This window comes from Ornithodoros turicata, chromosome 5, assembly GCF_037126465.1.
Source record: "Ornithodoros turicata isolate Travis chromosome 5, ASM3712646v1, whole genome shotgun sequence".
NCBI lineage: Eukaryota > Metazoa > Arthropoda > Arachnida > Ixodida > Argasidae > Ornithodoros > Ornithodoros turicata.
In genome coordinates this window covers 55,697,112-55,769,200 of record NC_088205.1, presented here as the reverse complement: position 1 = coordinate 55,769,200, position 72,089 = coordinate 55,697,112, and the positions used below count along the sequence as shown (strand labels likewise).

The window sequence follows — 72,089 nt, the reverse complement described above, 5'->3', positions numbered from 1 at the left end:
CACTGCTCTTATGGTTTACTTTGCTTTCATTCATTCTCACATTACATATGCTCTGGAAGTTTACGGCCTCACTTATCCTAGTAACCTTCACCTGTCCTCCTCGCTCAGAAGAGGGCCCTGAGAACTATTCTAAATCTGGAACCCCGTCAGTCAGTTTCACATGAATTCCGGCTCTTGGGGACACATTCAGTATATAACCTTTCAAATTACAAGGTCGCTTTAAGGATGCACAACTTGTTTTATGTCCCTACCAGTAGATATCAGCTGGTCAGCAGGTCTCTGAAACACCTTACTCTCTTCGACACGATGTAACCAGGCTTCGATACCCCACCTCACGAACTAACTATGGGTACTTCTCGTCGACAACTTTTGGATGTCAGATCTGGAATAGGTTACCAGAAAGCTTCCGTCATATCAACAATTACAGCGAGTTTAAACGGAAGATGAGAAGTCATTTTCTTTAAGTTTGTTGCTTTATTTGTGTTTGCAGTGTCGCAGGTTAAACTGCTTGGTGCTCCTCACTCTATACCTATAACACTTCTTGTATTTGTAGTTTGGACTGTCATACAGGGCTCGCCCTCACAGTCCTGTTCTATGTATATAGGAGAAAACAATGAAGACCAATGAAAAAAAACGCTCCGGTTTGACTTGAACACCCCTCGTACTAATAAACGTTTTCAACGGATCACAAAGCAGGCATCGGAATTTGAAGTTGAAGGAGTTGCCATCCTCTGCGCATATCTCATAGAACCGCTTCAAATGTACGGCGCTTTATCTATCTACACTGTGCACTCCATTATTAGAAATGTCCTACTCGCCGCTATGATGACACTGTGCCACCCGCGTCGACCAAATCTGAATCCGTGCACTCTAAGAAAAAAAGGTATAATTTCCTACCCTAGCTGGTATACCTAGAACGACAGTACTTCTACCATTTCGGGCTAATCCACGCGCAGCTTCTCCTCCGTGGGTATATAAGCGACTGCGTCCCTTTCCCTTGCTCCTCTCTCTCACGTTTGCTCTAAGAAAAAAAAAAAGAAGAAAGGTAGAATATCCTACCCAAGCTGGTAGAAGGACAGTTTCTACTCTGTACCTTGTTTCTACTCTGCAATTATGCCCAAAGGGTAAAATTGGTTTGACTAGAAATGTGGTTGCAAAGCAATAGAGCTCTACCGAGATGGGTAGAAAATTCTACGTTTTTTTTTTTTTTAAGTGTAGCGTTTACCGCGCAACAACAATTGAGCAGTGCCAAACGCTATCCCTACAGAATCGCTCCAGCTTGCCCTTTGGACATGTATGCTGCCTAAAATCTGTGTAAATGTGCCCAGTGTGCACCGAAGGTCAGATCTTCCATCTGCTGCGCTGGGACACTACTGTCTATCCGTGATGGAAGATAACCATGCACAATAGGACAGCTATTTTCCCCTATGGATCCACGACAGCAGTTGGTTCTCCGTCTGGTTTTGTTGTCCCCGAATACAATTGGGAAGGAATGACACAGCTGTCCCACAGAACATCCTCAACAACGACACGACACAGCCAGTCTCCATACTGCTTGCTCTTCAATATGTGGTTGTACACCCGTCTGCAGCGCAATGGGTCTTGTACATATAGTGATTCAAAGGCTGGACTTCAAGCCATAATGTCATTCCAACGTAACGGATGTATCGTACCCGTAGTCCACGACATTCTGACTATGTACAAGCAATCCAGGGATGTCGGCCATGACATCATACTACAATGGATTCATGGACTCGCAGGCATACGAGGGAATGAAGTTGCTCATGAAGTATAGCTGACCTTGCTCATCTGTCCTCATCAAAACATCCAGTGCGTATGCCAAAGCACATTTGAAAGACTTATTGAAGTCTCTTACGCAGGCTATGTATAGACGGCAATGGCTATAAAGAGACGGACACTCCTCGCTGTTACATCTAGTAGACCCGGAACTTAAATTCAGTGACCCGTCCACGTTACCTCGATCTGTTCAGATGCTTCAGATGCACATCCCAACAATACCGAATCTCCACTGGATGTACGATTAATGTCATGACATTCGTAATCAGACTCGTCTGTCTGATGGATATCCCTCTGATGTCCACCATGGATCAAGAAAATATAGCGCGGAAATGGTATCCTCAGGACATCCAGCATCGGACATACGCTGTCATCTATGCCCCAACAACACATGGCAGTCCTAAGGATATCCGATGTACATCTGAAGCTGGATATTAGAATATCCTGGGGATAACGAGTTTCGTCCGATGTACGCCCACATAGTAAACCATAGATGTCCAGGTGATCTCCGGGTGGATCTGGATGTTAGGATATCCCAGGGATTATCGCAGAGAGCCTTTGGATGTCACATGTACGTACAGGAGACTTAATTTGTCCCATGGTTTTCCACACTTGAGGAATGTCCCACAGATGTCTCCACAGGATATTTGGATATCCGAGGAATTGTTTCAGAGAGCCTGTAGATGTCACATGCACGTCCAGGAGACATGATTTGTCGCATGTTTTTTCACATTGCTGGAATGTCGCACATATGTTACCACAGGATATTTGGTTATTAGCAGGATGTTGTTAAATCCCTGCGTTTTATTAATGTTACACGTCTTTTCATCATCATAATAGCAGCTTCTGCAGCGGCATTGCACTAACTACTAACCGGCGACATCACACGTATTCTATGTAGTAATGCATCTTTATTTATGACTACGATTTGTTGAGAGGTCTATCGCAGCAAACAGCTTTGTAAAAGTTATAGCATGACTAACGACACAGTATTGTATAACTAAATTTACCGTAGACCATTTTCCACAGTATAGTATGACAACATGCGGCAGTGCAAAATTGATATCAGTGCAGTGTAACCTACTGCACCATAGTAAGTCAAAATTTATCGTAGGATGTTATGGTACGGATGTTACGGTTACGGATGTTAAGTGTATCACAGTATAGTTACCAGTCTACGGTATTGCAAAGTTTACCACACTGCAGCATAGAAAAGCATATAACAACACTGCACACAAGTGTTTTTATCACAGTTTCACATATACCAAATTTATGCCAGTGTAATGTTTATCACAGTGCAATGTAACACTTTACCGCATGAGTGCATGTCAAAATTTCTCTCAGTATTTTATGACAAAGTGTATCACAGCAAACTATTGCAAAATGTACTACTGTACAGTATTGCGAACTGTACACAGTACAGCATAGAAAAGCGTATCACGGTACGCTAGAACAAAGTTTATAACAGAATGCAGTTTAAGTAACTACGCAAGCAAGTTTCAACACTACAACAAATTTAATCTGTCCATAAGAGTGCCACACATATGACAGCCATTAGGAACATGATCCTTTCTGCATAAGTGGCAAGCAAAATTAATCTTACACATGCTTTTAGAGGGCAAGTTGCATTTACGAAACTGAAGCACGACATCCATGTGCTTTAGTCCTGTCATTGCTGTCCTTGCCAGAGGCTTTATTTGCCTCCACAACCTATCCCAGTAAACCACTAATATCCCTAGGATATCCCAACAAGGTCGTGAACGTCCTGAATATCTGGACATCCGTGCGATATCTGTGGGATATCCCAAAAAAGCATTCGAGTTTATTTTACTTAGTAAATAACTGATGTCCCAGGGACGTCTGTAGGATATTGCACTTTGGATGTTTGAAAAGCCTGCATCCCCGAGGTATATCTATGCAAGATCTAGTACATACCAGATTTTGTGCACTGATTCAACCATTGAACATCAGTGGGATGTCGCCAGGACGTCGCCTGGAGATATACGGATAAATGTTTCACATTATTTGGACAGCAACTTTTTTCTTCCGCTGAGAGCAAGCAAAAACTTCTGTGAACCTTGACTAGATATGGGGGAACAAGTAAAACCGTTATATATCTCTATCGTTCGCGTGCTGCTGGCCATGCAGCGTATTTATCTGTGCGTGACACTAGCCCAGCAACAGAATTCGATCACTTTTACAGCTCCACTCAGCAGTTCCTCACATTATAGAGAATAGCCTGAGTTAAAAACACAATATTAGACAGGAACGAAAGTCAGAAACTTTATTGGTTATACCTTGAATCTGCACATACACGAATTAACTGCAAAGACGCACCCCCTCACCGTTAGAAATGTGTTACGCCGCAATACTCTTATAATGAACGTGCCCCTACAACTTGTATTTCAGTATATGCTCCAGCCACTTCGGCAACAGACGCTATTGTGGATGCTGTGGTCTCCCTCCGCGTACGCGGTGGGGTGGAGGGGGGCGCACATTGGGGGACTGCTCTTATTTTTAGGATGAGAGCACCTTTAAAGACGTTTACGTTCATTAATTAACATACTATATGTAGGTTACTTTCCTTAATAAAACCGGGGCGTCGTCACTTCTGATGCATCAAGTAAAATAAGCGCACATTATATTGAATTTGAACAGCCAACAATAACGGTCCATAAACGTCCCACATTTGTCCCATTATCCCGAGGTGACATCGCAGGGATATATCTGCGACGTCCAAACAGTGCCCATATCCTGGTCTCCTGTATGTCGCGTGGATATCTATGGGATACTCAGACTGCTCTCAGGGATATCCCATTGTCCAAGATGGGATATCTTACAGACGTCGTCAGGACGTCTGTTGTTTGTTGGGATCCCAAAATCAAGACTAGTGTGAACAAAGAAACCTCCACATGTGTGCCCTTGCGTCACGCGATTGCGTTCATTGTGTTGTACTGGCAGTTGCGATTCTCATTCCGCCACTCTCCAGCGTGCCTAAATTACCTTCACATGAAAGATTTCTTGAGAATACTTCAAGATTTCTGGAACAGATGATAGTTCTTTCTATTTTATGTTTTCTTTTAATTCACAGATGTTCGACACATCACATTTCCTGAAACTGCTTCAATAGAGACAGAAACAGTTGCATCGTGGATTGTTCTACGACTCGTCCAGCGCATCTTACCCAAAAAAACACCAATGTTCCACAAATATCCAGAAGATGTATCGCCACGGATACTTGGATATCCACTGGAGTTCCTTGTGGATCAAAGTTGCATCCAGTGGATATCCACAGGAGTAGCACTTTCACCCTGATGTTTGGTCTCCTGGGGGTCTATATTTCACGAATTTCACGTATCTGGATATGCGGTGGACATTAGCACCCTAGTATTTTTGTCTATACTCACTTATTCTGATGAGATGCCCCAAGATGCATTATTTGTCACTCTATATTATTGCTAGCTTTGTGGCAGTACAAGATCCATTGCAAGATCTATCGCAGTACAGCAACACTGTGTAACCAGCATATAAGTGTTTTACCCCACCGGGACGCCTCACTTGGGCACTCGGACGAGGCGGAAACCCTTGGAGTCCCACAGTAGCCTGTATTGTCAGCAAAGCAGCCTCTCTTTGGGTACTGTATAGAGCATATACTGAAAAAAAAAATTGGCATGTTCGTTAAGTACAGTGGGGCGTGAAACGTTCGTAACGGTCACGAAGGTGGATGCGTCTTCGTAATTCCTGTGCATATGCATCGAGTCAAAGTATAACGAACACCATTCCTGACATCCTTTCCTGTCCCAAGCAGCACACCATATTGGACCCATATTGGCTGGCCATTGGCGATACGGGTCCAATATGGGACCCATTTTGCCAGGATTTCCCCCATATTGTACACCCCGTGTACACCTCATATTGACTGAAAATGCAGAAAATGGTACGTACCCGTGTTGTACCTAATGCCCAAGCAGCACTGCAAGATTGGACGTTGAAGCGTCTGAAATGCCCAGTTGAATACGTCGTTACATCCAACAACTTCTCGCAGATGATACACATTGTTCGAAACAGTCAACATACGTGGCAATCCCACTGTAACATGCACATCAAATCAACAACTCAACTTTCCACATGCTGCAGACAGCCGCCATCTTGCTTCGCGATGCCAATGCCAATCGGTCGAACCGACTCAGAGCGTGGTGGTTTGAGCGAAATCACGCGTCCGACAAGTAATGTGCATGCGCAACACTCGGATCGGACGCTTCATTCGGGGTAAAATCTCGCTGGTTGCTCTAATGACAACGAAATTGCGGCAGGTCAAGTAGAAAACACCATGGTTGATAGGAAGGGATGTCTCTTAACTGTAACGCTAGGTGCTTTCAAGTTACTGCAGGCAGTGTGATTTGCTGAGCCGTATGTCCGTCACCGTCACGAAAGTGTTTCTCTGCTTTGTACTATAGGAGCGGAGCAATTTTTGATTCATACACTATTGCGATCCCAATAAAGGCTTCTGAGGGATGTTTGCCATTGACAGTTCCGCGGGACTGCCTGGGTCCTTTAGCAAGACGGGCTTAACACCTGCTCTTCGTTTTTAGGGCGATGCAGTGTTGGTTTTGTAACGCTATGCAATGTGGATCAATAAAAAGATCTGCAGAAATGGAAAAGCAAAGAGAAGAGAGAAGTAATATCAGTGGTGGATATACCGGATAATGCTTTATTATTACACGAACTCCCCGTTGGCATTATCACGAAAATATTGGCGCAAAATGGGTTGCCGATATGAGCAGCCCATATTGGTCCCATATTGGTAATCCTGGCAGCCCATATGGGTCCAATATTGCCGTGCTACTCTGGGTCAAATACTGTGCTTTTAATTCAGGTTATCGTCTCCAATGTGATTACCTGCTCAGTGGAGCTGTAAAACAAATATTTTTCCTGTGTGGCTTGTAGAACGCTACGTAAATACTTTGTACAGACAGCAGTGCGCGAACGTTCTTATTTTTTCACCCTACATCTCACCTTCAGAGAAGATATCTCTGCTTGTTCCCAGCACTATAAAAATTAACTACTAAATTGATAGAACAAACAACAGAACAGAAAGAGTAGGGCCGGTTTGTACAACTCCATTTTTAGCGACAAGAATGAGGACACAGTTAGACACTGAATAGGAACGAACAGGTCGCAAACAGGCGTGACCTGTTCTTTCCTATTCAGTGTCCAACCGTGTGTCCTCATTCTTGTCGCTAAAAATGGAGTGGTGGTGGTGATAGAACAAAATTTCATAAACGTCCCACACATCGGTAATATCTCTAGACTACATCCTCATGACATCTCTGAGACGTTCAATGAGTGCTCAAATCCTGATCTCTTGGATGTTCCGCCGCCGGGAACTGCAAACTGCTTTATACATTTCAATCCAAATATCCAGAGCGCGATATACTGTAGACGTGCCTGGGATATCTGTTGTTTAGTGAGTAAAATCACAACGCAAATGTTCAGAGATATCCTATGTATATCATATGGATGTCCGGATAGCCAGGATGTTCGCAACCATGCAGCGACGTCCCAGGGATATTAATCGTATGCCGGGCGGGTCCAAGTGGAGAAAGGAGTCTTCTGTGACGTCCGACTGACATCCATTGTTCTGCACTGCTCGCACACGACATTGGGCGGGCTCGACTTTTTTTTTTTTTTGTCTGTGAGATTCAAGCGCTTGATGTGACATATTTAGTGAAACTAGCATTTTTTGCACCGTTAATGTGCATTGACAGTTAGGAATTAAGTAGGAATTCCGTATTCCGTATTGGCGACTTCTGTCGCCAATACGGGAACCAAGTTCCCTGGCATACAGGATCAGTGTCTTACGCATACATAGCATCCCATGTCCTCAAATTATCCCGGCCCGCCTCGGAGAATTCCAGTCATATTTATAGAACGTCAAAATTTACTTACCTAGCCAAAAACGAACCAACACCAGAAACGCTGAGTGTAGTCCGCTAGACGTGCGCACTTGACAGACGTACGGAGCGCTTTCTTGAGTGTGATCCCATGGCGCAAGATGAAGCCACTGGTCGTATTTAAAAGGAGCAAAACATTGACTGTTGCAACGTAGCCCGGTTGTCGTGGTAGCGCAGGCTAATCTTTCGCTCCATTTTTTATAATAGACGTACCCCCTCCCCCCTCACACACACACCCTGTAGCAACAAGCCCCGTCTTTCCCTACTTGACTTCATACTCACTTCCATCCCAAGGTACACTGACGCGTCAGTGAGGCAAGGTTCGTCGACGGGGGCGTTCTATGTCCCTAGCGACGACTTCGAGCATGCGTCTCTGCTTCCCTATGAAACGTCATCTGTAGAAGCTGAGCTGTTTGCTATTCTTGCTGCCTTGACGCATATGTCTGCTTCTCCGCCTAGTGCCTGGACGGTACTCACTGACCGCAAAGCGGCCCTTGCTATCCTGATTATAGTCTGCGACGTGCATTCCCTGATCCTCGTAATACACAATGAGCTCCTGTACTCGGGCCACACTGTGTGGTTTCAATGGGTTCCGAGCCATGTCGGCATCCTCGGCAATACTCGCGCGCTGACGCCGCGGCGAAACGTGCCCATGCATTAGAGCCGGTTCGTGGACAACACATCTCGACATCCGCCTGCCAGCTACAGCGATGCCGCTTCCTTACTGTCAACACAAAGCTGTTTGCCAAGGACGCTGCCAGGACCAACTCATTCTTGAGGTCCATTGACCCAACGATGGAGTACACTATCTGCAGTCGTGTCTCAAGGAGGGAAGAATCTGTCATACATCGGCTCCGCCTCAACGTCGCACTCCGTCACTGCTGTTCAAAATGGACCAGCAAGCCACACCCTTATGTTCTACCTGCAACGTTGAGGCAGATGTTCGTCACCTTCTCGACTACCGTCGTTCCAAGTCCTTCCGCGACAAGCTCAAGTCTCGCCTGACCAGCCTCAAATACTCCATCTCTCTCGCAACACTACCTGGCACACGGAGCAGTGGTGTAACAGCGGCGCTTCTCCACTACCTGCGTGATACCGGTCTCCTCAGCAGCCTGTGACATCGTGTGTGGGACGGCGGAAGACCTCTGACCTCTGACCCCACATCCCTTACTCTTAACTACCACAGGAACACGCACTAAGGAATGATTTATTAAGGAATAGCAAGCCGTCCTTTCTGGCTAACTTTTCCTGTCAAATTCAATAGATCCCCTCCCCCAATCCCTGGTCTAACCATGACAAACTGAGGCCGTCACAGAGTAGCAATTCCCGAGTGTTTTGGGAATAACATCGCCACTTTTTCTTTTCCAATCAATCAATCACTCAGTCTTCGCTTTTGCCATTCGGCGGTGAATCGCCCACGTCGTCATCATGGAATTGTCGTGTGCGTGTGTGTGTTTGCGATGCAAGGAACCCATACACACCACGCTGTCCGGCCACACACAAAACGTCATCCACGGCGGCTGCTCTACGGAACCCCAACTCTACGGAACTCAACGCCATTCGGTATCTGCCAAAGTAGCAGTACCCGATGTCTCAGCGATTCAAAGAGCGGCCTTAATAATCTTCGAGTAGTTTAGGACGTAAGCCGCAAGAGTTATAGAAGACATCGCTTTTGGTTTTATACTAGCCATGTGCTCTTCCAAAAGACGTCTGGAGTAGCCGGTCAGGCTGCTCAAGTGATAAATGGGGCCTACAATTGGCAGCCGCAGCAGCAGCAGCAGTATTAACGTTTCGTCGAGTACCGTATATGTTTCATCTTCTGCTGCCTTTCATTCACTCCGAGCTTTGGCGTACTGTCGAGCCACCACTTCAGTATCCGTACAGTGTCTACGGCCTTCAATACGGCTTCAAATGGTCCGGCTATACTTGAATCTCATGAAGTTCGATTAGCTCTAACATGCTGTAGCACAGCACGTAAACATACTGTAGATGCGTCAGGCGTACAACAGAAGGTTCATCATTACCTTGCAACAGCCTGTTCAAAAGACTAGTTATCCAGAAGTGCTACCTGAATGCAGTACGTATTTAAGGTCACAAGGGAGCGCGGCAGGCCGGCCAAGGCGTACAACTCCGGAAGTGGGGAAACTCGGATGCACACAGGTTCCTGGCAGGTGAGGCGGGCAACAAGGTGTGCAAGAAGGCCGGCTTGTAACGCTCGATCAATACCGTGCCGGTGCTGTCTTTGAAGCTGAGGGTGAAGCGCCGGTCTGTGCGATGAAGAACCCGAGACGGTCCGGTGTAGGGGGCTGGAGTGGTTTTCGCAGGGCGTTGTAGCGGATGAAGATGTGCGAACAGGTGGTCAGGTCAGGGTGTCTGTAGGTGCTGGCGGAGCTTGACAGGCGGGAGGGGCATGGTCTTAACGAACCCATGACGTGGCGAAGCCGAGAGACATATAGTCGACCGAAGGTGGGTAAGACAGCTCTCCGGGAAGGCGCCGCGCTATGCTATGGAACATCCCAGGTCGGGCTTGAAGGCGGCGCGTAAGCCCAGGAGGGCGACCGGGATTACCTCGGCCCATGGGTTCTCTTTTGAGGCGCCGGACGCAACTTTGAGTTCGCGGTGTAGTCACTCGACCAATCAGTTGGAAGTAGAGCAGCTCCCGTGGCATAGTGGTTAGGATGATCGCTTTCCGCGTCGAGACTGGGAGGTGACACGGGTTCGAATCCTGTCACCGGCTGCGCTGTCTGAGGTTTTCCCTGGGTTTTCCGAAGACTTTCGAGACGAATGTCGGCGCAGTTCCCACTGAAGTTGTCCCAGGACGCATTCTAACCCCCCCTGTCCCCCACTCCTTCCTGCTGTCCTCGCTCAATCTGTCCACGTCTGTACGCCGCTCATCGCCACAGTTGCTTCGCGGCGCTAACACGGGATTAAAATTTAAAAAAGTTGGAAGCGCGATGGTATGCCGTGGTCCGGATTCGTTTGGTCCCGAGAGAGTTGGTGATGGCGACAAATAACACGGACTAGAAATGGCGACCGTGGTCTGTCGTGACGATGGATGGCCTACCAAAGCGAGATATCCAGGTAGTAACGAGGGCTGCGACTACCGTGGCGGCGGTTGCGTCAGGAACAGGAACGGTTTCCAACCAGCATGTAAAACGGTCAATCGTGGTATGTGAGTGAAATCCTGACTGGGAGGAAGAAGTCCAACTAAGTCGATGTGGATGTGGTCAAAACGCCCGGCTGGGGCAGAAAGGTTGAAGGCGGCAAACGGGTGTAACGCTGGACCTTGTAGCGCTCGCACGGTGCACATGCGCGAACCCAGCGTGTGTCGTCCGAATTCATTCTAGGCTAGACATATCATGCTCCAATGAGCCGTTGGCGGCTCTGATGCCAGGGTGACATAGGTCGTGGAAATGATGAAAGATAGCACGGCGCATCACGGAGGGGACAAAAGGCCTGGGTGGAGGTTGCGACGTGTCGCAGGTGACAGGTGTCGAAGCACCAGGCAAAGCAACGTCTTTTATCCGGAGGTTTTGGAGGCGGGGCTTGCAACGATACGGACGAGGTCTTCGTCAGAAGGTATGGGCTAGCGCAAGGACGTCGAGGAAGAGGATGATTGGGCAGCGCTGCTCTGACGGCGTGGTGACTCCGACGGCGTGGTGGCGTAGTCCTGGTATCCACCAGGAATCTTCTCTTGGAGTAGCGGTCTACGACATAGAAGAGGCAACTGCCTTGTTCACCCGTCGCCACCGGCCACGCTAGCTGGCCGGTGGGTTTCCTATCCACGAGCATGGCTGAAGGCAGTGATGCGCGTCTGCTCCAAAACGACTGTAGTACCAGCAGACCCCATCAGGCTGCAATCTGCCGGAACATGAACGCCGAGCGGAGCGGAAGCTTGAACGTGGGGGTTGACTAATTTCTAGTAGCGACTGCCGCTACAACCTCTGCAAGCTGGGAGACTAGCGGTGTCAGAGCATCGATGTTGGAAGCGGGGGAAGGGTCTTGACGAGGCATGCGGTCGGAAGGAACACCGCCGGTGACATTAACGCATCCAATGCCAAAGACCGCGACCTCCAACATGGCATCGGCAAGACCAGCTAGCTGTTCTGTGGAGAGGTATGAAGTAGTGGCCAAAACCATTTAGACATGTCAAGGAAGGCGTTGCAAAAAGTTTCCGGCGGAAACTGTCGCTGGAAGACGCGGATGTATCTCCAAGAAGCTGCTTCATGCGGCGTAATAGCTGGGTACACTCTTAGAAAAAAGGCCGGAAAAAGTTAGTAAGGGCCGTCATTACTATGTTCCTGATGCCTTTACTAGCTTCTGCTTTGTAATCACTACCGTATTACAACCTGCTACCGCAGATATGTAGCAACAGTCTTGGTTACTACTGCAACCAGAGGACGTAGTAACAGCATATGATGCCATGAGCTTTCTTATCCATTCGGGGGCGAGCCTTATGTTGTTTGTAACGGTATTTTCTCTGACAATTTTTCGCAGATGTTCTAACATGATGTAAAATTCACAGCTTTTAACGCCGCATGCGTTAATAATAGTTGCCGCCAGGCGTCCACCAGCAGCTAACTTCCGTTTCCGCGTCTTTGTCTTTCTTTCGATGTGTTTGCAGGGTGGCGGGCGTTCGTCTTTCGAAAGTATTTATCGGGAGCGTTATTCGTTTGTTGAAGCGCGTAGTTTGCTGTTGCAGCACTATTGGGTGACAACGACCATCCCGCGGCCGGTTCCATGGTATCTTGTGGAATACCGCGACAGACGGAATTTGTCACTTTTGGTGACGGCACTCAAGTGCACAGATCTTAAGGGCGCTTCGCAGAAATGTCGAATAAAGGTAAGCACGGTTTCAACGTATTTCTTCTTCACTTCTAAACAGATTCCATTTGAAAATTTGTAGGTGTGCATTGCTACATTCGACACGTTTGTGGACCAACACGCGGAAAACGTTTTCGAGCGGCGATGCCGTGAAGTTAATCGATGAAGGGGAGACTACAACTGCACCAGCGATAACTGGGTAATGGACTGCACCCAGTGCCCTTTACGAATTTGGCTTTTATGCTGAAATTGCGTGCCTCTGCAGGTCGGAAGAGGCAGATGGAGTGGTAATCTGGATGGGCAATCTCACAGGCGCTACGGGAGAGGCATCTTCCAACGGTATTGAACATCTAACTGGGCCCTTTAGTGGTAAATACTCCAGAACACGTAGCGCTCGAAACTACTCGTTTGCGCGTGTCCTCGTCGTTTTTTAACGCTACATGTTCTGGAGGACTAACGGTACTAAAATATGCATGACTTGTTAACATTGTGTGGGATTGGCTGATTACCATTTTGCTTGCAGGACTCTTGGAAGATGCGACTTCGTTATCGTTTAGCATACTTGAGGAGTCAAATAACTGGTCTCAATGCAGTAGCCGAAGCCAAGAAAAAAATTTGGCCGGAAAAGGCATTCCACGGTCGCGGAAAATGCTCCAAAACACCCACATCGTACGGTAAGTGTGCCTTTATTCATGGCTGTAATCCATAAAATATGCATGATGTTTGTGTCATAGACAGAGATGCCCAAATATTGTGCTGTTGCCTTTTGCCTTACCGTGGTATAGTTATGAAGTTAAGCTGGATTAATGCTTTGGTGATGCCTATAGTATGTTTCCATGGACTGTAGCATTGTTTTGAACTTATGATTTAAACTCAGTGCGTGAGATAGCACACATGCAACAATTTTGTAACAATTTTTTGCCTGTAACAATTTTTTGTAGCTTCAGTTTGGTCCCCTTACAGCTGTCACTGGTTCAGAAAGCAGCACACAGCGCAAATGAAATTGACCAGTTTAAGCAACAGCACTGCACGACCTGCACGAAGAGTGCAAGACATCCACAAATTAAGTGGCATGATGGGCAAAACGTTTCGACACAGGCATCAGTGGATTGTGGAGACACACCCGAGAACGGCTGAAGTTTTGCAACAGTATCCTGCACTGGCAGTACCGGACATGGTATGCATACCGCTGTTCAGCACACCTTGAACAGTGCACACGATCCTAACCTCATAGTGATATCTTACGTACATCACTTCCTGTATTGACAGGTGCGTCAGGAGTCTACTGCCCTCACTGGTATGAAAGCTCCTAGAAATCATCAATTCCATTGGTGAAAAATGCATTCACCTAGCTAGACGTCGGAAATCCACAAGAGAAACCTTAGGGGTGGATGGTGACATGGCAGAGCTTACTGGATGACATAAAAAATGTAAGAATTCAGTACAGTTGAACAAAGCAAATTTACTGTGTGATTGATTGTGTAGCATGTTAGTTGCACAAAGGAAGTCATTCATGCAGATCATTTGTGGTGTGATTTGAGCGTGCATAGTGTGAAAGCCCCGTCTTAACTTTTCGCCTTTCTTCCATAGACTGTTTCGCCATTAATTGTCTTTGACTTCTGTCACCCCTCTTAAGGAACAGCAATAATTTTTGAGGAGCTGTGTGAGTACACCCCTGTGTTCCTGGCACATTAGGCTTTTGCTTTACACAGCTGCGTTCTCTGTTTCTTTGTCGTTAATATTACGACTTGTATGAGTTCCGATACTGCTCTATGAAGCCGTGAAAACTGAGCATTTTTCTGATATCTATATGTCACACTTCACTGTTTGCTTCCAGTTCCCCTGCTGTGATATAGCAATATTGCTGTTTTCCACATTGGTTGTCTAAATTTTCATTGTGTCATTTCAAACATTTCTTTGCACTTGGCATAACATGACGTTCATTTCCCTTCCAATCTATATAGGATGTCTACCCTTCCATCACGTACAAGGGCGTGAAACTGCACGAGGCACTAGAGGCTCATGTCAAGTTGGAAGCCTTGGATAACGAAATGGACGACATCAGTAACGGTGTTTCAACACTCATGGGGCTGTATTAGACTTTCAATGTAAAATCTAACAAAATATCAAAACATGTGAACTCTCTTGGAACACATCTTCGGTGTACAGTAGACTAACTTATCGCCTCTTGTGCAGAGACTTGTGATGTGCCTCAGAGCACAATAAAGATATTCTCGTCCTCTATATATTCTTCTTGAGTAATGTTCTTTTGAGTATTACATGCATATTCGTTCACGAAGATACACATGGTGGGATGGAAAGCGCTGTCAGCCCTCACGTATACAATGCAGCAACATTCACCACACTGCGAGCCCCTGAGAAGCACGGGGGAAGGCACAAGCTAGCACTTACTACCTTCCTCCCCAAGATGTAGTAAATGCACAGGTAGTTACATTTACTTCCTAGGTCGTTACTACTCTCAGTTACTAACATGTTAGTAAAATCTGCGACAAGCAGTTACTACACTTTGAGTAGTAATTCCTGCAACCCTCACTTCCTTGACACCCTCACTTCCGAGAGAAGGGGGAAGGAGGGGTTGTATCTTTCTTGAAGCGCGGGGTGGGGTGGAGAGGGGGTCACCTAATTCTTTAGTTACTGCTTTGGGGGGGGGGGCATTAGATATCTTTCTTTCAGAAGAGGCTCCCAAAGCTGCGCTGTTCTTGTACATTGAAACAGCAGATGCTTGATATCTCCTGCTATTGCCAGGCATTGGGCAGCTTAGGAACGCAGTTCCCTGCGGGAAGTTTCGGTGAATTCTCTCTATTGCATTCTTACCCGAAACGGACGACAGCGGGCCAACGGATCTTTAGTGGTCTGGAGTCTTCAACTGAGTCAGTGACAGCGACGGGGAGCAAGACAGCCATCCTGGTCAATGCACTGCAGATAACTGGAATCTCCTGGGCTAAATATGCAATGTCTGGACCACAATGGCAGCTTTGATTTCCATCGTTCTCAATGACCTCGCGTGCATCAGTGGGCCGCATAGTGTCACGCTTACCCTAACCTATCCCTACCTTGTGTTACTTCCACAGTCAGAAAAAAAGTGGTGCCGTCATAGCTCCTTCAAGGCTGTAATACCTCTGTCAGACGGGCACATATACGGCCTTAACGGTCACGGCCGTAAATGCATACTGTCATTAACTTCCTGCCAGACGGTCAGCAATAAGGCCTTTGCGACAAAACTGAGGTAGAAGGGCAACGGCGTTCCCGCAAGACCGTTCACGGCGTTCCATCGAAACTGCCCAAGCCTCGTCACCAAGCATACCATAAACAGGATTTAGCACATTTAATTCAATTCGAAATAAAATGCTTTTTACCCGACGTAATGTTGTCATCTTTTTTTTTCGTCTTCTTCTGGCGTTTTTGCAATTTGCTTCACTTTTTATCCCACCTGTACAAGTGCTACGCTTGTAGTTACACCCTCGAACCATTGCACACGGCATCGCACCGTGTCGTCTGCATCCAAAAAGTCAGACGCCACTCAAAAAAATATCCAAAGCACTTAAAAGCAAATATAGTTTGCTGTTGTATTTTGAAAATACCAACAAAACGTTGTTTTCGTGTACTTTCAGTAAGAAAAAGCGTGATTTCGCCACATTACATTCAACGTTCACAGACTTGTTTATCGACTTGGACATCATCGACAAAATGCCTTCACGGATACCGTCTGGCAGCTCCCCAGAGCTAAGGACCTTATGTAACTTACGGCCATTCCTTAATGCCGTAACTTTAAGGGCCGTATATGTGCCCGTCTGACAGAGGTATACGTAGAGCTTTGTCCCTAACGACACTTCTCTTTGGGAGTAAAATTTAATCGGATCAAGAGGGAGTAACACTTTACTCAAGTTTTGCAGGGCTAACCATGACACAAGTCATACGTGTCATGCTGACGCCATGAAACGGGATAGGTCCCAATGCGTCTTGACCTCCTTTCGAATCTTCCGTGACATATGCACCAATGAGCAATTCGACACAGAAGCTCAGCGGCTAGTACATGCTTGGTCACTCGGTGCAACAATGAGATAGGAAAATGTGTGTGTAAAAGGGGATGGGAATCGCTATATGGTGGTAAACAAGAGGGAGGGGTGTGTAATACCTCTATTTCTGCAATTTCGATAGTCCCCACAAACCTACACTCTTAATCTGGTGACGGCTTTTCAGCGTTAGGAAAATAACATTTTTTTAACGACAGCCTTCGCCGTCACAGCTTTACGCCTTCCAACATGACGCCACTGAGCCGCCAAAAAGTGACCGTTTTCTTAACGCCATTCTGGAGTGACGTGTTTTCTTGTGACGGCACTACAACGTTAAAAGCACTCGTGATTTCGACGGCTATACGCCGTCAGGATGTGGCAGGCGTATACCGGAACCGGCATCGCTGATTTATGCGCCAGCGTCGTGACCGGTGGTGAAACCAGTGTCCCCCTCCGGTGTCTCCCAAGTCACCTGCCAAAGGTATTGGTCCCTGGCCTAGAAGAGATCAAGCTGAAGAGGCAAGGTATAGCATGGCGCAAAATGCAACGTAACAATACAAAGTTATTATGTGTATTATATTTATTAGACGCCGTTTTTACATTGTCAGAATACATGATGCGTCAACGAAGATATGAGGGTGGTAACGGTTGCACGAACAGTGGAACGAAGTTACGTGGGTCACTTCGCACATCTGGAGCTACAGGCTCTATACATTTCGGATGCTAGAGGAACACAACGAAGGAATATTACACGTTCACTAACAAAATGATATTTCATCACTTCATTTGTGAAACTCACCAGAAACACTCCGCTGCTCATTTCTAACTGCATGCATCTGGTTCAGCACTCCTGTGGTGAATTTATACCTAACATTTTTTAACGGGCAACAAAAACCATAGGCGCCGACTGCCGGGGGGCGCCGCCTCCCCCGGGAAGTCCCGCTAAGAGACTGACACCAACCTTTGGGGCTCGGCGCGCCCGGGTCAAAAGAGCGAAGAGTCACCAACCCCAAAAAATGCATCTTGCAATTTGTAAAATATGTATCCGCCCACCATACTCATTATCACAGTAGAAGGTGAGGCGAAGAAACACAGAGGATGACAAAACACATAGCCTGAATTTTGCCCTGGAAAGCAATCAGATCAATGAAACGAAGCAGTCGAAAAGGTACCAGCAGCTGCCAGTGAGGTGTAATGGTAGGATCTTCGGAACGCCTACCCGTTGGGAGCGGGTTCAACTCCCGCTGCTCCATTTCATTGACCATATTCATTATATTGCGCGCATTTCGGGTCAAACACCGAGGATTCAATGCATTTTGTTCCTTTTGCACTCAGTTTCTGAAGGCGTAATGCCTTCAGTTGTGCACACGTTCACTGTTTACGTTCGCTCTGTTTCTTCTTTTTTTTCTTTTCTGTTCTTACTTCCTCTTATTTCTATACCAGTTCTGCATACATCATAGGATCAAGCCAGAGTGTGTGATTCTTCAGCTTTAGTTTTGTGTTTTTAATTTTTCTTTTCCTTTTCTTTCCTTCTTTTTATTTTCTTTTGCTTTTTTCTTTTCTTTGCCTGTTTTGTCTTCCCCCTTTCACTTTTTTTTGAAATAACAAGCCATGCAACATCCATCTGGCTTACGTTTCCTTTCTTTTTTTTCTTAACAAACATATCCCCCCCCCCCCCGCCAGAGTACTTACTTCGCGGTGCGCCCTTGCCCCCCCCCCCCGGGAAAATGAAAACTCTCCGCCTCTGAGAAAAACACACACGATCAAATAATCACCCCAAGATAAGGTAATTGTACCTGTAGTCACTTCAATGCCGATGTCAGCCTCATCCCTCAAGTGAGCTGTAAGTACTTCAGTAAAGGACGGCGTGCCCTACAAATGCAACATGTCGCACTTAGAACATTTTTAGAAGTAGAAATGCATAGTAGAAGGTATAACACATGTTGTTATAGCTGCAGTGCTCGAGACAATTTTCTCGAGATGTGCTCTTCGTGAACCGAACCGCTTACCCAAGAGCATGTGCGCTGTCGGGGGACGGCCACTGTAAATACATGAGAGAACTGAAGAGAACTGAATTCATATTTCATCATATTTCACTGTAAATACACCAGCCAGAGGTGATCAGTACCTGCAAGACAGCAATTCCCGCTGGGTGAATTCCGCACAGTCGCAGTTCCCTTCCTTGCACTCTCCTCGACTGAAACCCTTAAAGGAGCATGGAAGTTTAACATGACTCGGGACCCTGCTTCATCTGTGAAGCTGTCCACAAGGAGTCACCATGCAAAACATATCCGATCTGCGGCGTAATGCCACTGCGCAATACACTTTACAAAAGACAGTCGGAGAACGGCAGTCGCGGGAGAGAGACACGAGCCCCGCGTGACATAGAAGCTACTCGGCGCCTTTTTTCTTTGTTTCTTCATCTCGCTTATACATGTTTCAGCTGTGCCGTTGGACGTCACTGGTCACGTGCCGTAGCCCGTGATACGTCACGCAGTCTTCGGCTTCGCTTCGGCGCTCTTCGGATGTGGAGAGCGTTCTTTAAAGCTGCGCGGAACAGAGCATGGTGCGTGCTCTCTGGGTTACCTGCACTCATCGTTCTTTCGCAGCAGCTCATTTTATTTGTTGTAGAAGACGTTTCAGCGAAAAACTAAAAATATTTTTGATGTCACTGCCATGCTCCTTTAAGGTTTCTGTTGGTGTACTTCATATCCTTCGGTGGTAGCCCGTCGCCGCATTGAAGTAGATTATGTACCTACGACACGCAGAAGCCTATTCCATTGACAAGCTTCTCTTGTTCACAATATTCACTAACCTACAGAAAATGAAACTGCACTCACCTTCCAGACACGTTGAGAATGCGAGCGTTTTGAACCGCCAAAAGTTACGCTTCCAGAACAAACCCCGAGCACGCGCTGGGCGCATGCCAACCAGAGGTGGGCAAATGGCCTCACGATCTTTGCCCTCACCTCAATTTTCGTCACAGATGTTTTTCCTCACCTCACCTCAACATCCTTTTAAAATTATTTTCCTCACCTCACCTCACCACAATTTGTTTCTGAAAAATGTTCCTCACCTCACCTCAACATTTTCCAGAATACTTTTTCCTCATCTCACCCCACATTTTTTTCTGAAAAATTTTCCTCGCCTCACCTCAACGTTTCTGAAGTATTTTCCTCACCTCACCTCAACCTTCTTTCTGAAGTATCTTCCTCACCTCACCTCAACCTTCTTTCTCATCTCACCTTAACCAGTTTCTGTAAAACGTTTTCACTTCACAATTGCTCTTTCAATTAGGAGTGGCGTTGCTCATAGCCACAGTTGCTTCGTGGTGCTAACACGGAATCAAAACGGTATTAGGAGTGGGTAGGTGTATACGTTGCAGTTGGCTTTTTACTGCTTCGTTGTTTGATTCCTGACAACAAGTTACAAGTACCCACAGCTAAGATTCATTGCCTTGCTTGGTTCGTCCTTCTTGCAACAAGTATCCACTACATGTACGATCAGTAAAAATTGGACGTAGGGTACATTGGTAGAGAAGTTGCACAAACCGAGCAATTTTGAGTTGTTTTTCATACTGACAAGGCAGGCATGGCTTTTATCGAGTATCTCTCAAGCGAGAGAGATAATGGAGCTGCGGAAGTCGTTTTCGGGATGCTACGCAGCAATACTTCGAATTACTTGTACGTTTTGCATTTTTGTCGGTTATGACTTTATAGTATCGATCAATATTATTTAAATAGCTGACGTATTCATTTGTAGCCGGCATTCGGGGACCTTTTCTTCATGACCCTTGTTTTGAAGCAATCAGGTAGACGTGCTGTACGGATTACTAGTGACTTATGTGTTGACTTACTAATTAAATTACTTTATGTAGACACATACCTCTTGTGCCTTTTCACCTAACTTCATTGCCGTACTAAAAGCTCAATATTTCAACTTGTGGCAATACGGAATATATGCCATTATTAAGGCCATTGGTTGTCATGTACTATCGTTCCAAATAATACGTGAAAGCCATCTGCTTACAGACTGACTAGTTTGGCTTTGTTGAAATCTAAACACTCAAAGCACACGGAACTATACTGAGTTGTTCATGTGTCTCACATCATGTATGTGACTCAACTGACTCGTTTGATTGTGTTGAAATCTGGGCTAAATACATACAAAGCACACATAAGCTATATTCACTTGTACGTGCATCTGCTCTGACACGTCTATCATGTATCTGACTCAACTGAAAGTCTGGAACTAACGCGCTTACAGCGAACACATTTTAGTGTAGACACCCTATGCTCACAGTAAGGTTCCTGCTACATTGGTAATAGAAAAAGCTGGCTCTCGGTGCCCTTTTAAGAGATCGCGCAATTGAAAACAGCCGCTCCACATTTCCTCAACCTCCCTCTCAAAAATTTTTCGTCGCCTCACCTCACCTCAATGTGCGTGAGGTGAGGATGAGGGCACCCTCACCCTCATTTGCCCTCGTGAGGATGCCCACCTCTGATACCAACAAGCCAGAGCACGCCCTCTCCGTCTCTCCTTCAAGCTTCGGCGTTAGTTTCAAAGGCGTCACACACCGATGTCGCTTAGCATATCATTGTCTTTGGTGATGTGACGCTGAACCTCTTCTCGGCGATGCAGATTTCGACGCTGATATTATAAATGACGGAGAAAAATAGCGTCACGCAGCTTCTACGCGTCTCCAGATTAAGAGTGTACTCACCACAGAAAAAACCTTGGGGAGTTCCCTCGCATCCAGTTAAGCGCCGACGTAAGTACTCGACGAAATAAGCGTGTCAGAAAGTCACTTGCCGAGATACACCTGTTCTCTCGTAAGTTTGAGACCCGCACCAACTGGGGGATGGGTGCTAAACCAATAAATATGTGTCCAAGACGCTGCCACAATTGTATGGCTGCACTATAGTTCACAAGTTTAAAACTCAAAAGGGTCACTTATGACTTCTTGATTAAAATTTGGGCTGCAAAGGGGAGTGATTATTTGCAGTGAGGAGGTTACCTAGGAAATGCGGTAAGCAAGACGGAGTAAGTGACTGACAGGGGAGAGAAGATGGAGTGAAAATTGCAAGTTATTTCCTCGTTACTCCTTTTTTGCAGTGGCCTGCACAGTGGCCCGCACGCATCAGTCGGATGTGCGCAGGACTAACATATAGCTCTAACCAATCCCTGCATCAGGTTACTTCCACTGCGTGCATCAGTCGGCCCTATACAGAACGAAGCTAACTTCTGCCAATTCCCACCCGAAGTTGCTTCCACTCCTGCGCATCAGAAGCCGTGTGCAGTAAGCTAATTCTAAACTACCCCTACCTCGGGCTCCATCGACACGCGTGCATCCGTCGGCAGGACTATGCCTATTGAAATCTATCCCCCCCCCCCTTCCACCTGACCGAATTCGTCAGAGACATGTAGTACTAAGGGAAATTTAACCCATCGCTACCACAGATAACTTCCCCCGGAGTTCAGCAGTCAGCCGTCTGCAATAGCAAGCTAACTCTATCAGCTACCCCAGTAAACCACTAATATCCCTAGGATATCCCTACAAGGTCGTGAACGTCCTGAATATCTGGACATCCAAGTGATATCTATGGGATATCCCAGAACAACATTTGCGTTTCAGTTTTACCCAGTAAATAACTGATGTCCCAGGGACGTCTGTATGATATCGCGCTTTGGATGGTTGAAAAGAAGCAGCCTGCATCTCCGAGGTATCCATGCAAGATCTAGTATATACCAGATTTTGGGCACTGAACTAATTTGGACCATTGAACGTCAGTGGGATGTCGCTTGGACGTCGCCTGCAGATATACGGATAAATATGTGATGTTTCACATCTTATTTGGACAACAACTCTTTTCATGCGCTGAGAGCAAGCAACAACTTCTGTAAACCTTAACTAGATATGGGGGAACAAGTAAAACCATTCTATCGTTCGCGTGCAGCTGGCCATGCAACGTATTTATCTGTGCGTGACACTGGGCGAGCAACAGTATTCGACCACTTTTACAGCTACACTCGGCAGATAATCACATTATAGACAAGAGCTTGAATTAAAAACACAATACTCGATAGGAAGGAATGTCAGAAACGTTGTTGGCTATACCTTGAATCTGCACATACACGAATTAACTGCAAAGATGCACCCCCTCACCGTTACATATGTCTTACGCCGCAATACTCTTATAATGAACGTGCCATTTCTTTTATTTCAGTATATGCTCCAGCCATTTCGGCAACACACTCTATTGTGGATGCTCTGGTATCCCTCCGCGTACGCGATGGGGTGAAAGGGGGCGCACAGTGGGGGACTGCACCTTTAAACACACTTACCTTTAAGCACACCTTTAAACGCACCGCACTGAGCACGAGCACGAGCATTGCCACCGTGTGATACCATTACGGAAATGTTACTTGAGCATAGTCAATGGGACAGGCCAAGTCAAAGGTTCTGTTCAGTTAATATGCTTTGGGGCCAGCTGTACTTATTAAATGCTCCATTGCAACCATGCAGAATACCTATTAAATGCTGCATTTGCTAGCGCTGAAGCCACGGTTAAATGTCCTTAAGTGACGCCTATGCGACGTCCATACGATGTGAGAAAGCGGAAGAAATCCTAGTCGCAGGGACGTCCGAAGTACGTCAACGGGATCTCTGGCAATGTCCCTGCGACGTCCAAATATCCACGAACGGATATCGTGTGGACGTCTGCAGAACGTCAATGGTTTACTGGGCTAGAGTTAGCTTTATAGTGCATAAAGTCGCCTATGGGCGCGATTGGAAGTAGCCTCAGGTAAGGATAGGCTAGATTTAGCGTTCTACTCTATAATGCCGGCTAATGCGCGCGGGTCGAACTAGCCTAAGGTGTAGATACTATAGGCTAGACTATAGGCTAGAGTTAGCTTTATAGTGCATAAAGTCGACTAATGGGCGCGGGTGGAAGTAGCCTCAGGTAGAGATAGGCTAGAGTTAGCTTTATTGTGCATAAAGCCGACTAATGGGCGCGTGTGGAAGTAGTCTCAGGTAGGGATAGGCTAGACACCAACAACACAGGGCTGTGCTATGGAGATCAGCTGTACATCAGAAGTTGAATGTTGGGATATCCTGGAAATAACAAGTTTCGTCCAATATAAGTACGCTCGCATGTCCATATGAGAGGAAGAAGGAGTCCTCGGGGACGCCTGAAAGATATCCATAGGGACGTTAAGCGGACGAGGGAGGGACATTTTATGAACATTTTTTCGAACTAATGCTCCAAATAAAGCAGGCATAATATATTCTTTTAATATAACTTTTAAGTACACATGCTATATTACTAATGTGAATAACCTAATTAATCAAACGAAATTGTTGGACTACATTAAATTAATTGTTAACACAGTAAATGCTACGCCCAGAACCTCGCGGACTTCTCCAACGGCAGAGCCCTTCAATTTCTCGGCTCTCATCGTTCGTTGTCGGCTTTGTGTCGGTTCGCTGACGTATTGTGCGCACTTAAGTTCGAATATTCCAAGAAACGCCACTATGCTGGTTCTTAGATGTTTTTGAAACGGGAAAGGCGCATTTATAGGGTTCAATAACTGTAAAGGAGGGAGATTATACTCTCACAGCTAGCGTCACTTTTCCTTGTCAGGCATGTTTCGAAAACGATTAAATTCCAGATTTCGGTTTCAGCCATGGCATGTAGTCCCTGAATTCGGAACTGTCGATCCACACAAACGGTGCAAAACATGTTAGTTTCTCTAAATATGTCACGTCCAGCGCTTCCCAGCATACCACCAATGGCACACAGACGTGCATAAGACGCCGCAACATGGGTATCTGGATATCTAGTGGATTTTCGTGAGGGTCCAACCTACATCCATTGGATATCCATGGGAGCTGGACTTTACCCCCTGTTTTATGATCCCAGGAATCCCTTACAATGCCTTTCATGGACATGTGGATATGAGGTGGATATTGTACGGTGCCAGAACAATAAACCCCGTAGTTGAGTAGGTTTTATACTGTATGTAGTTTTATCAGTGTAGTATATTATATACATACTATAGTATATTATAGTATCATAGCCCAAAGTTATTATTTAGGGTGTTATTGTTAAAAATGCCCTCACCCTAAAAAAAAGAAAAAAAAAACAGGCTCCCTTTTTGCCCATTCCACCGCGAACGCGGATTTGAAGGGAGACCAGAACATTCACAATGGCCTCTCTTGGCGAAATGGCCGGAGGCCAGAGCATATACTGAAGTACCAGTTGTTGGAGCACGTTCATTATAAGTGTATTGGGCGTAAAACGTTTGTTATGGTGAGAGCTCTCAGCAGAAGAAGAACGTTGCTTTCGGAACATGGCAAACGTCATGTATTCATCCGTATATCACCAGGCGACGTACTGGCGATATTCCTCTGACGTTCAATCACTGCCCAAGATATAGTCTACCGGATCTTCCATAGATATTGTAGGGAACTGCAGGCTGCTTCCTTTCAAACATCGAAAGCGCGATATCCTGCAGACGTACCTGAGACATCTGTTATTCACTAGGTAAAACCGGAACGCAAACGTCGTTCTGAAACCTCCCACAGATATCGCATGGATGTCTAGATATTCAGGACGGTCACGACCTTGTAGGAATGTCCTAGGGATATTAGTGGTTTACTGGGAGCCTATCCCTACCTGAGGCTACTTCCACACGCGCCCATTTGTCGGCTTTACGCACTGTAAAGATACGACTATAAAGATCCTCCTCCTACGAGCGAGAACCTTGCGTAGTCTGTCGGCGTGCTCTTCTCTTGTCTTCGCGTGGACAAGGAGATGTCATCCATGTTGCAGACGACTCTAAGACCGAGACGATATGAGCCATCTTCTTCTGAAAAAACTCTGGTGCTGATTATATCCCAAACGGCAACTTGAACCTTGTGAACTTGAAGCGACCAAAGTGAGTAATGAAGGTCATAAGTAATTGCGACTCTTCGATTAGTTGAAACTGCCAGTAGCCAGAATTCGTATCCAGAGCCAGTAGCCAGAATTCGCAGTGCTTGGAGAAGTACTTGGAGACTCCTATCTGAGCGATGACACGGTCTGTGACTGGCATAGGATGGAGCTCCCTTTCTACGAACTTGTTCAACGAGGTGTAGTCAACACAAATTCGGTAAGTTCCATTTGGCTTTTTCACAATTACCATGCCGCAGCACCATTCCGTAGGCTCATCTACCGGTACGACGACACCCTGTGCAGTCATGTGGTCAATTTCCTTCTTTATCCTTTCCATGAGAGGAAGGGGCACTCTGCGCGGGGCTGAAAGCGCAAAGGGTACGGCGTACGGTTTCAAACATACATTATAGGGTATCTAGCAACAGCTTTGGGAATTCTCTTACAGGTTGAAGACTAGATCCCGTCGCCGTAACTTCAAAGAGCCTTTTCACAAGATCAGGTGCTTCGCTAGACAATAATGGTTCTTCTAGACCTCTAATTACAAAAACATCCGTGGACAGCTTCTTCAGTCTGTATTCGAGTTCAGCTTTTATTACACCCATATGACTTGAAGCTTGCTCCGATTCCGTCCTTTCAGTATTCTGCTTGGCTTGTTTAACGGAATTGTCGATAAATATCTACGATATGTCTCCTGAGAGACTACAGTTACATCGGCTCCCGTGTCGACTTTAAAGACCAGCGTAGCTCCGCAAAGGTTTATTGGCGCCAGCCAATGCTTGGGCCCTTCGACGTTTATTGTGCCAAGAAACGCGGGTTCTTCTGAAACCACCCTGGCTGCTGCAGCACTTAAACATACTCGGGAGTAATGCCTCATTTTGTTGCAGTTATTGCATTTTGCATTTCTTGCTGGGCAACTATCTCCGCGATGTGGAGAACGACCACATTTCCGACAGAAATTCACACTTCGCGAGTTAGCAGAATGCCCTGTCCTCCCATTGTTGGTTGCAGATTTATGCGCGTGCCCAGCAGCATTCTTCTGCACCAATAACTTGGGACTTTTGATTCGTTGAACCTTGTTTTCGGGGCCTGGCTGCAACGACGCTTGTTGCTTCTTAACCATTTCCGTCTGTCGAGCCATAGTCGTGGCTTTCTCCAGCGTAAGGTCAGGATTCAGTTGCATCTTTTCTGAGAGAGTCTCTTACTCCAACAACAATTTTGTCGTGAATCAGCTCATCGCGTAGGGATCCAAACTTGCAATGTTCGGCAAGAGCAAGCAGATCCGTTATGAGCTCCCTCTTCTCCCGTTCTCAAAAAGAGGGTTCTCCCTCTTTTTGAGAACGGGAGTTAAACTTTGCTCGTTCATAAGTGATATTGCGCTTGACCACAAAATGCTTGTCAAAAGCGGCTACAACGGTCTCGTAGTTCGTCATGTCAGCTTCGCTTAAGGTCAAAGACAACAATACATCTTCGGCCTTATCTCCCATTAACTCCCATATAATGAGGGCGTTGACCTGTTCTCCATGAGGCTTTAAATCCAGCCCACTGACCTCCGAAGCGTCTGATCCACTTAGGCCATTCTTCAGGGCAACTGAAATTGATTTGCTCTGGAGGCTGACAATGCGTTAGGGCCACGGCAACTCCGGGGGTTGAACTCCGCCCCAAACTGGACTCTGGAGACAACATGGCGTTCCATCGGCAGAACGTAACTTCTACCCACGTCCTAGTCGAGGCTACCCCTGAGTATCCCACTTCCGCCACCACGCGCAAGTCAGAGTCTGTACGTCAGTACCCTTTTATTGTAGAACGACACAATGGCTACCCGAACTGGGCGCGCAAGATATTACCCTTGTCCCGAGGCTCGCAGAGCCTCTTCGTCGTTATAGCACAAAATCTAGCCTATCCGTACCTGAGGCTACTTCCACCCGCGCCCATTAGTCGACTTTATGCACTATGAAGCTAACTCTAGCCTATCTCTACCTGAGGCTACTTATACCTGCGCACATTAGTCGGCTTTATGGAGTAGAACGCTAACTCTAGCCTATCCCTGCCTGAGGCTACTTCCACCCGCGCCCATTAGTCGGCTTTATGCACTATAAAGATAACTCTAGCCTATACCTACCTGAGGCAATTTCCACCCGCGCCCATTAGTCGGCTTTATGTACTATGAAGGTAACTCTAGCCTATCTGTACCTTTGGCTACTTCCACCCGCGCGCCTTAGTCGGCTTTACGCAGTAGAACGCTAACTCTAGCCTATCCCTACGTGAAGCTACTTTCATCCGCGCGCATTAGCCGGCTTTATTGAGTAGAACGCTAACTCTAGCCTATCTCTACCTGAGGTAACTTCCACCCACGCGCGGTAGGCTTTATGGAGTAGAAAGCTAACTCTAGCCTATCCCTACGTGTGGCTACTTCCACCCGGGCGCATTAGTCGGCTTTATGGAGTAGAACGCTAACTCTAGCCTATCCCTACCTGAGGCTACTTCCACGAGCGCCCACTAGTCGGCTTTATGCACTATAAAGCTAACTCTAGCCTATCTATACCTGAGGCTACTTCCACCTGCGCGCATCAGTCGGCTTTATGCAGTAGAAAGCTAACTGTAGCCTATCCCTATGTGAGGCTACTTTCATCCGCGCGCATTAGTCGGCTTTATGAAGTAGAACGGTACCTCTAGTCTATCCCTGCGTGAGGGTACTTCCACCGGCGTCATTAGCCGGCTTTATGCGGTACGATGCCAACTCTAGCCTATCCCTACGTGAGGCTACTTCCACTCGTGTCATTAGTTGGCCTGAGGCAGTACGGCGTTAACTTCAGCCATCCCTGCGTCAGGGTACTCCCACCCACGTCATTAGTCGACTTTATGCACTGTAAAGCTAGCTCTAGCCTATCTCTACCTGAGGCTGCTTCCATCCGCGCACATTAGTCGACTTTACAGAGTAGAACGCTAACTCCAGCATATCCCTACGTGAGGCTACTTCCACCCGCGCGCATGAGTCAGCTTTATGGAGTAGAACGCTAACTCTAGCCTATACCTACCTGAGGCTATTTCCACCCGCGCCCATTATTCAGCTTTATTTCATTTCATTTCATTTTAATACCTTTAAGGGCCCTAAGGCATTACATAAGGAGGAGACAATATATACACACACTATATACCTCAAAATAGATACAACTCAACGCACAACCTTTCGAAAGCACCTGCATTGATTGGCAATAGAAAATCAGGCGGCAAATCAGTCCCAGTCGCGCAAACATAATATCAAGGGGGAATTTCTATAGGACTCAATACGGCAGACAGGAAGCCAACCTGTAACAGTGGTGAATGCGATCAGAGAAAAAAGGGGAGAGGTGACAAAGGAAGACGATGCATTATAAAGCTTATACATTGTTATTAGTCTGTAGACCTTGAGCCTATTTTCGAAAAGAGGAATTTCTTTGTCTCTCTTATACTGTGTCATGCTGCCTTCACTATCATAAAGGTTAAAAATGCGCTATAAAGCTCACTCTGGGCTATCTCTACCTGGAGTAACTTCCACCCACGAGCAGTATGCTTTATGGAGTTGAAAGCTAACTCTAGTCTATCCATACATGAGGCTACTTCCACCAGCGCCCATTAGTCAACTTTATGCACCATAAAGGTAACTGTAGCCTATATATACCTGATGCTACTTCAACCCGCGCATTAGTCGGCTCTATGTAGTAGAACGCTAACTCTAGCCTATTCCCTAGTGAGGCTACTTCCATCCGCGCGCATTAGTCGCCTTTATGAAGTAGAACGCTAATTCTAGTCTATCCCCGCGTGAGGGTGCTTTCATCAGCGTCATTAGTCGACGACCTTATGCAGTACGACGCTAACTCTAGCCTACCCATACGTGAGGCCACTTCCCCACGCGTCATAGTCGGCCTTATGCAGTGCGACGCTTACTCTAGTCTATCCCTGCGCGAGGGTACTTTCAACAGCGTCATTAGTCTGCCTTATGCAGTACGACGCTAACTCTAGCCTATACGTGAGGCTACATCCACCCGCGTCATTAGTCGGCCTTATGCAGTACGACGCTTACTCTAGTCTATCCCTGCGTGAGGGTACTTTCATCCGCGTCATTAGTCGGCCTTATGCAGTACGACGCTTACTCTAGTCTGTCCCAGCGTGAGGGTACTTTCATCAGCGTCATTAGTTGGCCTTACTCGGTACGACGCTAACTCTATCCTACCCCTACCTGAGGCTACTTCCACCCGCGCTCATTAGCCGGTATTAAGCAGTACGACCCTAACTCAAGCCTATCCATACCTGAGGCTATTTCCACCAGCGCTCGTTAGTCGGTCTTATGCAGTACGACGCTAACTCAAGCCTGTCCCTACGTGAGCCTACTTGCACCCGCGTCATTAGTCGGCCTTATTCAGTACGACGTTAACTCTAGTTTATCCTTACGTGAGGGTACTTCCACCCGCGTCATTAGTCGGCCTTATGCAGTAGGACGCTAAGTCTAGCCTATCCTACTTGAGGCTATTTCCACTCGCGTCATTAGTCGGCCGTATGCACTACGACTGTAACTCTAGCCTATCCCTACGTGAGGCTACTTCCACTCGCGTCATTAGTTGGGCTGAGGCAGTACGACGTTAACACTAGCCATCCCTGCGTCAGGGTACTTCCACCCGCGTCATTAGTCGGCCTTATGCGGTACGACGTTTTCTCGGGCCAATCCCCGCGTGAGGTTACTTCCACCCGCGTCATCAGTCGGCCTTATCAGTACGACGTTAACTCTCGCCTATCCCTACCTGAGGTTACTTCCACCCGTGTCATTAGTCGGCCTTATGCAGTACGATGTTGACTCTCACCTATCCTACGTGAGGTTACTTCCACCCGCGTCATTACTCGGCCTTATGCAGTATGACGTTAACTCTAGCCGTCCCTGCGTCAGGGTCCTCCACCCGCGTCATTAGTCGGCCTTATGCAGTACGATGTTAACTCAAGCCAATCCCCGCGTGAGGTCACTTCCACCCGCGTCATCAGTCGGCCTTATGCAGTACGATGTTAACTCTAACCTATCCTACGTGAGGATACTTCCACTCGCGTCATTAGTCGGCCTTATGCAGTACGACTTCCAGCGGCACTCATTAGTCGGTCTGATGTAGTACAACGCTAACTGTAGCATATCCTGATGGGGCTACTTCCACTAGCGCTCATTAGTCGGCCTTGTGCAGTACAACACTAACTCTAGCCTTCCCCTATCTTGTGCTATTTCCCCCTACACGCATCAGTTGGTCGTATACGGTACTAAGATAATCCTGGCCTACTTCTCCTCCGGCTACTTGCGTGCGGGCGCATTTTTCGGCTTGATGCAATACCAGACTAACTCTAACCTGCCTCTATACCTCAGGCTATTTCCGCCACACACTTATATTCTAGCTTCAGATCTCGATATTTTGTACCTCTACACGTCATCATGATCATTAGTAACTCTGGAGACACGTATTTGCGTGGATTTTGGACATAGAAATACATTTTTCTTTGCGTTGCGTATGTGGTGTCACAGGCGTGTTACACTGTAAAAAAACTACCATAAACTTTTAAATACCGTAAACTTTTAACTAACTAAAATTTACGTATGTTTTAATGGCAGCTATGTTGCCGGACTTTTCCCGCTAAAATTTCGGCCACTTCAGGAGAAGTACTGCCGTTAAATTTACGGTAATTTTGATGTAACCGGAAGCTGGTTTTCCCCGTTAAAATTACGGTATCTTACAAAAATGCAGCCGTAAAATTCACAGGGATTTTTTCCCCGTAATTTTCACGGCCACCTGAGAGAGTCTGCTTTTGGTTGAAGTGTGGAGTGCATTGATTCCCACAAATGTGGAAACAGCACTGTAGGGTGTGTAATTGTGTGTCTTCTTTTAATGGAATTGCATGTCATGGAGTAACGTGTGACACCAGCCACAGAGTACAGGATCGAGCATTTATTGTACATACAGAGAAAGCTAGGGTGGAAAAATCTGTGAAGTCTGTTGAATCTGCAGCAATCAAAACAACATCTTAGAGTTGCAAAGTACATTAAGTGTATCTAGTTACCAAGTAAAACGTTCCCTTACACTTCTGCTGTTTTTGAAACAATCCCCAGAACTTCTTTGTAGGTTGTGGCTCTGTTCTTCAGCTTGCTGCCTCTGCAGGGCTGATACAGTCGCCGACCGATTTTTCTGGCTCCAAAAATTCTGACTTTCCCATATTTAGGACAAAATTTGTGGCTTTATCAGATGCCTTATTGAGCCAATGTATTTTGACGTCCGAAAACTCTGACCGTTTTTCGCAGTTACAGTTCAATTTTTCGTACATATTCGACTCGTTTTTTTTCCGTGTTTTTTCCCCCCATCGCCGTTGCTGATGGCGCGCGCGGGGGCGGAGTTTACGTGTGCACACCATTGATGAGGTTATGTACACGCGCCACAACCACCCATAAACAAGCTATTGTTGGAGACAAGAAGTGAAACCACGAAGTGATGTCCACGCCTTCAAGTGATTCTGAGGGTGTCTCGATCGACTTGGGATACTGACAAATGCGATGATGACGCGAGCATGTCGGCGGCACAGACACGTCCGCTGAGACCACGGCTGATTCTTCAACAGTGACGGCAGTACCGTCAACACCGTCTTCGGCGTCGACGATGTCAGATCCTAAGGAAAGCGTTCGAGAGGCATGTACTCGACTGTGACTTTGCAGCAAAAAGTGAAAGCCGTACGGATGGTTGAAAGTGGAAGAAAACAAGCTGACGTCGCGAGAGAACTTATGTGCGAGAAGAGTGTTATCATGTTCATCGATAACTGCACAGTACACAACCTCCCGGCGATACGTTTAGATTTCTTGCCTCCGAATACAACAAGTGTCCTGCAGCCCATGGACCAAGGAATCATAAAGCATCTCAAAGTTCTCTACCGGTCCCGCCTGCTCTCGCGTGTTGTGCTGTGCTACGAAAACAAAACTAACTATAACATTGCGCTTCTCGCCGTGCTTCATATTTTTGCCCACTCGTGGGAAGCAGTGAAAGGGAGCACTATAGCAAACAGTTTTCGTCACGCCGGATTTTGCAAGGACACTACGCAAGTACGGAGTACGAGCACCGTTGGTATCACCATCGGTAACGACGACAGATCGGCGGACGCCCGGGCATTGGTAGCGGACCTCCGAAGCTCAGGTATGACAATACCTGCAAGTGTAAAGTTTGAAATGTACGCCGAAGTGGATGAATGTGCAGAATTTTTTGCCGAAATGACTGATGGGGAAATCGTTTCACAAGTCCTCGAACTGCCAGCGGAAGGCTCCGACGACGACGACGCGAGTGCTATTGCTGCTCCTTCTACAACAGCAATACTTGCGGCTGTCGATACGCTCGGAAATGTCTACTGTGACAACATGACATTAGCTGAAATACATCGCGACGCCATTTCTCAAAGCATTTAAGCAAAGTTGATGCGCATTGATAGCTTTTTTTTGTGTGCCTCTATACTCGAGAAAATACATGCCAAGCAATTCAACAGGTAGTTCCAATTACAAGATATGTGTTAAATGAAAGAATCAGCAACGCCGTCGTTGAAGCAAGCATATTTTTACTTTTGATGACTAGTGCCACGGGTGATGTATGCAGGAATGAGATGGTTAGTTTATAGCAAATCACTACACGAATCTCACCATGTACCAGAGAATTGCACACCTGTGTTTTTTCCATAAGATATGTACCACATAAATTCGCTGCACCCTAACGTCCTTCATACTGCCACATGCACGTCCCGCACCTGTACTACTCGTCACCGAAAAAAAAGGGAGAGAAAGCGCATAATTTCAATGTTCAATCTAATACTGATTTCTTTGTTCCGCGCACAAATCATGAGTGGAACCACCTCGAGGGAGGAGGAGGGGAGGAGGAGGAGTGTCGTTGGGAGGAACCCGAGAGGTCTGCCTGCCTGATTAGGCGGCATGTTTCTCGGGAAGGGAAAGGTGGTGGAGAGGAGGAGAGGAAAGGGTGAAGTGGAAGACCGAGCGGAATCCGCTCGGGGGGAGGATAGCTGCGTCCATGGGCCGACTTCAGGGGAACTGTGCCGGCATACGCCTATTACACATCTGAGGGAAACCCAGGAAAAACCCCAGACGGCACAGCCGGCCCGCGGATTCGAACCGCGGACCTCCCAGTCTCCAAGCGCACGCGTTACCGCTGCGCCACCGGAGCTGGTCCACCGGAGCTGGTTGGAACCACCTCGAGGAGGAGGGAGGAGGAGTGTCGTTGGGAGGAACCCGAGAGGTCTGCCTGCCTGATTAGGCGGCATGTTTCTCGGGAAGGGAAAGGTGGTGGAGAGGAGGAGAGGAAAGGGTGAAGTGGAAGAACGAGCGGAATCCGCTCGCGGGGAGGATAGCTGCGTCCATGGGCCGACTTCAGGGGAACTGTGCCGGCATACGCCTATTACACATCTGAGGGAAACTCAGGAAAAACCCCAGACGGCACAGCCGGCAAGCGGATTCGAACCGCGGACCTCCCAGTCTCCAAGCGCACGCGTTACCGCTGCGCCACCCCATTTGCCTCGCATGCATTTTACCCACTAATCATTCTAAAACAGCATACTGCAATTACGCCGCACCAGTATAACATTTTATGACCAAAGTGGACTTTATTTACTACTCAGATTTTAGACTGTAGTCATAACTAAGCAACAACTTTGTAATGCTTCTTGCATTCTGGATGAATAAATAATATGGAGACCAGAGCACAGCATCACGCTGCACCAGCCTTACAGAGGGTACCTACTTTCTTACTGCTAGGGAGAAACAGAAGCTCTCAATATATTAAGATAGGCAGCTACATGTACTAGCCAGCTACCAGTAGCTTTACTCAACGACTTTGGTTCCGACAAAAAATAAGGAGTGGGACACCGAGCATTATCCGCCATGCTATGCACTTATTGCCGCAAATTCTAAGTGGGTAAAAAGGCCCGATTTCAATCACAAAGGAATGCTTATGTTCAAGGGTGGCCAAGCAGCATGCCAAACCAACAAAATACCCTAATTTCGTGTGAAGTTACAAGGGACACCACCTCCTCAAGTCCTACCTTTCTAGACCCCAGCAAACCATTAATATCCCTAGGACATCCCTACAAGATCGCGAACGTCCTGAATATCTCGACATCCATAGGATATTTATGGGATATCGCATAATTTTATTGCGTTTTGGGCTTACTCCAGTAAACAACAGACGTCCCTGGTATGTTGGAAGGATATCGCGCTCTGGATGTTTGAATGTCCCATGACAGGCAGCCTGCAGATCCTAGGGATACCTATGGGAGATCCAAGAAAGATTTGTTTGTCCTTATAGAGATGGTAACCTGAAGTAAAAACACAGTAGTTAATAGGAAGGGACGTCAGGAATGTTGTCGGGTATACTTTGAGTTGATGCAGATACACAGGAATTGCGAAGATACATCCTCGTCACCGTTACAAATGGTTTACGCCACGCTACCCTTAACGAACGTGTGTGTAACGATTTGTATTTCAGTATACGCTCCATCCAACTCACAAATAGAGGCCACTGCGGGTTATTCCAAGTGGCCCAAGTGAGGTGGGCAGGGTTCGGCACTTATGCTGGCAGGTCCCACGGTGTTGCTGTACTGTGATGAATCTTGTTAGGCTAAGGTAATGTGTTTGTTCCCAAACGGGAACAATGGTATCAAATGCGTTAAAACACACAATAAATATTATTTGCTGGTACACAGTTGCAGATGCACTCTACAAACACTAAATATCTCATGCACAAGATTTTTAAATGCAAAATTTCATAATCTCCCGTATATATCCAAATATCCGCGACAGATGTCGCAGGGACTTTCAGTGGATCTACAAACATGGCAGAAATGCTAGTCGCTGGGATATCGCATTGATGTGTAAACGGATCTGTGGCAAACTCCAATGGATATCCAAACGTCCCGGGCGAGATATCTTAGGGACATTTGCTGGATGTATCTGGTTTGCTGGGACATAGGTGAGACATTTAAGTTATGATCACTAAAGCATGTGTTACAGTCACTAAAGAACGGCGGTACATACGGGTAGAGAAAATAAGCCTGAATAATATCAGTTTTAAGTTGAAATGTGCTGCTGCAGAGTGAAGGAGTGAAACGATAACGTGATACAAGACTGATTGATGATAAAAATTGAAATGCTCACTCAGTGTCACGAGAAACCATGCAAAAGAGATGCCCACTCCTGGGTCTTCTTTCAGCAAGTGATCCAGGGCCAAGCGTATCTTGGATGCCTTTTTACGCGACTTGGCCAGGAAGGATGGTGTGCCCAGAAGTGACCATCTCTGCCGGAACCGATTGGAAACAAACAAATTAGGCAGGGGTCAAGAACACGTAAAACATGTTCAACAATCCCGACATCGTACAAGTAACACCACATCGACAAGTACATACGCATATGAAGCACATGGTATGTCCTATACGCATGGTCTTAGATCTTTTCACCTAGAATACAAAATTTACAGCAAAACAGCTCTTGAAGCACTGAAGTGGGACCAAGAAGTAAATCTAACACATCAACAAGATACGTAATATACCTTCAGGCTACAGCAGTGGGCATATGCGCACGGATCAGTTTCTTCTAGCCGGCAGCTGCTTCAAGTAACGGCACCTGGAAATAATACACCGGATCATTTTCCTTATCGCGTGCAATAATGCGAAAGTACGCGTCTTCTGGGAGTACAGTACGTTTATTTACTCCGCCAGCGGGGTTCGAACTTCTAATCTGCTCCGTGAGGCGCATCCGTTGTGCCCAGTAAGGAAGACGTGATCGTGCAATAATTAACCGTGCGCTGCGGATACACCTTTCGGCAATGCGGAATATGATCACAGCGCAATGTGAGGTGAGTGTTGAGAAACAATAACACTTTATACATACCTGAAACCCACTGCATTTGGACACATGCAACTAGCATAGACTTCCCCGTCGCCATTTGCAAACGCCGTCTGTCAATTTGAAAATTACGTTAGCGATGACGACGTGTGCGCCCTTCGCCATCGTTGGCTCTGCAAATGCCGCCGACGCGGCTACACTGCTGCCAGCAACATTGATCGCTGCAGCCCTGTTCTGTTTCTTTTTGTCACGTATTTTTCTGTCCGTTTATGTAATCTCTGTGTATATTTGAAATCCGTCATCCTGTTCCCAGCGTAACCAGCCTTTGTAGTGAAGGAGCTGGCAGTGTAGGCTGGGCTCCAGTGTCGTTGCGTTTCTGTCGCTAGTAAACGCTGCACAAGTGTACTTTGTCATATTAAATATCCTGAACAGTAAACGCTCCCGTCTGTTCGTGAGTGTTTTTCGTGTGCTTTTTTTCTTCAGAGCACACGGTACGCTAAACAATGATGTCCACTGTTTGTACGACATGCCCAGGTGTGTACACACAGCAGCAGATATGAAAGTTATTGAAGTATGGAGTTGGCCTCTAATGAAGTACAATGCATAGCAACACTGTGTCACCATATGCATGTATACATGTACAGCAATCAACCGTTTATTAAAATTCGCTGTTCCCAGCAAGCGTAGCACAATGTCAGATACTGGAAGGCAATGTGAAAGTACGGCACACTACCGTAAAATCTACAGCCCATTTCATCACGATTACGGACACACTACCGCCTTATTTACGGTGATAACCGTCATAACTACGGCATGTTTCATTGGTGCCGCATTAATTACACTACTTGGACCGTATTTCCAGTTACCGTAGCATACGTGTTCCTTTTACGGCAAAAAATGAATTTTGACCGTAAATTTTACGGCAATTTTTTACAGTGTACCGGCGAGGCCGCGTCACAAAATTGGTGGTCATTAGAAACGCTTATAATTTCTAAGATTTTCAGATATCGCAGTGAGTAAGGTGTGTAAGATTATATAACAGATAACGTTTCGTATGATAATGCACGCGTCGCCAGCAATGGTGCGAGGAGGGGTTATGCTGCGCAATGGTGGCAAATATTCTTTGCAAGATTAGTAGTGATTATAACAGCAGCCTTTTGGCCTCTTTGAGTATGCCGTCCGTATGCCATTCGGCCTCTCAAAACGCCGCATACACTTTCCAACGTTTCATTGACGAAGTGCTGCGCGGTCTTGACTTCGCCTTTGATTACCTGGACGATATCCTAGTCGCAAGCCCATCCCCAGAAGTACATCGCATACATCTTCGCCAACTCTTTGAGCGACTTCAGGACTACGGCGTCTCCACGCCGCGAAGTGTGAGTGCCATGTATCTTCGATTACCTTCTTGGGCCACATCATCACACCGCAGGGAATCAAGTCCCTGCCTTCCAAAGTGCAAGTCATCCAGGACTACCCCACACCTACCTTTCGCCGCGGAGTGCTGTCATTCCTCGGTCTGGTGAACTTTTATCGACGATTTGTTCCCCACTCTGCTGCGCTGCTCCAACCTCTTTACGACATTCTCGGCAATCACACTTCAAGAGAAGCCCTCGCATCCAGTCTCACTTGGACACAGAGAGCACAGGACGCGTTTCACGAGGTCAAAAGGACACAAGCAAATGCTGTCCTATACTTCACCACCCAGGCCCTAACGCTGAAATGGCCTTGCTCGTTGACGCCTCCACCGCCCCGGCAAACCATTAATATCCCTAGGACATCCCTACAAGGTCGCGCACGTCCTGAATATCTCGACATCCATAGGATATCTATGGGATATCGCACAATTTTATTGCGTTTTGGGCTTACTCCAGTAAACAGATGTCCCTGGTATGTTGAAAGGATATCGCCCACTGGATGTTTGAATGTTCCATGACAGGCAGCCTGCAGATCCAATGGGATCTGCATCCAGAGGGATATCTATGGGAGATCCAGGAAATATTTGTTTGTCCTTATAGAGACGGTATCCTGAATTAAAAACACAGTAGTTGATAGGAAGGGATGTCAGAAATGTTGGGTATACTGTGGGTTGATGCAGAAACACAGGAATTGCGAAGATACATCCTCGTCACCGTTACAAATGGTTTACGCCACGCTACCCCTAACGAACGTGTGTGTAACGATTTGTATTTCAGTATATGTTCCATCCACTTCGCAAATAGAGGTTACTGCGGGTTTCCCCAAGTGGTCCAAGTGTGGCGGGCAGGGTTCGGCACATATGCTGGCAGGTCCCACGGTGTTGCTGTACCGTGATGAATCCTGTTAGGCTAAGGTAATGTTTCTGTTCCCAAATGGGAAACAATAGTATCAAATGGGTTAAAACACACAATAAATATTATTTGCTGGTACACAGTTGCAGTGGTCTCTACGCACTCTACAAACACTAAAGATCTGATGCACAAAATTTCTGAAAGCAAAATATGTACGATATTCGTAACCTCCCGTATATATCCAAATATCCGTGACAGACGTCGCAGGGACTTTCAGTGGATCTACAAACATGGCAGAAATGCTAGTCGCTGGGATATCGCATGGATGTAAAACGGATCTGTGGCAAACTCCAATGGATATCCAAACATCACGGGTGAGATATCTTACGGACATTTGCTGGATGTATCTGGTTCGCTGGGGCCGCCGTTGGTGCAGCAGAGACAAGATGGCGAGTGGAAACCCCTCGGTTTTTTTAAGCGTCTATCACCAACTGGGGCCAGGTAGTCCAGGAGTGGGCAGTAATACTATTTTTTCGTATTATAATACTAATACATAATACTCCACAAAAAAGTGTATTACAATACAAATACTTTTTGAAAATGTGTATTATAATACATAATACTAATACTGTATTATAATACATTATGGTAATAATATGGTAAAGGAATACATAAATTTTTGAAAAGCCCAAGGCATACACAACATTTATTTCACAATTTACAGTGCCCGTTGCATGAAACAAGAGAAGTATTACTGATTATTTGGCTGTAACCACATTTTCTCAAAAATTCAATCTTTGAGTCAGCGATGGATCCAGGGGAGCGGTTGGCCTATTGGCGCCCCCAAAAAAACTCTCTTTATGCATTGAATTTCCATACCCCCCCCAGGCGCCCGTGCAAAGAACCTGCCCCCCCCCAAACCGAAGGTCTGGATCCGCCCCTGCTTCAAGTGCAACATCATGTGGCATATTGAATATGCCAGCATCCTTCAGGGGGGCGAAAATTCCCCGCGTACCAGAAGTAGAAGCCGGCCCTGGTGTGTACATTAACCTTGGATACAGAGCTAGGAACACTTCAGATTGTTCCTTTCTTTCCCAGGAATTTTATGTCCTGAGAGAGTACAGTGACTAATCCCGAGAGGTGTTCAAAGAGTGGATGACATAAAAAAAAGTGTAGTGAGCTGACCCGCCTGACCGCCCTATATCACCCTGCTGCAGGGCATACGAGGTGAACGAACACGTCAAAATCCAAGAAGTATTACTGGAGTATTATAACACTTGTAATACACGTTTTTGCGTATTATAATACTTAATGCAGATACTTTTGTGAAACCTGTAATATAATACGTAATACTAGTACAAAATGTATTACAGTAATACTATTATAATACAAAGTATTGTAATACATGCCCAGCCCTGCGCAGGTACAGCCCGTTCGGACGCGAGCTGTGTACCTTCTTGCTGTGTACCTGTCTGCGAAGCACTACCGCCATTTCTTGGAAGGCTGCACGTTTGTTCTCTTCCCACACCATAAGCCGCTCACATTTGCGCTACGAGCAGCGTCATGCAATCACTCCCCCAGGGAAACGCGTCACATGTCGTATATTCTGGAATTTACTGCAGACGTACGTCACATTTCGGGAGAACAGAACGCCGTCGCGGACGCTCTTTCCCGGATAGGCGTCAACGCCTTGCACACGACGCCTAATGTCGATTTGGACGCCATGGGCATAGCACAACAGGAAGATCTTGAACTTGCTGACCTTCTAGGATCAACTTCTACTTCAACATCCGTCCAGCAAGTTTCCCTTCCCGACTCGTCTAAGAAGCTCCGGTGTACACGTCAACAGAAATCCCTCGACTGTTCGTGCCCCAGGACTTCCGACGGCAAATTTTCAACGCCATCACTCCTTGGCCCACACCGGTAATCGTAGCACGCAACGATTCCTGGCAGCATCCTACATATGGCCCCGCATGAACACCGACGTTCGCTCGTGGGTACGAGCTCTCCTTCAGTGCCAACGGTCAAAGGTGCATCGCCATACTATCAGCAAAGTTCCTCGCACCCGATGTCCGCTTCGCCCAAGTCCGCATTGATCTTGTAGGTCCGCTGCCACCAATTAAAGGATACCGTTATCTCCTTTCTGGCATTGACCGCTACAGCCGTTGGCCAGAAGACATACCGATACCGGACATTACCGCTGAAACTGCGGCGAACGCCGTTCTCGCCACAGGGGTATCCCGTAACCATGCACTGACAGGGGACGTCAGTTCGAGTCCGCCCTTTTCCGTACATGTGCAATCTACTGGGCACTCGCCACATTCGGACCACCGCCTACCACACAGCCGCTAATGGGATCGTAGAACGTCTGAATCGACAGCTTAAAGTTGCTCTACGGGCTACAGACAACAGTACGTCTTGGATCGAGCGCCTTCCCCTCGTCCTGCTTGGCTCCTGTGCAGCTATCAAGGACGACCTCTGCAGTGCGGCAGAACTTGTGTACGGCTGCTCAATCCGCCTACCTGGAGACTTTTTCGCGTACCCTCCACCACCTGTGCCGGACCTCGCATCCTACATCGATCGTCTCCGCTTACTGTTTAAGACCTCAAGCCCACACCGTCCCGCACAGCCTCTAGAACAAGCAGTGGCGTCACTAGGGTATGCGTCACCCGTTGCGGGAGCTCCGCCCCCCCCCCCGCGCAATAATGTGTCCCTTTGCATCCGAGGCGATACACGATAAATAACAGTATCATATCATACGCAGAAAAAAATCACATGCTCGGCGAGGGCTTCTTAAGTTGTTTTTAGCGTCACCTCGCTACTGAAAAAGAGAGGAGGAGGCAGTACTGGTGCAGCACGTTACCCTTTTCTGTCGCATCACCCGCTGCGGAACGCACCCCCCGCATCCCCCTAGTGACGCCACTGAGTACAAGTCTTTATCAGCCCCGACCTCCTCCTAGCCTCCCACGACTTCATCCGCCACGACGCCGTACGCTCATCGTTGCAACCACCCTACGACGGGCCATACAAAGTCCTTGACTGCGCGGATAAGTTCTTTCGCTTGGATCTTCCCCGCGGGCCTCATACGGTGTCCATCGACAGACTTAAGCCAGCCTACTTCGACACCACCTCCGATGGGATATCGCGACCAGCTATCCACAACCTCCCGGTCGCCGCCCAAGCCCTGCATCGTCCTCAGCCTGCCGCACCTCAACCTCAACGGAGCGTCCACTGGGCCCCGCCCACATCTATCTCTTCACCCCAGAACATTGGTGACCGTTGTTTCTGCGAGGCGGAAGTCCTTGTGGCGACGTACAGATGCCGGTCATCGTGAGAACGTCAGCATCGCGTCGTCATCGTCAGCATCGATACGCGGCTTATCGCAGTTATCGTGAGCGAAACCATGTGTTGCGCCGTGCGGTGGGCGTGTACCGAGTTGTGGTGGATCGCTGTATTTGAAAGTTGTTGCCAGTAAAGGTTCACGTCTCAAACAGAGATGTTCCAGTCAGCCTCACTCCTACCTACATTCCCCTTGTGGCGATGTACCTTCCATGCCCCTGCCCCCACCCACATCACAGAGTTCATCGGTCAGGTTTATCGACACATTAAATCCATTAGGTGACGTTGCTGTTAGATATGTGCAATGTGCATTAGCTGTTTGGGGCATTAGGTTTTTGTTTTTGTGTTGTTCGGCACTTCTTCTGCGTGCCGTCGCGACTCGCGTGGCGTGCTGTGTTGTTCATTCTTTTCTCTGCGTCATTAAAGGCTTCTGTGGCAACGTTGACACACGTCTCGACTACTTGTCTCACGTATTGCTACGCTTGTGGTTACTGCTTAACAGGTTATGTGCCGAGCAGGCCTCGACGACTAGCACTGGGACGCTTGGTGGATAAGAAGATAAGCAATACGGAAAGAACGAATGGCGCTACGAGACGAGCTCAAGATTGCAAAGATGACGTCGAAAAATTACCTTGCCTGGTCCATCAGAGCTAAAGTTGCACTTGTGCAAAAAGCTTGCTGGGAAGCCTTCTACCCTGGATACCCAGGAGTTGAGATGACGGACGAGGAGAGGAGGGTCAATAATAAGGCACTCACCTTTCTTTTTTGGTGGTAGATCACAGCTACCTAGATGACATTGGAGCCTGTCTCCTGGCGCACGAAGCATGGGATACCCTGCGCGAAATGCACACGAAGTATGCATTGTTGTATATTTTGCAGTTGCTTCGTGATTTCGTGAGCGTCAAGACGAAGAGGGAAGAGCCCATGAAACAGTATTTGAGCGGGCTCATGCACCTGAACAGGAAACTTTCCAATGGATGATACGGGCTCACGGACAAGGAAGTGGCACTAGTAATGCTAATGGGTTTACCTGACAGTTACGAAGCCCTCATCCTAAAACTCGAACAAGATGAAGCCGCTCTTACCACAAAGGAGGTGAAAGCGCGGCTCCTTGTCGAAGAGAAAAAAAAACGACGTAACGAGGACCAGACCCTGTTGGACGGAGAGGAACAAGCTCTTCTGACCAAAGCCAGGCCTGAGGTGAAACGTGGTGAGGCGAAGTACGACACGAGGAGGGATCGCTCCGCTGGCAAGAGGAATTGCACCCGTGGATCATACGCCGTACCGAGACGACGTGTGCTGTGTTTCACATGTGGGAAGTACGGACGCATTGCCAAGGACTGCGAAGGTGATTCTGAAGACCAACGCAGCGACTCTTTGGAGAAGAGGTACATGTCACACGCTAGGAAAGTGACACATAAAGCTCTGTGTGCGAAGGACGGTAGCGCAACAGCTAGACACGTGTGGTATTTGGATAGCGGTGGAACAGACCGCATGACGTCGGATAGAAGTCAGATGCGGAACTTTTATTCAGCCCCATCAGCTGTAGAGATGGCTAACAAAGAAGTCGCGAAGATACACGGGAAAGGTCACGTTGAATTCCAGCTCGCGTAGAAGAACGGCGGGATGACACTTGTTTTGAAGGACGTATTGTACGTACCAGAATTAGATAGACAGGAATTCTCCTGTCTGTCGAAAGATTTGAAGAGCTATAGGGCTCCGAGTCGTTTTTGGTGGTGGGAGAGCAGAAGTGCGAGGCAAGAGCGGAGCCTTAAGTTTGTCAGCTACTCGAGCTGGGCGGCTGTAAACGGTGGAAGAGTTGCGTTCATCGTTGAAACTATCGAAGGCCTTGGACGCATCCTTTGTCCACCGCCGTCTATAGGACAGCCTTCACATTGGGGTCTGTAGGGTAAGATGAGGCAAGATGAGACACGGGGCAAGACGTGGCATTTTTTGCTCGACGCCATCTGCCTCAGAGACGCATTGCTCCATGTGCTTGAAACTTTACTCATAGGTGGCTCTGCATGTCTGCTTTGTTGCACGTGAGAATTGTGCGGATTGGTGTATGGGTTGCAGAGAAAAAAAAATCGGTTACTTCTGCCTGGAATGTAAAGACCTGCCAAAAAGGCGCGATTTTCTGTATTCCTTCTTTTTTTTTTTTTTTGTCATCTGTGCAGGACCGTTTCGCAGGCTTATTCTGTCAATGTAAATCCACACCCTATTCCTTTATTCATTTATCTGCATATATGCAAAAATATGGGCACTCTTGGTCATCCCATGTTGAACAGAAAACTTTATGCATCCGATTATATGCACGAGGGAATACACGACAATTTAATGTAATCTAAATGAATGCCTTTATAATTTTTTATGTAATTTGGAAAAGGATAAGACAACTATTAAGTGGCTTTATGCTTGTCCCTCAGAGATTTGTTTTTTGCATATCGCCTAGGATTTTTCAGCAAGTGTTCCTGTTTCCTAAGATATTTCCTGCTTAGTAGAAACGCACGCAAAAGCAAGCGACCAGCGACACATATCAGACTGTTTGCAAAGGACGGTGGAACAAAATAGCACCGGGTTCTGTGTGGTTTTATTGCACATCGTATGGGCGGTGGGCCCAAGGGGGTTGTGTAGGGGCCCACGGACTTTACTTTGTCGGCTTGGATTGCAAAAACTAATTTGTATAGTTCATCACCACGGCGTGTCTCTCACGGCGAGACAATCTGAATTTTTGAATGTCTTGTTCTATGTTTATTTTAGACCGATTACATCCGTTCTGCATTTACAGGTCAGAAGCTCTAGAAACCTGAGAATGTGCCAGTAGCTAATTTTCTTTTTTTTCTTTTTTGCACGAAAAATAAAATTTGATGTTCAATTGCAAATGTCTGTCTCATCTTACCCCACCTTACCTTGCATCGTTTCCTTGAGGAAACGAGTCCAAAGAAGAAGGAAACTGTACCGTCTGCCTTCTAGGCAAGTTGAAACGAAAATGTTTCCCACATACCCAGAGTTCGCCGCGGGCCACTTCACCATTGGAACTGGTGCACTCAGACGTCGGAAGCATCACCCTACCGTCCAAGGGTGGATCAGTACAAGTAAATGGCAGAGAACTTCCATGGGTTGACTATAAAGACTCTTCATAGCGACAACGGAGGAGAACACACCGGAAGCGACTTCGCCCAGTACTTGAAGAAGCATGGAATACAGAGTCAGCTCACGGTTCCAGGCACGCCCAGCAAAAGGGCGTAGCAGATAGGGTGAATCAGGCTCTGCTGAATATGACAAGAGGTCTCCTGTTTGAGTCTGGTATCCCCATAACGCTCTGGGCCGACGCCTTTGTAACAGCCGGTTACCTATGATATAAGTGTTCCTCCAGCTCGGTGGGCGGGCAGGTGCCAGAGACGCTGTGGTTTGGGAAAGAAGCCCGTATCGGCCACATGTAGGTAGTGACTTTTTTCCGGCTAAACCCGATTTCGCCCGTTTCTTCCCCCCGAACGGGCCTCTGACCAATTCTGGTTAAACCCGATTTCTCCCCGAATTCCACTCACTACGATATCCCCACGTGACCTTCCCACTGAAAACCAGAACAATGGTGGCCACGTGTAACATACTACTAAACGGGTCACTGACGTTCCCAGAAATGCGTCCAAGTGCGTCAGTAGCCTAGTGTCCATTCCTTAGGGGATTAGTGTCAGTAGGTCGCCCACAAAAAGAATTGGAAAGGAAACGAGTAAATAAGCGATCCCCAGGCTCCCACTTTTGACTTCAGCAAATAATTATTTTTCAAAGATATTGGCTAGGTTTCAGTCCTCATCTGCCATTAGTAACGGTCTACGATGGGACAAAAAAGGAAGATCCCAGAGGACTGGTGCAAGGACCATGACGACCTGGAGGTTGCAACTGGGCAAGACAGCTCGACAAGCGGAGGCCAACATTCACTGGTATGCAAATATTGCCACGTAGTGTTGCCACATGATCCTGCGAAGAAGCCCTACGACAGGATACGGGAACATTTGGCATCGACCGGACATAAGAAGTTGAAGACCTGCGCGCTCGAAGAAAAAGCGAAGAATGAAGAGCAGCCGACGGTGTTTCATATCATGTTCAGACAGCGGCAAAAGGGCCAACTTGCAAAGAGTGAGGTGCACAATTTTGTTCGCGCTCTAGCAAATGCCGGTGTGAGCGTGGAACACCCCGGTGGATCCCTCGGTGACTTTGTGAAGAAATACTGCCCAGCAACTACGACAATGCCAGTAAGTGAGCAGTTGCGGCGGCGTCATCTTCAGGAGGCATTCGAGAAGGACTTTGAAGCTTTGTGTGAAGACATAGGACAATCCAATGTAAGTGTAATTGTGAATGAGACTCCTGATATAACCGGCGTTCCAACTGTAGACGTTTTGTTATGCTCCTACGGCAAAGAAAAGAAGGGGAATAGAACGGCATTAATTGACGTGGAAAGGGTGAACGCATGCAACAGCTTTACCATTGGTAATGTTGTGACTATCTCTTTAAGTGTGGTCATATGGTGGTGAACATATGGTCGAGCTTTTAAAAGTCACTAGATTGCACTGTAGAAATGTGGGGTGCTTTGACTGATTTGGTGCAAACCAACACTAGCAACAGCGAAGCGGCAAAGATAAAGAGCATACTTGCTGGACACAGCCAGAACAAATTTGCAAAGGCCGTATTGATGCGAGACGCACTTCGACAGTTGATAGATATCCAAACTGAGCTCGAGAGTGGGAATGTTTTAGTGCCCCACTATGAGCATCTTGTTTGCGTAAAGTTACCACAGGGATTTTCCGACCTGCCACGCGAAAGAAGCAACACGGCAAGTACTGCGTTGGCAACGCTTCCAAGGGCAGAAAGAGAAGATATGAAAAATAGCCTTGATGAGTTCTGCTATAGCCTGTGCGAAAAGTGGTCCAATACCGTTGCGCGAAATGTAACAGCAGGTACCAAGTTCAACCAGATGCGTTTCCTGAAACTAAGCTCTGTCCTGGACCCTTTTAGAAAAGCATCAGTGCCGCAGCAGGTAGATCACTACAGTGATTTGTTCCGCCTTGTTGTGGACAACCTCTCTCATGTTCATGCTGAACCAAAGCAGTATTTCATGGAGGATGCACCTCAGATTTCAGAGGATGCACCTCAGAAGATGCATCCCGATTTGCTACTGACTATACCCACTGTGCACATGCGAAGCAACCCTACCCGCACTTGTCACAGGCAGCTATAGCTATTCTGTGCATACCAAATGGCAGCTGCGACGCTGAAAGAGCATTCTCAAAGTTGCGATATGTGCAGCGTCCAGAGCGCTCACAAATGTCATCGGAACTCCTTAAGATGCAAATGATGCTATTTGTGAACAAAAATGCCCCGTAAACGCATGTGGCCGATGTTGTAAATAGTACTCGATTTTGTAAGCATTCCAAATATCACTCGTAAGCATTGTGATTTCGATAGATGTGAGTGCTGCAAATATAATTTACAAGTGATTATTGTAAATATTACTTGCTTGTGCAGTTGTAGGGTAATGAATGGTACGGAGCATATCTTTGTGTGTTATGAAGCGATTTTAGTACAAGAGGGAAACAGAACACCCGATAGCACCCGAAGGCACAATTATCGCCCGATTTCTTCCCGAATTTTAGAATTAGAAATATAACCCGATCCCCCCCCCCCTTCCGAGTCTGGGTGAGGAATTTAACCTGAAAAAGTCACTCCCTAGGTATATGGACGCTGAGCGTGAGCCTGGGCTTTGTTAGTCATCGTTTTGTCATCTTTTACTTTAATCTATCTCATCTTTTTGTCACCGTTTGTTAGTTTGTCCTTTGTTTCCTAATTATTTTATTTCCTTTTTTATTTATTTTATTCTTTCATTTATTGTTCTTTTTTCTTTGCGAAATAGCAAGCCGACGTCCCGTTTGGCTGACCTTTCCCCCCTATTTTTCCTTTGGTCTAATAAATATATCCCCCGCTGGGCCATAAAGAAACAGCGTCGACAGTCCAAACTGGACCCCAAGGCAGTAGAATGTATGTTGGTCGGGCACCCTGAAGGCGTAATTTTTTTTATTGCGTGTTAGCGCCGCGAAGCAACTGTGGCTATGAGCAGGCGTACAGATGTGGACAGACGGAGAGAGGACAGCAGGAAGGAGTGGGGGACAGGGGGATTAGTATGCGTCCTGGGCCGACTTCAGGGGGAACTGTGCCGACATTCGTCTGGAAAGTCTTCGGAAAACCCAGGGAAAACTTCAGACAGCACAGCCGGCAGTAGGATTCGAACCCACCACCTCCCAGTCTACAGCACGACCTTGGTTACCAACAACGAGCGGACGCCTTAGCCCACTCGGCCATGCCGCTCGTCCTGAAGGCGTAAAAGGGTACAAGTTCTGGGACAGAGAAACCGACAGTTTCTTCGTCAGCCGTGACGTTTGCTGAGACGAAGATAGCTTTCTGTGCAAGAGCATAGACGACACGCTGACCCACCTTGTAAACCCGGATTCAGCGATGGTGCCGTGAGTTTCGACTTGGAGTGTGATAGCCTTGATGGCGAAAACCCAACGAATGCGCCGGTGGATCCGTCGGAGGTTGCGCCAGCAACTGCAGACGTGTGCCCTCAAACTGCTGACGTCGTCACTGGCCCAAGTTCTGAAACATGGTTCGCAATCAGCGATCGGGATACCGCTGCCCAGGCGTTCCGAGCGGTTAGCCACCAAGCCAAGCCGCCTTCGCTCTTTACCCAACGTTGGAAGACTGTCCACATCTGTGGTGCGAAGACGGAAATCGGCCTTCAGAGAACAATGTTGCCATTCGCATTGCATATTGCAATCCCTATCACGTCAAAATTGTCAAAACTATAAATTAATTTTACGATGCATCCGCTTCACACGGAGAAAGTAAATTTTAGGAGAATTCACTAATGGAAGTTTCTATGCAACGTATTGACAAACAGCCGTTCAACCTCGCGAAGATCCTTGGACCGTGGTCGAACGCTGCCTACTAGATACAAGGCCTTCGTCTTCTTGCGGAGGTCTTGTGCTCCACCGGTCTGGTGACGGATCTCTGATAGTGCTCGCCCATCATCATCCTTTCATCAGTTCCCAATGTGCAATAGGGCAGTGTACCGCCACAGTGGCGGTAAATCGCCCACATCATCATCTAACATCTAATGTGTGGGGGGAGGGGGGGGGAGAATAAAGTATGAGGCACGTGGATCGCGAAGGGATAAATTCGGTAAGATTCTGAACACGCGACATTAATACGCCTGTCACACGGGCTAATTTAGAGTCATTTTCGTGAAGTGCGCGTCAACCAAGCGAATGTCACTTTCACTATACTGCGGCAAGGCCGGACACATTGCCGGTGATGTCGCAATATACAAGCAGATATCAAGCCGAACCATTTGTTGCACGATCACCATCGAGATCGACAACCACGTGCAGTGCACTCGCGATTGTGGTGATGTATGTCTGGCAGAAATAACGATCGACCCTACCCTTCGGTTCCTCCACGGCTCCGTCTACATACATCCTGGCTCGTCGTCGCGTGACATCGATATGCTATTGTTTCAATCATTAGAGCCTTACATCGCCAACAAGAGCACATCCTATGTGGCTACTTTAACGTGAACACAACGCAGAACATACACTTCATCGGTTTCACGAAGGACACGGTCAACGTCCATTGCACGACACGGATGACGACGGGCGCGACTCTGGACAATGGTTCTCCAAATACACTTTTACACTCAGCATGAGCGTCGAACGCTTCAATTGCATCTACTTCTCGTACCATCGTCCGGAGTTGGACACAGTGGTGAGACGACTCTCCGCCCTCCCAGTAAACCATAGACGTCTAGGGGATGTCCAGCTGATATCCCAAACTGGATGTTCGGATATCCCATGGATCATTGCAGAGAGCCCGTATTCGTCGCATGTACGTCTTGGCGGCTATGGTTTGTCCCACTTTTTCCACATCTCACGAACGTCCCAGGGATGTAACTTCGGGATATTTGGATATTCACAGGACGTTCTCAAATCCTGGATTTTAGTTAATATAATTGTGTTCTTTCAGAGATGTTGCACTGCTATCCAGTGCGATGCCACACCTTCTGCTGAGATATATCAAAATCCTTATGTCACTCTACATTACGGCTAAGTTTGTGGCAGTACAAGATTCATCACAGTGCAGCAACACTCTGTGACCAGCATAAGTGCCGTACCTTGTACCCCAGCAAACCATTAATATCCCTGGAACATCCCTACAAGGTCGCGAACGTTCTGAATATCTCGACATCCGTAGGATATCTATCGGATATCGCACAATTTCAATGCGTGTTGGGCTTACTCCAGTAAACAAAAAGTGTCTCTGGTACGTTGGAAGGATATCGCGCTCTGGATGTTTGAGAGTCACCATGACAGGCAGCCTGCAGATCCTAGGGATATCTATGGGAGATCCAGGAAAGATTTCTTAGTCCTTATAGAGACGGTAACCTGAATTAAAAACACATTAGTTGATAGGAAGGGATTTCGGAAAATGTCGGAAATGGGTATAGTGTGAGTTGATGCAGAAACGCAGGAATTGCGAAGATATATCCTCATCACCGTTACAAATGGTTTACGCCACGCTACCCCTAACGAACATGTGTGTAACGATATGTATTTCAGTATGTGTTCCATCCAGCTCGCAAATAGAGGTTACTGCGGGATTTCCCAAATGGTCCAAGTAAGGCGGACAGGGTTCGGCACTTATGCTGGCAGGTCCCACAGTGTTGCTGTACTGTGATGAATCCTGTTAGGCTAAGGTAATGTTTTGTTCTCCAAATGGGAACAATAGTATCAAATGGGTTAAAACACACCAATATTATTTGCTGGTACACAGTTGCAGTGTTCTCTATGCACTCTACGAACACCAAATATCTGATGCACAAAATTTTTGAAAGCAAACTATGTACGATATTCGTGATCTCCCATATATATCCAAATATCCATGACAGACGTCGCAGGGACTTTCAGTGGATCTACAAACATGGCACAAATGCTAGTCGCTGGGATATCGCATGGATGTAAAACGGATCTGTGGCAAACTCCACTGGATATCCAAATGTCCCGGGAAGTATATCTTACGGACATTTGCTGGATGTATTTGGTTTGGTGGGTCTATCCCAGAGGGAACAATGCTCTCCTGTGGATTTCCCGTGGAAAACCTGAGGTGGAGATCCGGACGTCCACAGGATATGACCATTTTGGGGAGTTGACATGTAGAGGATGTCCTGTGGAGCTCCGCGTGGCCGCAGTTTTGATATCCTGTGGAAGTCCTGCTATGATCCTCAGAGGTCATAGCAGGGACATGTATGGGACTGTTACAGCTCATGCACCCACAGCTGTCTTAGCAGGATTATCAGCCTTAACAGACACATATTCAAAATGGATAGTATTTTTATTGGGATTTATTGTAACAGCATGTAACATATAGAAAAACATCGTAGGAACTAAGAACAATATATTTTTAAACGCTACAACTGCAGGTAGCATGGGAATGCAGTGTTAATTTTCAACGTTCACCAGGCTCACAAATTCTGCACATCGTACTTGTGCAATTAAAACGCGAAACCCCGCAAAAAAAGTACAAGCACTCGTAATATATGACAGTCAGGACCAGTGCACATTTGTGCATTAAAAAAAGGAAAAAAAGCAACAAGAGATTGGGCCACTTAGCCGAAAAGCTTTGGAAATGAAGTCGCATTCACTTCGTATTGCCAACTGTAGGATGGGACAAATGAAAGTTTGCCCACATCACATTTCAAAAATAGTACTGCTCTCGCCCTAAAAACGAAGAGCAGGATCAACTAGTGCTAGGCAGGCAGTCCCACGGAACTGCCAAAGCCAAATATCCCTCAGAAGCCTTCATTGGGATCGCAATATTCTGTAGAATATTCGTATTCACTTCCAAACAAAAAACAGACACTGTACATTGGTGTTTTCGCGAGCTTCTACAAGTACGAGAGCCCTGTTCGCCTGTGGGTCGAAATGAAGGGTGAGATGTGCAAGTATAATTCGATTGCGTGCACAAACAACAGTGATGTGAGAAACTGCTTGGCGTATGAAGTCACTGTGGAGGTAATGTCTCTGTTTCTTACTCATTCGGTTTGGAAACTGAGTTGGTTTATGGCAAGTCGAATTTGTGCTGTGCTACATCATCCCGCGTTTCTCTCTCTCTTGGAATACACGATCCATGCAGCATCCCATCACGGAGTCGATTTGGACAATCCGTGAAACAACCACAAAGGGACCTCCTGCGGATATACGGCTACGGATATACCTCCCAGGGAAGTCCCACGGAGATCCATTTTCGGATATGAACATTGCGATCTAATTCGGACATCCGTGGGAGATGGTGTGCTGTCTGGGATGCATGCATAAGTTGCATCGGGCCCCTTGGGCTCTGTGGGAAATCTCCATTTGCGAACTGGATGAAGCATGTACTGAAATATAAATTTTTTGAGTACGTTGATCAAGTGTAGCGTGGCGTATCACGTTTTCAATTGTGACAATGTCCTTGCAGTTAACTTGTGAGTCTGCAAACGACGTCAGCGTATGCCTGCGAACGTTCCTGATACCCCGTTCTGGCAAATATCGTGCTTTTAACTCAAGCTACCGTCTGTAATGTGATTACCTGGTAAATAAAGTGGTAAACCCAAAACTTTTCCCCGTTTGCTTACGTCATGCCACTCTGGGTCACGTGTCCTACATGTCTCCGAAAAAGAACGCGCTTGCTTGCTCCTTTCTTTTTTACATCTACAAGATGTCCCAGGGATATAAAAAGTATGCTACTTTTCGAAGCCATTGTGGACGTACAGGGAACGTCGCATAGACGCAGCGGTCTTATGCGACGTGTACGACCTTCGTGGGACGTACCCGGGATATTTCTGCGTTACTGGGCTGCCGCCCATGATACCGTCCTCACCCAACAAAGACGACCCTAACAACACCGAATATCCACTGGATGTACGGTTAATGTCCTAACGTCCGTGGTCGGGTTCGTCTGTCTGATGAATATCCCTCTGATATCCAGCGTGAATTAAGAAAATAAAGCGCGGAAATGATATCCTCAGGATATCCAGAAATGGACATACGCGTCGATCTATATGCCCCAACAACACGTGGCAGTCCTGAGTAGGTCCAAGTGGAAAAAGGAGTCCCAGGAACGTTCGACAGACACCCAGTGTCCTGCGCTGCTTGCCCCTGACGTCGTTTTTTTTTTTTGTCTGTGAGATTTAAGCGTTTGATGCGCCATATTTGGTGAAACTATAATTTTTTGCACCATTAATGTGGATAGACAGTTAAGAATTAAGGGATAACATGCCGTGACTGAAACCGGAATCGGGAATGCATTTCATCATTTTCGAAACATAACTGAGAACAAAAAGTGACTGTAGCTGTGAGAGTATAATCCCCCTCCCCTACAGTTATTGTACCCTATAAACACACCTTTCCTTTTTCAGAAACAACAAAGAACCATCATAGTGGTGTTCTTGGAATATTCGAACTTTGCAAGTGCGCACAACACGTCAGCGAACCGACACAAAACGAACAACGAACGATGAGAGCCGAGAAGATGAGGGGCTCTCCCACTGAAAAGTCCGCGAGGTTCTGGGCGTAGCATATACTGTGTTAACCATTAATTTAATGTTGTACAACAATGTCGTTAGGTTAATTAAACATTTCGCATTAGTAATATAGCATGCGGGCTTTCAAATTAAGAATATATTATGCCTGTTTTATTAGGAGCATTAGCTGGTAAGAAATGTCCATAAAATGTCTCTCCCTCCTTCGCTTAACGACCCTATCGATATCCTTCGGACGACTCAGAGGTCTCCTTCTTTCTCTCGCTTGAACATGTGTGCGTACATATATTGGCCAAACTTGTTATCTCCTAGATATCCCAACATCCAGCTTCGGACATACGTCGGTTATCCCCAGGACAACCGTGTGCTGTTGGGCTGGATGTCTGTCGGACGTCAAAGAGGACTCCTTCTTTCTCTCACTTCGGCCTGTGAGCGATCATATGATCGCTCACAGGCCGAAGTGAGAGAAAGAAGGAGTCCTCTTTGACGTCCGACAGACATCCAGCCCAACAGCACACGGTTGTCCTGGGGATAACCGACGTATGTCAGAAGTTGGATGTTGGGATATCGTGGGGATAACGAGTTTCGTTTGATATATATATATATATCAGACGAAACTCGTTATCCCCACGATATCCCAACATCCAACTTCTGACGTACATCGGATATTCATAGGACAACTTTGTGTTGTTGGGGGAGCGACTGCGGCTGTAACGTTCACTCACCGACCTTGTGTCAGCAACAATACTATAATACAAAACTACTGCATAGCTTTCATGTACTGTAATTTATACATATCTACTAAACTCGAACAAAAGTAATATTGTCATATTGAAATTACACACAGTTCATTGAAACTACTCTTATTTAAATTATCCCCATTCACAGAACAACCCGGTTGAGGTTCTATGTTAACGTGAAACGGCTCAGCACTTCCTACATTTGCGTGCTCACATTTCCCGTCAACCGCTCCCCAAGAATATTCGATACCGCACTGAAGGCGACTTGTATCAAGTAGCGCGGAGGACACGCCAGAACCTCACAAGCTTCGTAGCTAATTCACATTAGTAATATAGGACGCGTGCTTTAAAATTAAGAATATATTATGCCTACTCTATTAGGAGAATTAGCTGGAAGAAATGTCAGTAAAATGTCCCTCCCTCGTTCGCTTAACGTCCCTATCAATATCTTTCGGACGACTCAGAGCCAGAGGACTCCTTCTTTCTCTCACTTGAACATGTGCTCATACATATATTGGACGAAACTCGTTATCTCCAGGATATCCCAACATCCAGCTTCAGACGTACATCGGAGATCCCAGGACAGCCGTGTGTTGTTGGGTTGGATGCCTGTTGGACGTCAAAGAGGACTACTTCTTTCTCTCACTTGGACCTGTGAGCGTGCATATATCGGACAAAACTCGTTGAAAAAACCCAACATCCAACTTCAGACGTACATGATATATCCATAGGGTAGCATTGTGTTGTTAGGGAACGGGGCAGACATCTTGCTTCGACGTCATCTAGCGTGAGTGAGGGGGAGGGGTTGCAATTTTCCTATAATGGAGGGCTAACGATTGTGTTTTCTAACTCGAGTAAGTTCTAGTTTTAGCAACTTGTATTTTCACGTTTTTTTTTATTCCGTGTTAGCGCCGCGAAGCAACTGTGGCTATGAGCGGCATACATATGTGAACAGATGTAGAGAGGACAGCAGGAAAGAGTGGAGGACATGGGGTTAGTATGCGTCCTGGGCCGACTTCATGGGGGAACTGTGCCGACATCCGTCTGGAAAGTCTTCGGAAAACCCAGGGAAAACCTCGGACAGCACAGCCGGTGGTAGGAGTGTGTTCACGTGTTAGCTCTCTTTTATTTGGACATTGACGGGGCTTTTTATATATTTTTCTTTTCCTCTGCCTTCAGTGTGACGGTGATTGTATGAACTGTGTGCCACCAAAAACGCCCTTGGCTGTTGGTGGATACTCGAGACAAATAAATAAATAAATCTACTCCTCGACAATTACTCTTAGACCGCACGACGAACTAGAAGTCGATACCTACGAATTGACTTATTATCTGCACATCTCTGCATACCTATTACCTGTAGCGGACTGTGGCTGCAGAAGTCGCATATTGAGGCGTTCACGCAGCAACACTTTACAATGACAACTCACCGTTCTGAGAATTTAAAACAAAGGAAACGAAAGCGACAGATTCTTTATTGAAATGTTACTTGCTTTTATACTGCGTTTATGCATATACAGGGTGTCCCAGCGAAATGTGACCATATTCTTTAAAAATATATCTATCACATTTTATGAGATGAAAAGAATTGCAATATAGCATATGCTGAAGTGCACTCCCTAGGAGGGCACTAGCAGACTCCTAAGGCAATGTCTTAATTAACTTTCAATACTTAACTTTTTAATTATAAAAGCTACGAAGTTGTTCCAATGAGGACATTTGATCTCTTCGGTCACGTCATACCAAGGCCCTTTTCCGAACAAAAATCCGTTCGATAGAGCGGCCGCCAAAAATTCGTGAAGGAACACCATTTTTTCTTTATTTTGTTCATTGCGCATCTTCGGAGACGCGTCTTTCCTTCAGCCCCAGTGTGAAATAGAGAAAGAGCACAGTGCCGCCTCATGCGTCGAAGATGGGCTTTAACTTGCGGAAACAAAACAAAAACAAATGAATCGGGTGGCTCTATCGCAACTGCCCTTATCTTGGGTTGCATTTTCTGTTTTCTTTTAATCTTTTTCCAGGACGCGAGAGGCGATAGTGTTTTTCTTTAGGCGATAGTGGCGATAGTGTCTCTTTCATCCTCTCGTATTGCGGGTGAAGGAAAGACCCGTTTCTAGAGATGCGCAATGAACAAAATCAAGAAAAAAAGTGTGTTCCTTCACGAATTTTTTTGCGAACGATCTATCGAACGTTTGTTCTGAAAACGGCTTTGGTATCAGGTGATCGAAGAGATCAGATGTTCTCATTGGAACAACTTCGCAGCTTTTATAATTAAAAAGTTAATTATTGAAAGTTAATTAAGACATTGCCTTAGGAGTCTGCTAATGCCCTCCTAGGGAGTGTCTTTCAGCATATGCTATATTGCAATTGATTTCATCTCGGAAAATGTGATATATAAATTTTTAAAAAAATATGGTCACATTTCGCTGGGACACCCTGTATACCAAAACGTTTACTCGTTGTCGTTATTGCAGGTGCGTTTAAATCCGGATGATAATCAGAAAATGAGTGACAGTCACGTCTGGACGTGCTCGCAGCGTTCCACCATACGAGCGTTATTTTTTAAATTTTTGTGTTAGCGCTACGAAGCAACTGTGGCTATGAGTGGCGTACAGACGCAGCCAGATGGAGAGACGACAGCAGCAAGGAGTGGGGGACATGGTTTTAGTATTCGTCCTGGGCCGACTTCAGGGCAACTGTGAAGACATCTGTCTGGAAAGCCTGCCGGAGGACCCAGGAAAACCTCAAGCAGCACAGCCTGTGCGGGGATTCAAACCCGCGTCACCTCCCAGGCGTGGAAAGCGATCATCTGCGTGCATTTGCAGTGCGCGATAACTACAGTGTCATTATTTTGGGTCTCGTATTTTCCCGCTGGTGCAGAAAAATGCGACAATCAAGTAAATCATTACGGCAATCTTAGAGGTATGTTATATTAAGGTGCATGTAAGCATCACACCTGTGTGGTGCGGCTTAGGTAAAATGCAGATTGTTTGCTACTTCGGGCTTCTTTCCATACAAAATAAACGTTTACACGCAGGAAAGTATATGTACTGATATCGTGCACGCGTTCATGGCAGCAATCAAGTGAACTACGCATATTCAACCTGCAACCAAATGAACTACCGGGCGATATGCTCACCCGATGCATGTCACATCAACAACAGCAACAAATAAATCGTGACTATGACATGGGGTAATTCACCGCTGGAGAGCAGTGAACTGTACACTTTGAGCAGTACACTACCCTATTACACGCGAAACATTAGATGTGATATATAAGAATGTAGTTAAAGTTCTGTACAGGCACAGTAATTGAGCTGTCCTCCACTAGCTGGACTACCTCACTCAAAAGTAAGATTAAGAGAGAAAAAAAAACTCACGAAAGAAGCACCAATGGTCATTGGGATACAGAGTATGACACTACAACGTCTGGAGCAAACCGGTAGACAGGAGGAACTCCAAGAACATTAGAAGACATCCACGGTTTTGCACGCGCTTCTGACATGGGTCAATAACTGCAGCCAGGTTGAATGTCTGTCTGCTAGCAGCACTCAACTGAGCACAGAGTTGCCGCCTCTCCGTTGCGTACAGCTCACATTATGTTAGGACGTGCTCAATGTTCGCCACGACGACACATTTGAAGCGTTGGCTGCTGTCACAGTATCCGATCCGGTACGTGAATTGGGGAGTGAAGGCCATATTGAGACAAAGCCTGTGCAGGAGAAACGTCAAATAGCGTAGTAAACTGTCTGGAACTAAGCTTTTTTTAAGTTTTTATTGTTCAGTAATGTCTGGACCGCGTCCTCTGTTCCACTGCAAAGCGAACAGTTCGGTAAGGATGTCACACCCTTCCCAATGGGGTCGTTCAGATCGAACCGCTGAAGCAAAGACTCCAGCGGCGACGGTATGCGTCACATCTGGAAGGGATCTCTCTTGTGGCGCAGTGAAATCTGTCACCCTACGTTCTCCCATAGACATTTGCATTTGATATAGCATGACACGTAGCAGAAGTTCACGGTCGAACCCTGTTGACAACACATTCAACGTGAGCGTGCATTTGCAGACATCATCGTATGTACGGTATTGCCACCTTTCGCGTGTCTTGCGATCGAATGGAAGTGAAAGCTACATTAATTTCTGAAATAGGAGCGATCCGTACCACTATAAACTGATTGCCATTGCTAAAGTCATTAAACGCAAGCCCTCATTTCCAACATATAACGAGTGAAGTATCTGAAGTATCATCCAACGAAAACGACCAGTTACATTGTATCACCTCACGTTTTCATTTAACTAACATATTGAAAAAGGGGTAGAAAGGGGAACCGTTAGAATTCAAAACTTTCCAAAGACAAAAGCACGCGTACCCCTTTCTCCACTGTCGAAGCTCTCGCATTGAGCGCCGGAGCGGTCGCTTCACCTTTCGACACTCCAGCACTTGGGTGGAGCCGCCACACATTGGGCGTGAAACCCAAACCTGACAGCGGAGGTGTCCGTGAAGGGGCACAAGGCGGGTTTCAAACTTAAGTCATTAGCGCTAATGATAGAAATTGCTGAGTATGTAGAGGAGGCATCCATCTGTGCGTGTGCAAAAATGACTGCGCTTATTATGATCGCATGCATTCCAATCACCTTTATTGCTCACCGGTGGACGTATGCGTGAGCAACAAGGCCGTCTCTTTTTAGCATGTATGCCAGGCCGATATTATGGTTCGCTGCACGTTACCTACCCGCTGATGGTCATTGAAAAAGTATTCTCATATCAGTCAGTGAAGGAAGAATGATTAGGGAGCAGACTTTTCATGGAGCGAACCTTTTCGGTAATTGGTGTGGCGGTTGGCAGCTATATACGTGTCTGTCGTCGTTACCCAAGACTGCTATTTCTCTGTGTTTTCTATTTCTTTTCAGGTTGTGACCTGATTCGTTCTATTTGGATAGTGGATGGTAAAGGAAATAACCGGTAGGGGAACACGGGGTAAAGATGGAACTTGCGGGTTTTAATTATTTTTGGTATTATAGGTAAGCACCTGTATCATCTGTATAAATTTACTCGCAAGAACTTGAGTTCATGACACAATGCCACACAGCGTTGGTCATTCCTAGTCATATCTGCGTTGGTCATTCATATATATATATGTGTGTGTGTGTGTGTGTGTGTGTGTGTGTGTGTGTGTGTGTGTGTGTGTGTGTGTGTGTGTGTGTGTGTGTGTGTGTGTGTGTGTGTGTGTGTGTGTGTGTGTGTGTGTGTGTGTGTGTGTGTGTGTGTGTGTGTGTGTGTGTGTGTGTGTGTGTGTGTGTGTGTGTGTGTGTGTGCGCGTGCGTGCGTGTGCGTGTGTGTGTGTTTTTAAAGATTGAGCGTCCACTCCCAGCCCAGGATAGCTGTTTCGTTCTACATTGAACTCGCCAACCCGGCTCAGGGAAGTCACACGATCTTGGGTCGGCGCTAACAGCTCGGCTGGGAGTGCACGATCAATTTATATCAGTTGTATGTATTTACAGTTATACATAGTTTCTGGTTAGAAAGCAAAATCAAATCATTCTTATGGAATGCAGCGCATAACGTCATACCAGTGAGGGACAATTAAATTATATGTGAGAGGGAAAAACAGCAGAAACGACTGTGAGGTTCGCGGTCAAATAGAAACGGCGAAGCACTCCATTGTCGAGCGTAAAGTACCGCCATACCTGTGGTCCATACCTGTGGTCATGTTTTCAGAAATATTTTGGTTTAAATAGTTTGACGTTCGAAGAAGCAGTGGGGATACGTGTTGGGAAAAGTAATCAAAAGGCAGCAAAAAGCGTATACATGTTGGGTGCCATTGAAATCACATATCTGGTTTGGATCAACAGGTGTCGGTGGTGCAGGAGGGGTGACTGCTGTGGAGTAAAGAACGAATGAGAAATATAATCAGCTACTACGTACGCTTTGGAGGAAAAATGCTAAGGGTAGGATCAAAAAAATTCGCAAAACAGTGGCAGTGAAAAGGTTTTATGGCATAGTGAGGGGTGTTATTAAATTTAAATTGTCAGATTACTTAGATGGAATTAGAGTATGCTAAATTCAACCCAGGGATGGGATCTATTGGAAATTTGGTGTGTGTTAAATGTAAAGCACTAGAGTGTTGGCTAGTGTTGGAAGCAAACGTGATGCAGTGACTCACTTTTTTTGTTGGCTCATCTAATCAGTCAACAATACACCAACGTTTTCGAAACAGGCTCTTCGCTTGAGTGTTGTTACTGTAACCTGCATGAGCAGTTCTGTGTCAAAAAAAAAAGAGAGAGAGAGAGAAGAAACGAAGTTGAATTTGAGTTCAGTTGAGTTTGAATGTAAAAAAAGGGGAGAAATTGAATTTGTCACCCGAAGAATCTGCTACTCACATGATGAAACCCTAAGTGAGTGAACCCCACAGAAAGGAAAAAGAATATAATGAAAAAACAAGAAATATGAAAAAGGTAAAAAAATGAAAGAAAAGTATGACCCCTCCCTCTCCCCGAACTGCATATGCTCATCCATATCTGAAGAGCGAAGTTAAAAATTAGGGTTTCGTCACATATATGGTACACTTTCCTAAATTCGAATCCCTAAGGAAAGCCAGTGTTTAAGCCTAAAAGATTAAGCCATATCGATCACAGGAAAATCGGTCACTGACGCCCCTGTAACTGTACCATGCATAAGTATAGATAGAACACAGTGCCGACATTGCAGTCCAAACTTCCCTTATTGGTTGAATAAAAGAAATCGTCTCATAAATTGAACTTTGGCGTTCCTGAATTGGCCCTTGCAGAAAAGCCCCGCTTTTTTTACTTCTTCTTCACGCTACAACTGAAAGGCTAGCCGACAATCAGGAAAAGTGGCCTATATTTAAAACCGCTTAGTGAAACACCTATGGTATCGCACATCACTCCTGCACAGAAAACAAAAACATATGAGATGGGGTCGCGGAGCAGTATTCGGCGGTATTCATCATAGCTCAATTACAGTCACTGCAGATGCGGTGGTCAAAATTAGGCAACTTTCTCTATTCCCTTACAAACTTTCGCACAGCTGACGCGCACCTAATATAAATAACCTAGATCACATCTAGACGACAGCAGTAACAGTAAATTGACACGCAAAAATGCAGCAAAAGTACCGTGGTCCAATATAAGACGCGTGTAGTGGACAGATATGTGGGCACAAAACGCTGGCTTTTCCAAGTTTTACCATCAACGAAAATCGAGCATGAGTACACCCTGCACGCTCGATAACTCATATGTATCCCAGCTTCCCGGCAGTACACATATCACATATCAGTGTCACAAAACGCAGAATACCATAGACGTCGAAGAAGAAGAAAAAAATCACATGCATGATTCACAGAAACAACAACAACTACTTTATTGTGAGATGATGAATGGGGAGTTTCATCACCAGGGGCGATACTCTACCCCATTGGTGGTGGTGATGCGGGGAATGAAATAATGAGCCCCTTCACAATAAGGATCGAAGTCCTACGGTATCCAGAAAGTTGAAGAGAGCTTTGAGGGCAGAGCGTTGGTAGGCCGGATGTGACGAGGGGCCAAGCAATTTTGTGAGAGAGAGGGGCCGAGATTCCAGCTCGTTAAGGGATTCGGAGAGTACGGTTCTGGAAGGTTGGTAGTGTGGGCAATGGAGAAGAATGTGCCCTAGATCTTCTACAGCACCGCAGTGACAGCATTGGGGAGAGTCAACTTGTCTCAAGCGGTAACGCCACTGCGCTGTAAAAGCCACATCGAGGTGCGAGCCACAGAAACAAAATTCAATTGCGTGTTCCCAAAACAAAACAGGACAATTGGGTTTACACGTATCACGTGTTCCCCGCGAGGTGGTGGTGCTAATAAAAGAGCTCGCCGTTGTCGGCCTCACAGAGCTGAGCAACGACTAATGCTCTGGGGGAATGTGCGTCCTGGGTCGACTTATAAGGGAACTGTGCGACAGCGTCTAAGAAAAACCCAGGAGAAACCCCGGACAGCACAGCGGCACCCAGATTCGAACCTGGGTACCTCCCATTCTCGACGTGACATGGCCAGGCTATGGCCATGTCATGATCATGGCTAACCACTCAGCCACGCGAGCTGGTCCCCATCGAGGCTTATCAACGCGCCTGCGACCGATGGCACCAATCTTATTGCTCGTCAACTTCTTCTACACGGTGGCAATTGATGCTCATATCGTACAGTGTAGTGCAAATAGCATCGGTCCACATTATTCGGTGATCTAAATCAGGCAAGTTAAGCTTACACCTTCGAAATGTATAATCACGTCAAGCGTTGAGACTGAAAAGAACGATCCCTATTATGTGCTTTCCGTTCGCATTTCATTGGCATTGGTGGTATCAGGCACTGAATACTGACTTCTAAAGAGAATCACCAGTTGTTAGTCACAAGTGGTTAATAAGAGGCAATGTACATAGTAGCTTATGCATCTCTCATCGTAATGAATTCTAAATAGCGTACCAGTGTTGACGTTCAACAAATTTCCTCAAACAATAAGAGGTAGTTCATAGAAACAGCACCTGACACATTGTGTCTTTCAAGAAATCAGATCTTTGTTATAACAACCCGTTACGAACGCTCCTACATACCGGTCTACTTTAAGGAAAAATGAATTGAAAAATGCTGACACAGTTGCAGTTAAGGGCAAAGAAGTATCTTCTCCCACGCAAATGTAGACGGCGCTTAAAATACGTTCATTCATACCTACGTCATTTTTTATGAAAAATAATAGAGATTGAGTGCATTGCCAACATTTGTGTGTCAAGAAGAATAAGAAGGGATATAGTCTGTTGACGGCGCAGAGCGGAGACCGTCACCTTGTAACCTCCGCAACCCCGTAGTTGCCCCTTCATCAACCTCTCCCCTCGCTCGGACCAAGCTAGGTATGTTCGTCCAGCGAATCTTAATAAGGACATTCCAATCCGTTTCCTTTTCTTTTTGCTTCCTCGAACGCTCAGAAATTCAGCCGCCAAGTCCGCAACACAGAAGCGCTCCAAGTGGCTCTTTTTAATTATACACCATTTCGCCTGGGCATCTCTCTGTTGCAGCGGAGCTTTTTCTTTGTCCCCAGACATTTCCTTCGAGTGTTCATCCATTCTACAGAGGCGGAGCCACCAGAGCTGAGCGTTGGCATCTCCTCCTTCGGAGTTAATTGCCCCCGAGTCGTCCGGCTGCATCCAGTCGAAAGCTGAGACCATGCGATGTAATGTGCAGCGTGGAGTAATTAAAGGTGCAAGCTACATTTTGTGTGGCGAAGTACACACGTGATTAATACGGCAATGGTTGCGGGCCGTATTATTTTGTAAACGCCAGGTGTAGTGCTCCAGGTATGAGCTCCAGGAAATACTGGTTTGTTGAGGCAGTAAAGTTTATTTGTACACATTGGCATCTGTGTTGTAATTTTTTTATGTAAATTGGGAGAGAAAATGAATGATTTAAAAATATTAAGAATGGATATGATATTTAGTACTATCCCAAGCTTGGCCAACGTGGACCAAGATTTAAAACAAGTGGTGCATATGCGAAGATAAAACCAATTAGATTTTATTTGATATGTGTGTTATGTTACGTGTAATTAAATATTTAATGAAGACGGGTTGTTGAAGTAGGTATCAGTCGAGAGCCGGGCAAAGATAGGCACGTTTTATAGCGCTAACAGAAACCCCGGATTCGGTTGTTTTGCCATCAAGCAGGGATGGACAGTATTTAAATACATTGTATTTAAAATATAAACGTCGGGAAACGTCGGGACCCTCTGTTCTGAGCTAGCCATGGTTGGAGCCACGTTCATTCTCTGATTTAAAATATACATACATGTATTTATATCTTGCATTTAAACACAATCTGCAAAATGTATTTATATTGGTATTTAAATACTTTTTGAGTATTTATTTGTTTAAATACTTCGTAAACACGTAAAATTTGCGTGTTGCCAAATTTCGCGGCTGCACGTACTGTCGTTTTACTTTGATTGTCGGCTTTACTCAGAGGCTAGAGGTTAATCACCTGGTCTGAAGGATCAGTACATTTTTAGAAATTTCTTTCGGACATACTGGATACTGCACCTGTGTCAGCAATCGAATGGCATCAACGTTACTCATTTCTACCAATAGCGCACTTAATACGAAATATAAGTATTTGGCTCTGATACCTCAGAAGGACTCCAAGCCCAATGTCTAGATGTTAGGGGACCTTCTGGATGTGCATATTTTTCTAAAGCTCTTGTGGTGAGGCTCGTGTTTTTCACGAACCAGCATCGTCTGATCAGACAGGAGCTGCATGGACGACATAATAGTCTAATTAAATCATTTAATCATTCAAATCACCATGATGAAGGAACGCTGTTACTTCCTAATGGTCTGCTTGAATGCTCATATAAACAGTTATTTAGTGTATATTGATCTTAGATATTTGCTCATTCAATGTCTACTATATTTATATTTCGTAGTTAGATACTGCACTTGCAAAGTATTTACGCCAAGTACTTAAATGCATATTTATGCAAAGTATTTTGTATTTATATTTAAATACATGAAAATGTATTTGTGCCCATCCCTGCCATCAAGTGTATATCACGTGGTTCCTTTTTTGTAATCGGGAGCCCTAAAAAGCGCGCGAAATTTGAAGAATGACACTTGACAATTGGCCTTCTGCAGCGCTCTATGAACCAACGAATTCCGCTTCCGAGCCTGACTAGCGGATCTCGTTAATAGAACTCTACCCGAGAAACGTCATCATGACGTTGGTAGACAGGCTGAAACCGAAACAAATCGGAAGGGGAGGGCTGGGTTCCACAAATGGGCACTTGTTCGCTGGCTCCTATTGAAAGAAAAGTAGGACAGAAGGTCGCGTCCCTTTCAGGGACCATCGTAACCCCTCAAGACCGTGCCTTTCGGGCGCGACCTTTTTCGCCCCTAGCTTCAAGCGTAGTTCAACTCTACCAAATTGGTGGCGCTGTCGAGCACTATGACGTCATTTGTTTACAAACAGGGAGAGGTCTATTCGCAGCGAGCTTCAGGGACTAGTATCGTGGCACACCGGATCCGCGTTGTCACGTGGTGGTGTATTTCTTTTTCCTTGAAACTGATATATTGTATGTGTTTGCGTGTATATTGCACGTTCTATGCTGTGTGTGTGTGGAAGTTACGTAGCATTTGTGCGATGTTCCTCAGTATACGAGTATGCACAAGTAGACATCAACTTACCGTTGTCCGTCTGTCCAGTCCCTAAACAGTGTCAACTTCTTGTGTGGGTGAACCCTGTCGTTCGATGCATGATGCAGCATGATGATCACCATCGATGTGATAGGCTTTCGCGGCCCGTACCGTTTAAGAGCACGCCTGATGGAAGCTACCCGAACTGGCAGCCGTCATCCTGCATGGCTGGGCCTCCCAAGGACCTGCAGAAGATGCGCGCTCGATGGGCGGTGCTCACCATCGTAGTTGTCTTTATGCACCATGTGGGTCTCTGGGGGGTGCTGTAGAAGAGCGCATGGCGGGCGCTACTCTCTGTACCCGTCGTCTTGCACGAAGTGGGTTTCCTATTTAAGATAGAGTCATTGGGGAGGGGGATCCATCACAATGAGCACCTGCTCTTCGTTTTTGGGGTGAGGGCAGTAATATTTTTGCAACACAATGTGGTCAAGCATTGCCACCTGTCCCATCCTCCAGGTAGCAATACGAGTAAAATATAGAGTTTCCGTCCGCGTAAACGGGACTACCTACATGGGTAGTTCTCCTACTTGACGACAATACACACAAGGCTGTTTCTGACGGTGCTGTAGAAGAGCTCGCCATGTGGACGCTGCATGTGCGCATGTAGTAGTCGTCCAGGCTCCAGCACAGTCTGGGTCTTTGAGGGTGCATTGAAACAGCGCCCCCGGCCTACACACGTCTCTGTCCTCGTCGTCCTGACCCTGTGTGCTTTCGACGGCGTTGCAGAAGATCTTGGCAGGTTGGCGCTGGTCTCCTTTTCGTCGTCGTCCTACGTGGTGTGTGTCTTACAGGGTGCTCTACATCTGAGACTCCCCTGTCCCCCTCTCCTTCCTGCTGTCCTCTCTCCATCTGGCCTCGCGTGTGCGCCGCTCATAGCCACAGTTGCTTCGCGGCGCTGACACGAATAAATAAAATACTTCCGAGACAGAACTGGTTTTCGTACAAACGTGACTGTTTCTCTAAGATCTAACCCACCGAGTACACGTGCCGGAAGGAATTAAGCTGACGACCAAATTAGAAATGTTGCTCAAATGTAAGGAATTATCAACGAAGTAGGGAACAAAAGTGCAACAATTTCGCAGAGCCAAGTTTACGTATCACTGCAACAAATGCTGAAGAAATAAAGTTCCACTTCGACGCCCAGAAGAACAACAGTCTGTGTTCGAAATATCGGCGCAGTTACCAACGCTTTTGCGTCAGTCTATACCTTCAATGGGTAGAGGTTTCGTTTGAGTTTCCACGTCTAGACTCTTCTTTATAGTTATTTGGTCTCACGCAACCCACAGCGTAACAAGCGTAAGGAGTTTCAAATACGGCAGTCGTCCAAAGAGCAAGACAGTGGCGGGAATCGGATCAAGTTGGCGCCTGCTTGTTCCGCGTTCATGCGAAAGTTTACGGGGATTCGATCATTTTCATGTAGCCAACGCCTTTAGTTGAGGAGCTGTAGCCCAGCTTTCTACCATAAAGACCGAAACGCATGGGACGTTTTCCCCGCCTCAAAACGCCGCGCGCACGCGGCGTCCTTGCTCGCGCGGTGAGGGATCGCGAGCGTTTACGACTGCCCGAAACGCATGGGACGTGTCAGAGTGAGCGATCTGGGGAGCGACGCGGCGGCGTGTACCTGGTTTTTACGTCCTTTACAACACATGCCCGCATTGGAGGACGCCTGGACACTTCAAAAATTAATATTCGTTGCATTGAGAGTCCGACGCCGTCATGATGGAAATCATTGGTTGGAATGGGGGAACAGCCTGGCAGAAAGAATATGACTAGAGTGCTTGCAATTGTGTGAAAGTGTCACCTCGGTGTCTATTCATCCAGCCTACAGGCGCCTTCCGTGACCTAGCTTCCCTACTTTCCCCATACTTTCGCTTGACCCGGATCCTTCCTGTGTCAGGTTGGTTGGCCCCTCTAGTACTTTTTCCTCCTCTTTTTCTCACGAGTCATGTTTATATGTGTGTGAGTTGCCTTGTGAAAACTAAACCTTTGCTGGTGTGTGTTCGTATTCCCCCTGTATATTTGCGTCCAGAGTCAGGCTTTTCACATTGTGCGGAGAGGACACTTCTTCGCATCTCTTTGCTAGGTTCTGACTGGTTGTCGCAGGACGCGAGTACCTGTAGTCGACAGATACCGGTGTACACTCTCCGCGCGCGTTGGAAAACTGCTTTTTCTTGAAAACTGAAATTTTTCCTGAAACTGAAAAAAAAAAAAAAGTTTTTTCTGAGTTCACACACACGCCGAGCGCGAGCGTGCTCCGCAATCGTCGGAAAAACGCTCCATGCGTTTCGGCCTTAGCTGGAGATTCCCGTTAGCGAGGGCGGCCCCACGATTTGCTACTTCAACGGCGCCTAATAAATGAGTCTATGACATAGCCAGATGTTTAACAACTCATTTAGTATACGTTAATTAAGTTATCTCAAACTAACGACTACAAGCGTGGGAATATGGTACGTTGGGCTTCCTGGGTAATGAGAGTTATAGGTAACCGTGAGTATACAACGTTCCGTTTTCCTTTTACGATTCCGGTTTTCGTAACGTGCCGACAGAAAGAAAGTTTTAGGAGAGTCGCGTTGCTTCGCACTACGACTCCGTATCATAGACGGCAGCGTCATCTGACAATAGAAAACGCTACTGTTCCGCGCGATTTACAGACTGTAATTGACGACCATTTCGTAACGTCTTCAAACGGATTTTCACGTAACACTTCGCGTAGAAGGTACAATTCGTCGCCGACTGTGAACCGCTTGCAAGATATACCGCTCATGCCCAGAACCGTTGGTCTCTTTAGTCGGCAGCCGGCATTACACTGGCAGAAGGAGTCATGAAAGGGAACTCATTTCAGCTACCGTGAGTCGTGTTTCCATAAAACGTATCCCCCGCTACCGAACTTGCTGCGCTCTAATTGGCTGGTGGTGACAGGGAGTCGGAGTTGGGAAGCGTCTGTGGTTCCCTAAAGAGGGATCCACGTACGCCGTTCTTCTCGACGGAAAAGCGTCGAGCACCGCGATCGTGACGTCAGCCCGACGGTAAACCGCCGAGCCCACCCGCAAACGACGATTTATCGGTGGTTCTTTGCGCCGCATCGGCAACGCTTGGCTTTCGGAGCCCCTAGCGGAGTTCATTGTTACGAGCAACACGATAGGTTAGAGACTGCTAACGTTTCACGTTCAGAATATTGAACACGGTACTGTATGCATATAATTTGGTAACGGAAGCCCACGAACAAAAAGGAAAAGAAAAATGCGAAAACTGTCATCCTATTTTGTGGAACAGCAGGACGTTCAAGGACAGAGGGAAGCAGGAGAATCTAGGTGTTCTGCAGCTGGGACGACTTTTTAGTTCCTTCCACAAGAGGAATGCTCCTGTGCAGGGTGTCGGAGCGAACCGAAAACCAGAACCGAAAACCGAAAAAAAAAACGCTATTTTGGTGCGAACCGGAACGGAATCGAAACCGTATACGTTTTTTTTTTCGTTCAGGAGGGAAACCGAAAAATTTATTTAACGGTTTTCGGTCCAAGAAAAAGCTTCGCCGGTTTGGACTACGAATTAGCGAATGAAACTGACGTCGTGTGTTCCGAAGTCATGTCACGGATACTTTACGAGGGCTACGGTTACGGTGGAATGTATGTCGGTATACTATGACCCCTTGGTAATGTTTTATCGTTCGCACACATAGACTTACAGGTACATGTGACCGGTTGTGACTCTCTACCAATGTGCCGTAGTGTTCGTTTTAATTTCATCCGCCCAAACCCTCCTGAACTAAACACGACCCAAGGGGGCTGCGTAACGGCTTCTCTATCGGTAATGTCGCGCAACGCGTCCCTTGTTAGAGAGCAGCGAAGTTGAATACATTTACGTCCGCGAGGGCAAGCGCGTACGAAGTGTAGCTTCTTTTGTGGACAGGACACGAAGAAAAGAAAACGGAGCCGTCGAGCGCGTTTGTAAGTGAAGGTGTTCCTCGATTTGCGTAGTACTCGTGCGGTGGTGCTTGCTGGCTAGGAAGCAGCAACAGACATTCGGATGGGACGCGATCGCACCAATCCAGCAAGAAAGTACTTTACGTATGACATCACGACAAACAAGTCCATCTCTATCACGGGCTTCAAGAAAGGGGAATGCCTATTTGAACAGACAGTCACCTACAGAAACCAGGAGCTACCAATTTCACAGCTGCCTATTAATATCAAATACCATGTGTGCGGAATAAACGGGTTTACATTTTACAACATTGATTTTTTTTCTGTGAATGAATATGCCCACCAGAAGCGGAACCGGTTCAAAACCGGTATGAACCGTTATTTTGTTGCTCCGGAGCAAAACCGGTACCGGACCGTTTATGATAGAACCGGAACGAAAAACGTTTTGGTTCGACACCCTGCTCCTGTGTCTTCAATTGTGTTGCCCACTTCGTCCGTATGCCAACTTGGTCGTCTGCTGCTCCCATTGTCTGTCCACGCCGGTGCGACCACACTGCTGCGCCGGCGACCGCTTCCGGCAGCCACCGACTGGACAAAAACAGACGCGTCACTTCCGCCGTTCGCCTCAAGTATCCACTCACCCCCACGTCGGTGAAACATGTTTGCGCCTATTGTTTTCGGAGCCGAGCGGAGAGCCTCCGAGCCTTCGACGTTTTTCCGCCGAGAAAACGTTGTATGCAGGTCGTCCTTAAAACTCTCTAATGTGACGCTTACTGTAATAGGAATAAGATCGAATTGCGCAGATTTTGAAAAGAAATGCGATACTGCGTCTTAAGTCACTTTTGTTTCCATCGCCCCCAGGCGATGAAACTCCCCATTCCTCATCTCAAAATAAAGTTGTTGGTTTTTTTTTCGATTAGTCTGCACTGCGACGGAAGCCTCTCAAAACATATAAAAACCCGTGGCCTTGTACGGCCTTGTACTTGGTTCGAGCACGTGAGGACAAGATATGTAGCCGGATAGAGTACTATCCGTTTGCTGGACAGGGCGATTGCACGTATACACGAACCATGAAATATGATAACTGTCGTTTCCAGACACGTGGTTGGTTGGTGGCGTGAGCGATTCGCCTGCCGGTCTGACGGGGTGCTCCTCGCGCGAAAAGTGCCTCCTGGGCCGACTTCACAGGGAACTGTGCCGACATTTGCTGTAGAGCGTGTGAAGAGAAACCAAGGCAGAAAACACCCAGACAGCACAGCGCAGATATATAGGATGAGAAAATTGTGTGTTTCTGTGGTACCGCACGCCCCCCCCCCCCCGGGACCTGACCCCTGTGACCTGAAACCTTGTGTCATCTCATTCGTCAGTGCCCTACCCTCACATGTCACCCTCATGCACATTACTGCCATCTCTTCTCGTTTTTTCCGTCTCTCTGATTCTGCTCTCGCCTCTCCCATTTCTATCATTTATATTGTTTATACTCACTTGTGAAATGACAAGGCGACACTCCCTTTGGTTGACCTTTCCGTTCCTCGTTTCTTTCTTTCTTTTTTGTCTTCTAATAAATTAGCCCCCAGATAGTGGTTTGTCCGACCGGCTTCATATCTCGTCATCAGGTGCTCGAATCGTATCGAAGGCCACATGCGCGCGTGGCAGAAAGGTACGGCTTTCATGGCATAAAATTAATTAGTATTATTTCGCTGAGTGAGCATCCTGGTGCGTTGCTGTGAGCAATAACCAAATAAAGTGCCCTCTAAGAATTCCGAAAAATCTACCCACAATATTATACTGAGCAGATGGGCAACAAGGAGAAGACTGCCCTAGGCGACGCCGGGGGATAATATAGAAACAGCGATGCAGTGTAGATTCAGAAGCCATCTTAGATGCGTTAATTGTAAACGGGTAAGTTATATCAGTGTTGTTTCTATACTTACAACGGGCGTTCGCCTTAATTAAGAGTGTAACGGGAGCAAAACGAATACTAGAGCAGATCAACGAAGGTGATGGTTCTGTTACTGGCCAATTTGCCTGTTTAGCGGCATGCTGCCAGGGGGGCCGGAGTGTTGTGTGTCCTTGGCCGAGTTCATTGGGAAGTGTGGAGGTTCGCGTTTGTGCTTAGAGTGACTGAGGAAATCTGAGGGCAAACGGCCAGACACCACAGTCGATGCCACGATTCTAATCCCGGGTCACCTATCAGTCTCGACCCGTAATGCGGTCATCTTAAATGCTCAGCCACGGCAGCTACAAGCAACGTAGGAAAAGCAGCATTACAGAAGAGTCACCGCACAGCACCTACGAAATACATGTTCTTGGAACCTCTTGTAACATGACAGCCTGATGGCAAGTACCTCTTCGCCTCATGGTAATAACTCGAAGGGACGATCTACCGATCTACTGTCATAAGCACTAGAGGGACACCAGAGCACTGTAAGCGCTGGGCACAATGAAGTGAGTGACTTGAAGAGTGTATACATCAAAGAAATTGCATCACGTAAGCAACCAGAAGCTAAATTTGTTGATAAAAAACGTGTGTGCT

The 72,089-nt window shown here is 46.6% G+C and overlaps 2 protein-coding genes and 1 long non-coding RNA gene across 3 annotated transcripts; 2 read left to right on the top strand and 1 right to left on the bottom strand.

Annotated features, from left to right (window-relative positions):
• The first annotated feature begins 32,236 nt into the window (after positions 1–32,236).
• Positions 32,237–32,998, top strand: LOC135395873 (jerky protein homolog-like). Its single transcript, XM_064626961.1, has one exon. It carries the CDS (start codon positions 32,237–32,239, stop codon positions 32,996–32,998), a length of 762 nt encoding a protein of 253 aa, XP_064483031.1.
• A 2,838-nt stretch (positions 32,999–35,836) lies between these two features.
• Positions 35,837–36,167, bottom strand: LOC135396057 (uncharacterized). Its single transcript, XR_010423275.1, has 3 exons — positions 36,138–36,167; positions 35,995–36,045; positions 35,837–35,885 (listed from the first exon to the last, which is right to left on the bottom strand). It is a non-coding gene; the product is annotated as an uncharacterized LOC135396057 (long non-coding RNA).
• Positions 36,168–40,993: 4,826 nt separating this feature from the next.
• Positions 40,994–42,034, top strand: LOC135395872 (uncharacterized). The gene is made up of 2 exons (XM_064626960.1): positions 40,994–41,358; positions 41,644–42,034. The coding sequence occupies exons 1-2, from the start codon at positions 40,994–40,996 to the stop codon at positions 42,032–42,034; spliced, it is 756 nt and encodes a 251-aa protein (XP_064483030.1).
• Positions 42,035–72,089: the final 30,055 nt, after the last annotated feature.

Bases quoted from the DNA above. Each gene is read 5' to 3' on its own strand.
- LOC135395873 (XM_064626961.1), top strand. From the start codon at position 32,237: ATGTACTCGACTGTGACTTTGCAGCAAAAAGTGAAAGCCGTACGGATG.
- LOC135395872 (XM_064626960.1), top strand. From the start codon at position 40,994: ATGTGCAATCTACTGGGCACTCGCCACATTCGGACCACCGCCTACCAC. The intron at 41,359-41,643 runs GTATGCGTCACC...AGTCTTTATCAG, and splicing joins CAAGCAGTGGCGTCACTAGG to CCCCGACCTCCTCCTAGCCT.